At 36.3% G+C, this 72,089-nt stretch overlaps 1 protein-coding gene across 1 annotated transcript; it reads right to left on the bottom strand.

Annotated features, from left to right (window-relative positions):
- Positions 1 to 29,690: 29,690 nt before the first annotated feature.
- Positions 29,691 to 65,960, bottom strand: LOC124994025 (transmembrane protease serine 11G-like). Its single transcript, XM_047565654.1, is given in 11 exon segments — positions 29,691 to 29,852; positions 31,827 to 31,969; positions 35,607 to 35,640; positions 35,642 to 35,867; positions 36,871 to 37,042; positions 37,931 to 37,969; positions 46,675 to 46,835; positions 47,446 to 47,513; positions 50,711 to 50,829; positions 51,841 to 51,962; positions 65,938 to 65,960. Coding segments are annotated over 11 exon segments (1,254 nt in total). The 5' UTR covers positions 65,946 to 65,960.
- Positions 65,961 to 72,089: the final 6,129 nt, after the last annotated feature.

Here is a 72,089-nt window from a genome sequence, read left to right as displayed (position 1 = left end):
CTGAAGGTGTTTCTTGCCATGGTCCTTTACGTTTTACAGGGAGCCAGATGGCCACTGGCCTTTTGAGAATCATAACTGTTTTGTGCTCTGCCATATGGTTCGATTGATATAATGCTGTCAACATACGGTTTTCACACTTAACATAACATATATTTTGTGAGGCATTATATTGTATTTGAATGGGCCCAGATAATAAAACACAGGAATTTAATACTCAGACTGCGAGATAGCATTCTTTGTGAAGAAAAGAGTTAAGAAGGATAACAGTTTTGATTTCCTATACTGAGACTCACCATTCCAGACTTGAAAATGCTCCTGAGTTAAACCTATTTTCTATATGGAGTCCTGAATTGGCTCAAAATTCATTTTCAGGGTAGGAGGTGATAATTCCTCTTTGTACCAGCACTTGATGATGTTGGAACCTATGTTATTTCTATGAACATGAGTTAATCACCCCCATGAAAGAATACCTATTCTTTATCTCTAGATTGAATGTCCATCAGTCCCCCATGAGATCCCCAATCTATCACCTGTTTTCCTGCAACAGAAAGATTTTGTGGATAAGTTGTAACACATTCAGATCATCTTAACAATTTAAGTGGAGGGTCCCTGTGATTATGGTGAAAGCATAGGGGTCTGTTTAATGAATAATTAACAGTAACGTTCTGCCAGGCAGGAAAGCCTCCGCCTGTGAGAAAAGTAAGCCTGGCCTCTTGATCCTGTTCTTCAGAGATGTGATAAACCCAGGTTTGAGCTTGGAGTCATAACAATATGAGTTACTGAGAGAAACTCAAAGTAGAGGTTGGGAAGACAATCCTGAGTAATTAAACAGAAATCAAGTAGACCAAGTAGTCAAAGGACCAGGCAAATGTGGTGGAATTAAGATAGATTAAAGGGGGAATATCAAACCATGTTACTGGATGAGCAAGGGCAGGCTGTGCAATATGGGCCCAATAAATCTTTGTGTTATTAGTCTATGCTTGTAGTTGTGCATATTATGAGAATCAGCATGATAAACCTGTTAACAGGAAGAATAAATTGTTCCAGGTAGTCCTGGAGTCATTTAACCTTGTCTCTTACCACTCCCGTTTGGTTTACATAGAAATAGCATTCTTCCCCAACTGGTTTTGCAGGATGACAGGTGTCAGGGAGTCCAATTGATTATGTAGAGTCAGTATTAAATCAGTGATATGTTGGATATCTACAATAACCTGTGCTATTTTATAGTGAAAAGAGGTTCCTAATCCCACTGCTCCTGTGTTAATCCTGTGGATGGCTTAGCGTACAGAGGTCAGTTTAATTTTGGTAGGAAAGTATGCACCTCACAAAGGGAAAAAAAAAAAAAAACTCAGAAGTTAGGGGGCATCAGTGCTCTGGGACTGACACAAATGTAAATCTTGATTTCCATTTAAAAGAACTATTATCTTTCTTCTAAAAGACCTAGGTATGGCTGTATTTTGGTTATAACTGTTTTTGCTAGGTGTTCAAGACCAAGCTGGTAAATTGACCGTTTTTCTATCTGCTGAGTTCCCACAGGGGTTACTCTTGGAGAACTTGAGAGCAGCTTCTTAGGTCTCTTAGTGCCATGTGCTAGGTAGTGTCTCCCTGATGAAGTGGCTTCTCTTGAAAGCATCAGGGTTGTCTCCCTTCTCCAATGACCCTCCTTTTTGCAGCAAGGCAATGGGTCGACTTTCTGTTCTCCAGTGGTCTCATTAATCTCCCTGATTGGATGGTCATGTGGCTCAGAGTTGTAAAACTCCTTTGAGAAATATTCCTTTTCCCTGGGTTCATACTGACTTAGAGGAAAAGAGACAGATTTTGGTTTTCTTGGCTCTTTTGTTTTAGCCTTAATCTTTAAGCCTTGGTCTTAAACATCCTGCAAGCCAGGCTCACCAGTTTTAAAGTAAGAGTACTGGGTTTTAACTTCAGTGTAATTGGGGATTGTATTAGTACTAGAATTTAGCCTTATGTCCTATCTGTCCTGTAGGAAATGGCTTATTATCTCAAATTAACCAAGGTTGTGTGTTATAGAAGCTGTACCTCTGCAAAACATTAACAGACAACAATAAAGTTTACAAGAAAAATACAAAATGAAATTAACAAGAGTGAAAACATATTTAGTCTGTGTAATAGCTATCTTGAATTTTGACTGAGTTATACATTATACCCCTGCTTGAGATCACAAGTAACCTTTACAACAAACATCAAACTTCTGGACACAACTTTAAATGAACTGAAGTCTGGCCTATTTTGGAGCCATTATAAAATGTAGTAAGTTTGGGAAGCAGAGCCTTATCTCAGGTAAGGCAGGGCTCTTGGCAAATTTTATATAAAATATTCTAGTTCTGAAGCTGATTTTTACCTTTTTCTTAAATGTCATTTTACAAAGTTTGCATTTATTTTTCCTGAGTCTATATGAACATTAGTTAACACAATATAATATTATATTTAAAACATGAACCAAAGAAAGACTGAGACAGCTTTTCATTTTCCTTTTGTGTGGAAAAGAGGCAAAATGCTTTCATGTTTCACAATATTAACCTTTAGATTAGGCTCTCATTATCTTTTAGAAATACATTTACATTTTTACCCTAGTGTAAAAAATAGCATAAGATTAGGTTCAGTTATAGAACATTAAATGATATAAATAAATCCTCAATTAAATTTGCTGTTCTTATAAGTCTAAAATTACCATTACAGAAAACATCAGTTTGGAGAACTTCAGCTTGTTAAAAATATTCTTTTAAAAGTCCTGCTTTAAAGACTGGTATACTTGGAAAATGTGAACATAATTAGTAGCCTATACTGATATTTTTATATTAACCAAGTTTAGCATTTAAAGGAAAATTTAAATTTAGTAGTGAAGTGTAATAATTGACAATAACAGTTGCTGTGTAACCAGTGTTGTATCGATCTTAATTCCTTCAAGACTAGTAGTTTTAAAGAATAAAACTTAACAGACATAATGTTAAGAGTAAATTAATGTTTTATAAAATCCTTGTCAGGTTAACATATAGATTAAACCTTAGCTTTATGTCAGTACATTAGTATTTGACCTTAGGGGAAAACCTTAAAATAGTTTTAACTGATTGTTCCACATACATATATACAACTTAGTTACACAAAAATTTGTTGCAAATTGCCCTTTACTTACATTGGCCCTCATGTTGTTTATTCTATCTCACAGAGACTTTCTTACCCAAAAACATTTTTTCCCTTCTATTAAATATATTTTCATATGTACAACCTTCTAATTTCCCTTTCTTGTCTGTTGACCCTTCTTTTTGTTCACATTTTGAAACAACACTTATGAAATTTCTGAATTTAGTCAAATTATTCCATTTTAATAAGAAGTACTTTATGTTATTTACAGTACTCTAATTGAAAACACAGTTGAAACTTGTGGACCTTTCTACACAGAATCTTTGAAAACATAAACAATGTTCAAGTATATTATCCCACAGAATTCAAGAAGTTAAGAGTACTTGGTGTTATATTTAACAATCAGCATTTTAACTTGGCAAATTATTCAGATGTCTCTAACAAACACATTTGTGATCAATCCCATATACGTCAAGTATAATTTACTGATTTTTACTGTAAAAGCCAAGGTATCAGACAAATGTATTGAATAGTACTACCTTTCTCTCCCTTGTTGAAGAAAAGTCCTAAAAACAATGGATATTAGACATTTTATAATAAACATCTTATTAGTTTGATCACCTAGAAAAATTTGTGAGTTAGTAATTTTATTTTAAAGACAGCTTCATTTTCATTTGTTTACCCAGTTTAAATTGAACTTTTTAAATCATGTGAATTAAAGTATTTGTATCCATTTTTAAAATTTTAATTCATGAGCACTCATTTATATGCCAATTTTGATACTATGTACATGGTATATGGATGCACACATACAACACAATATACAAGTATGCATACATAGACAAAAGTAAAGGCCTTGTAGCTTTTAAAAACCTATTAGATTGATAGCTAACGTTTGTAAATTGACCTCTGAACAAAGCAGAGTGGATAAAATAGGTCTGATCGGAAATTTTAATTTAGTCATGCAGAATGAAAACATGAGCTCAATATATATACATATATATGTATATATATTTAAAAAACACAAAAGTCCTAGAAAAAGTGGTATGACTGTAAATCATTTCAGTAAAGCAGCATAAAAGAGCAAGAGAGAGAGAGAGAGAGAGAGAGAGAGAGAGAGAGAGAGAGAGAGGAGAGGAGGAGAGAGAAAGCCCTGAAAACATTTTCCTTTTGTTGCAGTAAGGGAGGAGTTAAAGGGACACTTTTTTTTTTTTTTCTTTTTTTCTTTCTTCAGTCTCAGGTCTCCTACTGAGTCTGCCTTTTGCATTTCAATGTAAGCTTCAGCTTGGCCTGGCGGGAAAATTGCTGCCTATGAATATTTAACCCTTTTCTCCACAAATGGTAATCAGGCCAGATTTGGATGTAGAAAATTATGGAACATCATCTCCCATTACTTTTGAGGAATAAGGCTGTTATGTCATGCTCCTTATTGAGGCATGTCACTGAATGTTGATCTGGTCAGGGTTAAGGGAGAACATTTACTAGCTAGTTGTGCCCTTAAAATCTCATCAGAAAGGGAATATTTGCCTGCTGCTCGGTCATTCACCATCCCTGTAACTTGGGGCTCCTCAAATGTATTAGGAATGTATTGGGAAGCTGGCTGCACCCCTCTAGGGTGAGAGGAGGAGCACCTCTCCAGATACCTAGTGCATCCTGGGGTGGAGGTTGAAAGACCTTCAGGAGCGTTGCCCATCAGGTGGTGGGCTTGTGGGGAGCTGAGGAAGGGCCCAGCAGATCTCAACTCCCCCAGAGTCTTCTCCTCACCACTTTGGGTTGCACACCGCATCTCACAGCTGCCAGACACCGGAGGGGTTTTATCCCTTGGAACAGTCCACCTTCTAGTGTTCCTGTTGCCCTTAGTTGGAATAGGGCTTGGTCAGGGGCCTTGGGTTATGACAAGCTTTTACCCAGTGCAATATCTAGAAATTGCTTCTGGGAAGTTTTGGTGCTCTTCTTTAACTGTTTAAGTTTTTTTTTTAATGGGTATCAGGTGCAAATCTGTTGATAAATTGGACAGGGAGAAAGAGAGTATCAACAGGAGTATGAAGTCTAGGGTGGTATATTTGGTAATTAAGTGAAGGAAAAAGAAAGCTTGGAGATAGGGAACCTCAGACAAACTTGTCATTCTGTAAGTTTTAGACAATTTTGTGAATCTGTAATAGGTAATTTTTAAATTTTGGACAATTTCATGATCAAAGATTTCTTACTTGGGCCATTGGTGCAGATTATCTAATTTGTATTATGGCCAAATTTGAATACCGAGCCTAATGAGGCATTTAATTTTGAGGAGAGTTTGGGAGTAAAGGGTCTTAAAATTGATAGAGACAGCCCAAGGAGGTATCTCTGGAAACTGACTGGGTAGTTTCCATATTTGGAGAGGCTCTACAGAGGCGACAGCTGAGGGCAAAGCGTTCTGTGTACCCTTATCCCAGCAGTGTGCCAGTTCTGGACTGGACTTTTCCCACTGGGGATTGGAGAAACAGCTTTACCTCATATCAGGGTGGGGTACCCCTGTGGTTCCCTTAGCCAAAAAGCAGGGATATCTAGCTGGTAGAGACTGGGCAACTGGGGTCTTACCTACCCAGAGAGATGAGGAGCCTGGTGGTTGATACAGAATAAAATGGCAAGGAGTCTCTGATCTGTGAGATTTGCTGTGTGTGTAAGGGAAGGGAAGACTGGGGAGTCAAGGGAGGGTGTGGGTAGGGGGTCAGAAAGAGGATGACATCAGCACCAAGAAAGGATTTGATACAAATCCTTGCTCCATCCATGTAGCATAGGCCTTGGAAAACCTAGCCCAGGGTAGTGCTGTCTTATGGGTCATGTACAGGCAGTCTTTCAGCCAAAGTGGACTCAGAGGAAGTAGCCTGGGGATTCAGTCATAGCTGCATGAGTGTGGCTGGGGACTCCCCCAACCTCAGAGATCCTTGGGGGTGCTGGATGTTCAATGGTCATTTCCTAGGTTCCATTGGTCATTTAGCTTAACTGCTGGGGAAGGGGAAGATTTTGGGGATAGGGGGAGGGGTCAATTATACCTATTCTTGTTCCCAGTCAGGGAACCTAATATTAGCACAAAAAGACTGGGCTGGATGCAAACTTCAATGATCGTATCAGCTTTTTATGTAACTGGATTATACCTCAAATGGACCCACTCTCCTGGTGGAAAATGAGCCACAGCCCAAAGGGGGAGTCTGTGCTTTTATAGTTTATACTGAAAGGTGACTTAATTAATGCCAGAATGTGTCACTGAGAGGTGACTTAATTAAGGTCAGAATATGTCACTCAGGAATTTGAGGTTTCATTTTTAGTGGGCAGTGGAGGGTCTGGGGTCAGCAGTCAGTATCTGGGATTTATTTTTACTAGGCAAGGTGGAAGGTCAGGGGTCTGTGGCCAGCATCTGGAAAGGATTTATTTTGGGAGATTTATTTTGCTTACATTTCTTCCCAGGGACTGTCATTCTCTGTTTGATGACCATCTTCTCCCCAGGGTTTGTTTTGTCACTGGGAAAGAATACATTGTGAAAAGATCAATGCTATCAATGTACGACTTTTTTTTCACTCCCTTTTTCCATGCCACACTATTTTGAGGTTTGTTGTTTTTCATATCCAACATGAAAAGCTTCTTTCAAGGCTACAGCTATCGCCAGACCTTATGAGTACGCAACTCTAATGTCTGTACAGTCTGTACAGAAGCGGATAAAATCTGACACCCTATCCTTTCTTTCTGTGAGGGCCTATGGCCTCCTGGGAAATCTTATTAGCATTTCCAAAAGCCAGGTGTTTAATTAATAGTTCCCCAACAGTAGCATCACCAATCATGTGATTTGTGATTCTATATAAATGAGCCACAAAATCAGAAAATAATTCATCCAGTCCTGGACAAACTTGAGAAATGACCAAAGTTCTTTCTCCCTTAGGTAACTCCATGCCCTTTTTACACACAATTAAAATTTAACTGTTGCCCCGGATCAGAAATTTGTCCAGTTCCAGTCAACTTCTCCACAGTGATATTAATCCTGTACACTCTGTTCCTTTCTGCCCTCTCAGAGAAAATGTCCATCCAATTAGATTTTCATAACAAATAGTCTCCACCTGAAAGGCAGTCTCTAGCTACTATTATCTAATTTTTAGGTAGTAAAACCTCATTAGTAAGAGTTTCTAACAAACTCTGATGGAAGCGGGGAGTTGGACCATGAAAGCATCAAGAAAACCACTCCTCCAGATGCGGGAACTTACACAAGAGATTTTTATTAAGCAGATGAGCAGAGTGTTTGTCCTCAGGGGTAATAGAGAGAGAGAGAGAGAGAGAGAGAGAGAGAGAGAGAGAGAGAGAGAATGGTGGAGGAGCTATTCTTAAGCAGTGGAAGTTCAAAGGTTAATAACGATTGAACCAATGACTTATGAGGAAGCTCATGGGCTAAAGATCTAGGTTGTAAAATGGTGTGGGGGGCATAATAATGGCAGAAGCAAAATGGAAGGGGAACAGTAAATGGCTGCAGTCTAGTTAACTCATTGTCCCTTTATTCCCCCTTTTTGTTTTTATAAGAAGATCATTTTGTGGCATATGGGTGAAGATCCATCTTCAGGAGCTGCTTCCAGCTGGGTGTGGACATAGAGCTGATTCAGGGGAGGGAGATGTCCTTGCAGTAGGTGGGGATTGGGGACTGGATAGTTCCCCTGGAGAGTGCACTTGTAGCCAGGTTCTGATTCTTCCTTTATGAGGTCCTGATAGTCCTGTAATACCAGCTGATTAATAGTCTGATTAGAAATTTTTTGAGTCTGGATTTTGTGCAAATCTCAACACTCAGGGGGCAAAGGCCAGTATGATGGCAATTATAAGGAGTGGGGACATAAATGGAAGAGTAAGTTACTATAATTGGCCCAAAATGGGCCACGAGGATCCTTGGATAAGTTCATTCCTTCTCCTCTCCAAGTTCACCTGCAGCTGTTTGATCTTGTCCTTAACAATACCTGATTGGTTGACATAGAAGCAGCACTCTTCCTGTAGGAAAAGACAGAGGTCCCCGCTTCTCCACCATTAGGAGCTCTAGCCCACAATGATCTTGAAGAACCATCACTGCTAGGGAGTGTAGCTGGTTTTGGAGGGTAAGAATAGATCCTGCAACTTTTGAATGTCCCCAATGAACTGATTGGAAAGCTTTTGCTAGTATGTTACAGATGTGGCTACTCCTGCTGTTCTAGTTGTTATGCCAGCAGTCACCCCAAGGGTAGGTTGCAAGGGTATGAATTGTATGGCTCTTAGGTCTAGGCCTTATGTTGACTGTGAGGGGTATAGAGACCTTCTCATCTCCAGAATCTATAGCAGGAAATAAGAGAACAAGAGCACAGATGCCCTGCCAACCTGGGGGAAGGCACCATAGGCAGTTGTCCCACAGAGGAGAGAGACTTTGGCTGATGGGGGGCAAAGAGCATTTGTAGAGGTTGCATGGTACTTACCTGTGAGCACTTCTCTTTTTCTAGCAAACCCACAGGGTGGCTTACATTGGAAGATATGGATCTGGAAGCAAATTGGAAGAGAGGTACTCCTGATAATTTTGGGGTAATATCTGCCTACCCTGAGTGGGTAGGCAGGTGCTATTGAATGTCAAAGAGCTATTAAAGTCTAGAGTACTAGCCAGGAGATGAGAGAACCCCACTCTCATGCACATCCAACATTCCTGTGCCATGACAGGGTTAGTTAAATTGAGTATGTGGTGTGTGGTGGTGACTATTTGTGTTAAGAGTGGATCCTCTGGAATTGGTTCCAGCAATCAGCAGGCAGGATGAAACAGGTCACGTAGGATCTGGGGTATTTCTGTGAACAATTTCTTATGGTGAGCTTTGTTCTGTAAGCCTCCCCCATCTGACATACCCCAGTGATTTAAATAGGACCAGCAATGGGTTCAGGGATTCCAGTTTTTGTCCCATGTTTGTTGTGAGTCCCAGAGACAGGTATAGCAAGCATTGGGGGGTTTGACTTTTCCCATCCAATATCTTTGGTTGCTGTCCTTGCAAAGGGAAGCTGACATGTAGCATTGACTGTGAGTATGTGTAAAATGGGTAAAACATTCCTGGGGACAGTAGGAGTCAGTCTTCCAGCAGTCCCATGGGCAACCAGGGAGGGAGGAAATGGCTGGCACCTGGACAGATCTATTGGGGGAAAACCCAGTAATTAGGAAAATGGCAGATAGGGTGAATGACAGGGGAGGCAAGAATGTAGCTGGCAGTCCAGTCCTCATGGCTGGGTGTGGTTGTCTGGTGCCTTGGTGTTCTGGTTCTTGGCCTCCAGAACAGGAAGAAGGGTGCAGGGCTTGACGGCCTTTGGCCTGAGGTGGAGAGGTTCCACCAGGTGGCTGAGTATTGGTTGAATGGAGCCTGAGAGTTAGAAGCTGGAGAGGAGTTTGTGGATTGAGAGTAGAGCTTAACCCAAGAAATGTGTAACTATCCCAGTAAACTTTGCACCTTGACAGCTGTTGGTATAGCAGGATCACTATATGGGGTCCCTGCCATTTGGGAGATACAGTGTCTGCAGCATCCTGAGGAGCAGAGATAAGAATTTGGTCTCCTATTTGAAGAAGTTGAGCCAGGGGGCCAGACAAGGGTCTAAACAGGGAGAAGTGAGCATAACCCCATAGGAATGCCCGGATGTGGTTTAGAAGAGGAATGAATATATGAGAAGGAAGAGAGGAAGGAAGGGGTATTATCCCAGGGGGAAGGATGCAATGACCATACATCAGCTCAAAAGGGGAGATATTGGCAGGTTTCTTTGGGAGAGAGCAAAGATGCAGAAGAGCAAGAGGCAGAAGTTTAATCCAGTCAAGGTGAAGTTGTAAGGAAAGTTTGGTTAAGATATTTTAAGGGTTCAGTTTGTTCGTTCTATTTTACCTGATGACTTTGGGTGAAAGGAAATGTGGAAATGCCAAGAAACTCCAAGAGCTTTGGCAAATTGTTGGGAAATTCAGGAGATGAATTCAGATCCATTATCTGACTAAAAGGAGGTAGGCTTTCCAAAGTGAGGAATGATTTCATGAAGAATGAAGGTAGATCCAGTTAGTGCCCTTTTCTTGGAGGTGTGGATGGATTCAACCCATCCCAAGAAGGTGTCTACCATGACCAAAAGTATTTATATTTTCTTACTGTGGGCATGTGAATGAAGTCAAGTTGCCAGTCTACCCTTGAAATGGTGCCACGTGCCTGGTGAGTAGGAAAAAATGGGGTGTCTGATGGCTATAGAATTGGTTTGTAGGCAAACTTCACATGTGGAGGAGAGTTCCTTCAGAAATTAGATGTCAGAGGAGGATAGTTGCAAATGAGTCTTAGTGAATTGTGAGAGTGAAGAAAGGTTGGGGACGGTGGAGGCAGGAAAGGATCTCCCTGTAGGGAGGTAGTGGAGGTAAGGAAGAGTCATAATGGGGGCTGGTGTGGATGATAAGGCTGCTCTTCTAGTCTTCTCATCTGCCTTGTTGTTGCCTTAAGAGATGAATGATTGGTCTGTCTGATGGGCTTGGCAATGTACAAGGCCTATGGTTGCTGAGAAGTGAAGAGCCTCAAGGAAGTTTAGGATGTAGCTAGAGTTGATAATGGAGTTCCATTTTGTGTTAAGAAGGTACCTCTCTTTCCAAATAATGGCATGGGAAATGATAATGTGAAAAGCGTATTTGGAGTCAGTATAGATTGTAAGGGATTCTCCCTTTTTGAGAGTGAATACATGGGTGAGGGAGATTAGTTCCATTTGTTGGTGGATGGTGTTGTTAGATAGTGGTCCTGACTCTACAACCTTTCTAGGGAAACAGTGGCATACCCAACCCATTGGATCCCTTCATGGAGAAAAGAGCTCCCATCAGTGAACCGTATGAAAGTAGGGTTGTGTAAGGCCTCCTCCTGAACATTGGAGGGGCAAGGGAGTAACTCTGTCAGAGTCTCAAGGCAGCTATGGGTTGCTGAAGCATGTAGGTTGAAAGGCAGGAGTAAGAGAGTGGCTAGATTTAAAAGGAGGGCATGTCTTAAAAGAAATAGAAGAGTCCTCAATAAGAGCGGTTTGCAAAGTTAACATCCGACAGGACAGTATAGTTTGAAGACCCTTATAAGTAAGAAGCTCAGACAAATGATGAGGTGAGAACAGTTCAGTGGGACCCACAAAAGAAAGATTTTTTTTTTTTTTGATTCCTGGGTTAAGACAAATACCGTGGCCAATACCCTAAGACATGATGCCCAGCCTCTTACAATGGGGTCTAGCCTTTTTGATAGGTGCGCCACTGAGCTGAAGGTGAGACCAAACATGTGTCCTAAGACCCCTGAAGTGAACTCACTTTTCTCAGAGACAAACAGAATGGTCCAGTGATGTCAGGGAGGTGTAGGGCTGGGGCTTGAAGACGGACTTTCCTTAGGGTCAGGAAAGGGGCTTCCACTGCGTTGAGGAGAGGTTCAGTGGGAGCACCCTTTGAAACCTCATACAAGGGGGCCACCAGGATGGAAAAATTTGGGATCCAGGATTGTAAATATTCTGCTAGCCCTAGAAAGGAAAGGACTTGTTCCTTGGTAGATGTAGTGGGCATGTCCTGCAACAATGCTTTTCTCTCTACAGTGATGACCTTAAATCCAGGTATGAGGCTGACTCCTAAGTAAACAACCTGAGGTTGGGAAAGCTGCACCTATGATGGATAGACCCTATACCCTCTGTCAGCCAGAAAATTTGGAAGCTTAATAGTGTCCCCTTGGGATTCCTCGAGAGAAGGACTACATAGAAGATCATCAACATACTGTAAGAGAGAGGAGAAGCAAAAGTAAGAGAGGCGAGATCATGAGACAGTGTTTGACGAAAGAGGTGAGGACTGTCCCAAAATCCCTGTGGGAGAACTGTCCAGGTCAGCTGAGAAGAAACTGGAGTAAGAGGGTCAGGCCATGTGAAAGCAAAGAGATCCTGCGAGTCAGGATGAAGAGTGACAGTGAAAAAACGCATCCTTCAGGTTTAGTGCACAAGAAAGAGAAAGCTTGAATGTAGGGAATCCCTTTCCATTTGCCAGCTCACTCACAGAAGTTGTATAAGTCCTGTACAACATTGGGATCAAGGGTGCCATTACATGGTCATTTGGGTTGATTATCTAAAGGATACTGTAATGATAATTGTATCATTACACAAGCGAATAAGTTTTGGTGGTTTTAGGTCATGAGTCAGGTAAAGGGGTCTAAGATTGTCTAGTAGACACCCCAGGGGTGAATCTGCTGGAATGGAGGACGCAGATCCCATGGTGGAGACTGATAAACAGCCGAGTCAGTGTCCAAGGCATCCTGAGGTCATAGTCTAGTTGGCTGGAGGCAAGGAGACAGCACAATGATGGGAGTTGTCACCCCCATCAGTGTGTGTCAGCTAAAAGCTGAGGGGGTTGAGGGCCTTGCGCCAGGAATTTTGAAAGGAAAACTGAAGAGGACTCTCAACCTAGGGAAGGAATCTCCACATCTCCACCTTACAGATTGGGGACACACCTGTCAGACAGGGTCAACTAAGGGGGCCAACTGTAACTGTAAAAATTGTGGCTGGGGGAACCCCCACTCCTCAACTGTCTTGATGGAGCTGGGTGATCAACAGTAGTGTCTCAGGTCTGCAGAGGACTGTTGATGTCAACCTAGGAGAAAACTCACCAATCTGAAGGCCAGTGGTAGATGTGGAACTGGGCATCCAGGCGAATGGAAGCCTGGACCAGCATCCAGGGGTCTGAGGTATCAGATGGGATTCCACTAACCTAAGTAGTGGTAGAAGAGCCCATCCAAGTCACAGCACCAATGAAAGCACCCAGAAAACCACTTCAGATGCAGGAACTCACACAAGAGATTCTATTAAGCAGACAACCAGAGTGTCTGCCCTCAAGAGTGAGAGAGAGAGAGACAATGGCAGGGGAGCTATTCTTAAGCAGTGGAAGTTCGAAGGCTAATAAAAATTGAACCAATGGCTGACAAGGAAGCTCACAGGCTAAAGATCTATGTTGTAAAATGGTGGGGGGACAGAATAATGGCAGAAGCAAAATGGAAGGGGAACAGTAAATGGCTGCAGCCTTGTTAACCCATTGTCCCTTCAGACCATAAACAGAGGAAGTCTTTTAGCTTCCCCTTTTAGCTCTTTTAAAATTTCAAAAGGAAGGTGGGGGGCATGGAATCTAATTTGCCACTCCGGATCATTTGAGTGAGGTTGTTCAAAGATCAGATACAACGGGAAGCTGGCAATATCTTCTCCTGTTACTTTTGCAGCCTGAAGGCCCTGCTGAAGTGGCCATATCTTTACAATATTGATCATGCTGAATTTTAATTTAACCAGAGTTGTGGGTCAGGTTACATGAGCAGAGACCTTCATATCTAAATTAGAAAAATCACGAATGAATTCTTTTTCTTCCTCAGGTTCCTCCTCAGAATCCTCCCTAAAATCCTGCCCAAAATCCCTTAGCCCTCCATCTCCATCTTGAATGCATCTGCATAAATCATTGATCTCTGGCCCCTCCCCTCCTCCTCTTCCCTCTCTCTGCAAGAGACTGTGGATGAGGGGTGGGCTGGCAAGTTGGACACCTTTTGAAAGCTGCTTATATCCTTTTACAGCACTTTTGAAAGTAGAAATCAAATCAGCGGCTGATCATTTCACACTGTCTCGAGATGGATTAAGACAATTTATATTAAAGACTACAAATTAAAAATTTTCACAGGCATCTCACCTGAGTCATCAGTCACATATCTGGTGTGAAACTCTTTTCCAGCCTCTCCTAACTATGCAAATTGACAGCTCCCTCTTGGAAACCATGGACAGGTTTGAGTAACTATTTCTAAAAATTGTTCCAATTGCACCACATCAAGTTCCCTCGTGATTTTAACATGGTTTTTAAGCACCTCGAGGAAAAGTTTCCTCTCTTTAGAATTAGAATGTTTTACACAGAGCTAAGAACTCACTCCCCTGCCCCCTTTCTTTAATTAATGTGAGTCCTTTTTTTGAGGAGTGTCCAGCTCACCTGGAAATTAAGAGTACCTATGATAGGGTCTCCGTTTGAGGTGTCACTTGCAGTCACGGATATTGAACAGTTCTCCAACACGTGAGCGATGAGAAAATTGAAAATATAATGAGAATAAAAAATAGAAAAAAAAAAAGAAAAAAGAAAGACAAAGACACAAAAAGAGGTGTAGCGGGGCCCAGTGGGTGAGCCACTCTTGATGGGATCTCGCTAAGCATCAAAGAGTGGAGCACCTCACCTTTATTACATATGTTTATACATCAAAAGGATTTATTGTGAGAAAGCTTCTTCAAGGTAAGTGAAAGTGAGCTTGAGCAGGAACAGGCTAATTGGTGCTTATCTACTGGCCTGATATCTTCTCTAGCTCTGGGCTGCTGGTGCCTCAAGGCTAGTGAGGGAGCTGATATTTCTCCAATCCCCCTGCCGCAGGCATTGGAATTCAAAGTTATGGAACCCATAAATTCCATGCTAGGCATAGGATCTACCCCATTAACAGCAGCCACCTGTGAATAGACATCTCTTTCATGCCCAGAAGCAGAGTCTGGCTGACTGTCCAGGGCTACAGGGTTCAAAGCAATGATGCATTTGCTGCTACTAACACTAATTGCTTGATGTATTATGCAATATATGCAAAATGTACCATACTATATCTCATAAAGATGTCCAAATCTTATGTTTCAATCCAAAAAATAAAATTAAGGAGGATCCAAGATGGCAGACTAGAGGGAGGCTTCGTTCCTGTTACTCTGTTGCTCCGGTTTCAAGCAGAGGATATCTGTTTCTTGGTGAGGCAGTTTTTGCTGCTTATGGATCACCTGCTGTTTACCTCATTTGTATACTGTGATCACCTGCAGTCTGCGAGCATATTGAAGCCTTTTTTTGAATGCAGATTGCTCATTTTCAGGCACCTATCATCTGCCATTTGCCTCCCTCTTGCCTGCCCATAGCCTGCCTTACACCTATCCATCACCCACTGCACGAGGTTCACCTCCTGATCGTCCATCAACAGCCAGCAAACTGATCGCTGACCGCCAGTGGAGCGACAGCTGCCTGCTGTTGCCTGGAAATTCACTGTGACAGTACCTGCAGGTTTGATTACACATGGCTGCCGTCATTTTGAGACAACAGCCAGGCCCTGTAGGACACCTGGCTGGACTGACTGAGTCCCGTCTCCAGGATCCCTCAACCGACCGATCACTCCCTGCCTCCAGGGCTCTCACATTGACTGACTGCTCCCTGCCACCAGGATCCCTAGACCAACTGACTGAGCCCTATCACCAGGACCCCAGGCCGATGGATTGCACCCCGCCTCCAGGATCCTGCAACCACACCAAACACACTGGACCTCCAGGACACCTGCCTGACCAACCACACCCCACCTCTGGGACCTCCACCCGACCACATCCACGCCCTGAGCAGTAGCTCCCCATTTGTCAACACATATGGAAGCCAGAGCAGCCATCTTAGATAATCCTGGAAGCCATAGCTCTGATCTTTAGGTGGGGCAAATCCCATCCTGAGATGCCTGCTGGAGACTTGAAGCTCATTGTCAGGTATCTCTCATGCATCAGACTACTGAAGACTAGGAGGTTTGAATACTATATGACTGTGATAGTGTAGATTTTTCTTTTTTCTCCTTATTGAACAATTTAAAGTTTTTATTTCTTTACTTTTCTTGCTCTCTTTTCCTTTTGTTTACCTGTTTCCTCAGAGTCTTTCTCCATTTTTGCATGCTAACATCCAATTTCTTTTGATTACACTCTCACCCTTTCTATTATATAGAACTTATGTATATTCTTTTCTTATCTCATTAACAGCTACAACCTACATCCCTCTGCATCCTCTTTGTCCTCCATTAGAAACTGCAGACCTTATTGCAAATCTGTTTGTTATACTGAAGATAATATTTGAACTCATTCTGTTTATTATGATAATATTGTTAATGTCCACATAGGGCTATTTGGCCTAGGATTGCATAGTGTCTGAATTGGGCACTGCTAATATTGATCTCCCCTTAAAGAAAAGGTTTTAGAAACCTATAGGGCCACTATAAGCCTATAGGGTGGATTCTGCAGTATCACAGATCTGCACTGCTAGAGGGGAAGATACATGAACAACATGAAAAAACAAGGGAAGAAAATGATCCAAACAAATCTAGATTCTATATTAATAGAATCCAATGACAGTATATTAGAAGAAATGTCAGAAAAGGACTTCAGATTATACAAGATTAAGATGATTCACGAAGCAAAGGATGAGATAAGAGAGCAAATGCAGGCAATGAATGATCATACCAAAAAGCAATTGAAAGAGCAACCACAGGAAGCAAAGATCATTTCAACAAAGAGATAGAGAATCTCAAAAATACCAAATGGAAATCCTTGAAATGAAGGAAACAATCAACCAAATAAAAATCTCAATGGAAAGCATCATCCAAAGACTAGACCACTTGGAAGACAGAACCTCAGACAATGAAGACAAAATATTTCATCTTGAAAACAAGTTGCCCAAACAGAGAAGATGGTAAGAAATCATGAACAGAATCTCCAAGAATTATGGGACATCATGAAAAGACCAAATTTAAGAATTATTGGAATTGAGGAAGGCACAGAGATACAAACCAAAGGAATGAACAACATATTCAATGAAATAATATCAGAAAATTTCTCAAACCTGAAGAATGAAATGGGAAATCAAATACAAGAGGCTTACAAAACACCAAATGCACAGAATCACAACAGATCCACACCAAGGTGCATTATAATGAAAATGCCTAACATTCAAAATAAAGATAGAATTTTGAAGGCCGCGAGAGAAAAGCATCAGATTACATATAGGGGGAGACCAATACGGATAGCAACCGACTTCTCAACCCAAACTCTAAAAGCTAGAAGGGCCTGGAACAACATATTTCAAGCCCTGAAAGAATATGCTTGCCAACCAAGAATCCTATACCCAGCAAAACTAACCTTCAGATTTGAAGATGAAATAAAATCCTTCCATGATAAACAAAAGCTAAAAGAATTTACAAATAGAAAGCCTGCACAACAGAATGTTCTCAACAAAATATTCCATGAGGAGGAAATGAAAAACAACAATGTAGGTCAGCAAAGGGAGGAACTACCTTAGAGAAAAACCACTCAAAGGAGAAACCAAGCCAACTTAAAAACCAAACATAAGCCCAAATGACTGGGAATACGAATCATATCTCAATAATAACCCTGAACGTTAATGGCCTAAACTCATCAATCAAAAGACATAGACTGGCAGAATGGATGAAAAAGAAAGACCCAACAATATGCTGCCTGCAAGAGACTCATCTCATAGAAAAAGACATCCACAGACTAAAGGTGAAAGGATGGGAAAAAAACCTACCACACACATGGACTCAGTAAAAAAGCGGGGATTTCCATCCTCATATCAGATAAAGTGGACTTCAAGCCAAAGTTAGTCAGAAGGGATAAAGAAGGACATTTCATACTGCTTAAGGGAACCATAAATCAGGAAGACATAATGATCATAAATATTTATGCCCCAAACAATGGTGCATCCCTGTACATCAAACAAATTTTCTCAATTTCAGGAATCAAATAGACCACAACACAATAATTCTGGGTGACTTTAACACACTGCTGTCACCACTGAATAAATCTTCCAAACAAAAACCAAACAAAGAAACCATAGAACTCAATAACACAATCAATAACCTAGAATTAATAGACATATAGAGAATATTCCATCCATCAAGGAGCGAATTCACTTTCTTCTCAGCAGCACATGGAACCATCTAAAAAATAGACCAAAGCAGCCCTTATGAAATGCAAAAAAATAGAGATACTGCCTTGTGTTCTATCAGATCATAATGGACTGAGAGTAGAAATCAATGACAAAATAAAAAACAGAAATTACTCCAACACCTGGAGACTTAATAATATGCTATTGAATGAAACATGGATAACAGAAAACATCAGGGAGGAGATAAAAAACTTCTTAGAGGTCAATGAGAATGACGATACAACATATCAAAATTTCTGGGACACTATGAAAGCAGTACTAAGAGGAAAATTCATTGCATGGAGCACTTTCCAGAAAGAATGAAAAGTCAACTACTAAGTGACCTAACATTACAGCTCAAAGCCCTAGAAAAAGAAGAACAGAATAACAGCAAAAGTAGTCGAAGACAGGAAATAATTAAAATCAGAGCTGAAATCAATGAAATCGAAACAAAAGAAACAATTCAAAATTGAAAAAAAAAAGTTGGTTCTTTGAGAAAGTAAACAAATAGACAAACCCTTAGCCCACTAACAAAGAGAAGAAGAAAGAAAACTCAAATTACTAAAATTCGTGATGAAAAAGGAAGTATCACGACAGACACCACTGAGATACATAACATAATGAGAAGCTACTTTGAAAATCTGTATTCCAACAAAATAGAAACTACCGAAGACATTGACAAATTTCTAGAGATGTATGCTCCTCCTAAACTGAACCAGGAGGACATACGCAATTTAAACAGATCAATATCAAGCAATGAAATAGAAGAAACCATTAAAAGCCTACCATCCAAGAAAAGCCCAGGACCAGACAGATTCTCAGCCAAGTTCTACAAGACCTTCAAAGAAGAACGCATTCCAATACTTCACAAAGTATTCCAGGAAATAGAAAGGGAGGGTACCTTACCAAACTCAATCTGAGAAGCTAATATCACCCTCATACCCAAACCAGGAAAAGACACATCAAAGAAAGAAAATTTTAGACCAATATCCTTGATGAATATAGATGCAAAGATCCTTAACAAAATACTGGAAAACCGTATCCAAAAATATATTAAGAATATTGTGCACCATGATTAAGTGGGATTCATCCCTGGAATGCAAGGATGGTTTAACATCTGTAAATCAATAAACATAATTCATCATGTCAATAGACTTAAGGATAAGAATCATATGATTTTTTCAATTAACGCAGAAAAAGCGTTCAACAAAATACAACACCTCTTCATGCTGAAAACACTAGAAAAAATAGGGATAGTAGGAACATACCTGAATATTGTAAAGGTTATTTATGGTAAGCCCATGGCCAATATCATTCTTAATGGAGAAAAACTGAAAGCATTCCCTTTAAAAACGGGAACAATCCAGGGATGTCCTCTTTCACCACTTGTATTCAACATCGTTCTCGAAACTCTAGCCTGAGCAATTAGACAGACTAAAGAAATTAAAGGGATATGAATAGGAAAAAGAGGAACTTAAGCTGTCACTATTTGCTGATGACATGATTCTATATTTAGAGGATCCAAAAAACTCCTCCAGAAAACTTCTAGACCTCATCAATGAATTCAGCAAAATAGCAGGCTATAAAATCAACATGCATAAATTTAAAGCATTTTTATACACAAGTGAGAAAACATCTGAAAAGGAAATGAGGAAAACAACTCCATTTGCAATAGCCTCAAGAAAAATAAAATACTTGAGAATCAATCTAACCAAAGAGGTAAAAGATTTCTACAATGAAAACTACAAAACATTGAAGAAAGAAATTGAGGAAGACCTTAGAAGATGGAAAGATCTCCCATGTTCTTGGATAGGCAGAATTAATATTGTCAAAATGGCCATACTACCAAAAGTGCTATACGGATTCAATGCAATTCCAATTGAAATCCCAATGACGTACCTTACAGAAATAGAGCAAGCAGTCATGAAATTCATCTGGAAGAGTAAGAAACCCAGAATAGCTAAAGCAATCCTTAACAGAAAGAGTGAAGCAGGGTATATAGCAATACCAGACCTTCAACTCTACTACAAAGCAATAGTAACAAAAAACAGTATGGTATTGGCACCAAAATAGACAGGTAGATCAATGGTACGGAATAGAGGACACGGACACAAACCCAAATAAATACAATTTTCTCCTACTAGACAAAGGGTCCAAAAATATGTAATGGAGAAAAGATAGCCTCTTCAACAAATGGTGCTGGGAAAACTGGAAATCCATATGCAACAGAATAACACTAAACCCTTATCTCTCACCCTGCACAAAAATCAACTCAAAATGGGTCAAGGACCTTGAAGTCAGACCAGTGACCCTACATCTTATAGAAGAAAAAGTAGGTTCAAATCTTCAACTTGTTGGCTTAGGATCAGACTTCCTTAACAGGACTCCCATAGCACAAGAAATAAAAGCAAGAGTCAATAACTGGGATAGATTCAAACTAAATAGCTTTCTCTCAGCAAAGGAAACTATCAGTAATGTGAAGAGAGAGCCCACAGAGTGGGAGAATATCTTTGCCACTCATACTTCAGATAGAGCACTAATCTCCAGAGTATATAAAGAACTGAAAAAACTCTACACCAAGAATACAAATAATCAATCAACAAATGGGCTAAGGAAATGAACAGGCACTTCACAGAAGATCTACAAGCAATCAACCGATATAAGAAAAAATGTTCAACATCTCTAGTAATAAGAGAAATGCAAATCAAAACTACCCTAAGATTCCATCTCACCTCAATTAAAATGGCGATTATCAAGAACACAAGCAACAATAGGTGTTGGCGAGTATGTGGGGAAAAAGGTACACTCATACATTGCTGGTGGGGTTGCAAATTAGTGAAGCCACTCTGGAAAGCAGTGTGGAGATTCCTCAGAAAACTTGTAATGGAACCATCATTTGACCCAGCTATCCCACTCCTCGTCCTATACCCTAAGGACTTAAAATCAGCATACTACAGAGATACAGCCACATCCATGTTCATAGCTGCTCAATTCACAATATCCAGATTGTGGAACCAACCTAGATGTCCTTCAATTGATGAATGGATAAAGAAACTGTGGTGTATATATATACAACGGAATATTAGTCAGTCATAAAGAATAATAAAGTCACGGCATTTGCAGGCAAATGGATGAAATTGGAGAATATCATGCTAAGCAAGATAAGCCAATCTCAGAAAACCAAATGACGAATGATCTCGCTGATAAGCGGATGATGACACATAATGGGAGGTGGGAGGGGAGCAAGAATGGAGGAAATAGGGACTGTATAGAGGGAAAAGAGGGGTGAGAGGAGTGGGGGGAAGGAAAAAATAACAGACTGAATCAAACACCATTACCCTATGTAAATGTATGATTATACAAATGGTATGCCTCTACTTCACGTACAGAGAAACAAGATGTATCCCATTTGTGTACAACAAAAATAAATTTAAAAAAAAAATAAAATTAATTAAAAGAGAAGTAAATTGAGGGCCATTAACAGTTACATGTTAAGTCTGACAACTAGTCACAGAAAAGTCTTATCTCCTGCATAGGAAGCATAGACATAGCTAAGCAGTATGGGAGTGCTAATAGATTTTCAGGGTTTGAATGCTTAGTCAAAGCAGATCTGCTATGATTAGGTCAGGACTTGTTGGCAACGTTAGAACTTGAAACCTAAGATGGGACTACTGGATAATGACCTTGAGAATGTTAGTTCTTCGAACTCTCTGAACGCTCAGAGTTTATGGATGTCATCCCCCTTCTCCTTAGAAGAGCAGCTTTTCTCATATGCTGCAAGATTCTGTGAAACACTTTCCCTTTCAAGGTGACAGTTGTTTCAAGTTCTACACACACATCCTTAACTGAAAAATGGGCTGATGTTTCAGGTACCAATGTTCTTAGACTCATAAAGGAGGAAAGAGATAAAATAATGAAGGAATTGTAAGAATTAATGAGTATGTACTGGCAGAGGGGTACTCTTGATCCTGATATCAATCAAGTAGAAGTACATCCAGACAAAAACAATATAAAGCTCCCAGAGAGAAAAATTGGATCACCAAAAAAGGGCAGACAGAATAAGCAAGAATTCACAAACTTTGGAGCATTGTCTCAAGATATGAAATGTAACACTCTAGCAGAGAAATAAAAAATTAGGCAAATTTGTTGCTAGGGTGGTTCTTGGCAGCCTGGAAGAAGCAATAACCAAAGCAAAAATGAAGTCAAAATGTCCCATTTGCCTTAGAGGAGAGCAGAGAAAGAAATGAAGAGGTGGAGGAAAGTGGGAATATTGAATGGATATATTATCTTGAGGCCTGACAGGGGCTATGTTTCATTAAAAAGTTCAGAGCTCATATCTCATACCAAAGCCACTAGAAATGAGTTGGTGAGAGGGGTTCAAGAATAACTAAGAAATTCACTGCAGGTGAAGACTGTCCATAAAAGAAACAGCTACAGAACTAGGATCATCCATAGGAATGGTGGAAACTTGAAATAGAGAATAAATTGCATGTACCACACAACTGTTAAGGACAGGAGCTCACATTAACTTTAACATGTGCCAAGATCAGAGGGATAGCTAAGGGATCCTGACCCACAAGATATTATAGACATAGTTCAAACAGCATGGTGTCTTTAGGAGAAAATAAACAGGTGACAAACAAGAGTGCAGATTAGCATATACAATCAAAAAGTTAAAGAAAAAAAAAAGACATAAATGGAACAACAGAAGGTTCTAGATGGTCACTTTATTAGAAAGTTGTGATCCTTGCTCAGTTCTGACTGGAGGCTATTTTCAGATCAAGCGCATATTGAATGAAGAGGTGGCTAGTCCCTTATAAGGAAAGACCTTGTCATACCAAAGGAACCTATGGTAATTTCCTTACTGGGTGACTGTACGAAAGACAAAGAGAATAACCAGATATTTCCAAGACTATTAGAAATGGGACTGAGTTGACACTGATACTATAGACACAAAGCAGAGATTTATGGGGATTTATGAGTCCTGGAAATGAGATTCTAGGTTCACAGTTTATTTAAATACTTTAAGACTATGACTCCATTGCCATCTTATTTACAGTGCTGCTGGTGAGCAGCTGGTCTTGTTCATTTTTTTGGTGATCCATTTTTTCTCTCTGTTAGCTTATAATGTTTTTATCTGAATATTTAAAAACCTATGTAATGTATCTAGGTATAGGGTTTTTTTTTTATCTTTTATTTTTACAGATTGTCTTTTGATCCATTGTACACAAATGGGGTACATCTTTTCGTTTCCATGGTTATGCATGATGTAGATTTATACCATTCATGTAATCATACATGTACTTATCTATCTCACTTGGAACTCTTTAAACCTTTTTAATAATATAAAATTTATCAGTTTTTTAAATTATGAAAATATTATCTTTTATTATTTTTCCAAATTTTTCCTCATCTCTTTAAAATTTTTTTTCTCTTTGAGATTCTTATTGTTGGCATTTATAATTCTGTTGTCCAATCTCTAAAATTTTTAAAACTTATTTTTATCCTTCTGCTTTTCTAGGAAATTTCCTCAATTTGAATTTCTGACTCATTAATTTATTTTTCAGTTGTAATCATCCTACTATTGATCTTGTCAGCTATATTTTTTATTTCTATTCTTAAATTGTTCAAACCTGATATTCCCATTTGGTTCTCCTTTTGTACATTCTTATTATTCCTTCAGTTGATCAATATAAGCAATGACAAATAGTTATTATCTTTCCTTACCTCTTTAAGCATTGATATTATGTTTATTTTACATTTTTGTTCTATTTTAATGCTTCTGCTCCAGAGGTTATGTATTGTCTTGTACATTGGCTATTTCTTGAGCAAGTTGTACTATTTGGACTCTACTTATTTTGGAATATGATTTCATGTTCCCCAGAGGAATTAGTTGCTGTATCTGGTGGCAAAAATTGCAGAACAGTCAAAGGCTAGGGCTTTACCTGCATTGGTCAATGTGAGTTTTAAGGAACAAGTTGGGAATGAACTTCAGGATATAGAGCCCTACAGGTCACAATAACTATTGTTGTTGATTCCCGTTTACTGACCCTCCAACAGTCAACTCTCCTAAGGGGAACTGCACTTCATAGAGTGAAGCAGCACTAGAATAAAGCAGTTTCCCTTGATTTTAATGTACAAGCCCTGGAGATCTGGAGGGGCAGGAAAAGAAGTGGAATATCTGAAAGCAATCGATTATTGCTACATTTTCCAGTAACTTCTCTTCTCTGCTGACTTTTCACCTGATACTTGGAAAATTGGTGGTCTGGATCGCTGAGACTAGTTTGTGATAAAAACAAAACAACAACAACAACAACAACAACAACAAAAATCCCCAAAAAACCTAAAAAGCTTTGCTCTTAACTCATTCTACTCTTGATTTCAGTCACCTTCCCTCCCTACCCACTCCAATTCAGGATCATCTCTTTCCCAGTCCTGGCCTGGAATCCATGTTTATTTCATTTTCCCCCCTATAGTTTATCTGATTTGGAGGAGGGAGCAAATATTCTGTTCCAGGCCACCATTTTGGTAGAAATAAAAGCCTAAAAGCCCCCTCTTTCTCTCCCTGCCTGTCTCCCTCCCTCTCTGTCTCTGTCTCTGTCTCTCTCCCTCTCTCTCTCTCACACACACGCACACACACACCCCTATGTGCATTTATAAAATTATCTCTTTTTTGAAGCAAAAAAGTCCTTTATAAGTGAATAGATATATCTGCTTATCTTCATAACATAATAGGACAATGTAAAAGGATATGCAAAACTTTGTATTTCAGTTTGCTTGGGAAAATATTGGTGAAAGAGTGCAGATTTTTCTTTTTACCACTACCCTGTGTTGGGAAAGAGCTCATATAACTTCATACCTTGAAATGAAATTACAATAAACTGCATTTTGAAAATAATTTGGACCAGAAGATGGCAGCATACTAACATATTTGGTCTAAGTGTTTTTACTATCTATCCTTCCTGCACACTAGTGTGCATCTTGGTGACCTGCTATTTACCCATTTTCTGCATTTAGCTATAATAGAATGACATTTACAGATTGTATGATCCAATTCCTCTTTGCATTGTCGACTTACTTAAAGTGTCATGAGCTGTTTCTAATCTGCATGACTAAGTCACCTTATGTTCTTCCAGTGGTTGTTATTCTTTTTTTTTGACGGCCACTAATAAATATTCCTGGGTTCTACAAAATACTCTGTTAATTTTTTTTTAGAAAAAAATACAAGCTCTTTTTTTTTTTTTTTTTTTTTTTTTTTAATCAATTAGAGATACTCTGGAATCTTTTTCTAAGGCAGGTTGAAAAACCAGTTTCTGATCACTTCAACCTCACCTGTGGCTCCTGGCAGACCTTCTGTATGTAGCTCACACTGTCCTTTTTTTACTAGTTGACAGGGTCATTAGAGGAAGGAAAGTTAAAAAAAATGGCCATGCCATGTGTGGTTAATTTCATTCTCCATAAGTCTCCGTTGTTAAAAAACACTTTTGCCTCTTTATGTGGTTTTGAGAGTTTGGGACTTGGTTTATATACAATTGTGTATTCAACATCTGAAGTACTCAGCACCTAACACAGAGAAATTACAGAAGTGTTTGTTAGATACTTGGCTAAGTGATTACGTAAGTGGTTGCATAGAATGCTCTAGGTCAGTGAGGTCCAGTGGAATTTTCTGTGATGATGGAAATATTGTATAGCCACTAGTCACATGTGGCTATTTTGTGGTTGGAATGCCATTAATATGACTGAAGAAATGAAATTTTAATTTATTTAATTTTAATAAATTTAAATCTAAATAGTTTCATCTGGTTAATGGCTACCATATTGGAGACTACAGTTTTTGGTGTTCAATGTTGCTGTGCAATTTTCGGTTCTCCATTCTGCATATGTTAGTGGATGATGGGTTTAGCCAATCTGCGTCAGTTGAATTCACAAACCTCTTGAAGTGGTATGTATTTATACATTCTGAAGATCATATATAGATATACTTGATGCAGGATTTAGGCATTTGACAAATAAACCATATATATATGTATGTATATATATGTATATATATTTCATACATATTTCTTAATAGTTCAGGCTTCAGTCTTTCTTCTTCAACTTCTGCAACCAGGTTCAGTTTCCAAATGATCTTAATTTGTTTGGAATTATATGGATATGAGTGTGGTCATAATAGGTTTTATTTTAGCATTTTTAATGCATCAGCATTCTAAAAATGAAGTAAATAAAATTATTTTCAAATGCATGTAGGAAATTGTGAGTGCATTATTTTATTCCATTGAATAGAATGTTCATTCCTTTGGTTTGTGTCTCTGTGCCTTCCTTAATCCTGATAATTCTTAAATTTGGTCTTTTCATGATGTACCATAGTTCTTGGAGGTTCTGCTCATGATTTCTTACCATCTTCTGTTTGGGCAACTTTATTTTCAAGATTAAATATTTTGTCTTCATTGTCTGAGCTTCTGTCTATCAAGTGGTCTAGTCTGTAGGTGATGCTTTCTGTTGAGTTTTTTAATTTGGTTTATTGTTTCCTTCATTTCAAGGATTTCCTTTTTTTTTTTTTTTTTTTGATAATCTCTATCTCTCTGTTGAAATGATCTTTTGCTTCCTGCAGTTGCTCTTTCAACTGCTTATTGGAGTGATAATTTATTGCCTGCATTTGCTCTTATCTCATCCTTTGCTTTACAAATCATTTTAATTATGTATAATCTAAAGTCCTTTTCTGACATTTCTTCTACCATGTTGTCACTAGATTCTATTAATATAGAATCTAGGTTTGTTTGGATCATTTTCTTCCCTTGTTTTTTCGTGTCTTTCACGTATCTTCCCCTCCAGCAGTGCAGATCTGGGGTATTACAGTTTCCCCCATAGGCTTACAGTGACCCTATAGGTTTCCAAAACCTTTTCTTTAAGGGGGAGATTAATATTAGCAGTGCCCAGTACAGACAATATGCAGCCCTAAACCAAATAGCCCCTATGAAGATGTTACAATATTGTCATAATAAACAGAATGAGTTCAATTATTTTCTACAGTATAACAAATAGATTCGCAATAAGGTCTGCAGTTTCTAATGGAGGAAAAAGAGGTTGGGGAGGGGTGTAGGATGTAGCTGTTAACGGGACAAGAAAGAGTATATAGAAGTTCTAGATTGTAGAAAGAGTGAAAGTGTAATCAAAAGAAGTTCGTAGTTAGCATGAGAAAAGGGAGAAAGAGACTCTGAGGAAACAGGTAAACAAAAGGAAAACAGAGTGAGAAAAGTAAAGAAATAAAAACTTAAAAATTTTCAAAAAAGAGGGAAAAAAAGAAAAACAAAACTACACTATAACAGTCATAAAGTATTCAAACCTCCCAGTCTTCAGCCTGATATATGAGAGGTACCTAACAATGAACTTCCAGTCTCCAAAAGGCTTCTCAGGATGAAATTTGCCCCACCTAAAGATGGGAGTTACCGCTTCCAGGATAATCCAAGATGGCTGCTCTGGCTTCCAAATGCGTTGGCAAATGGGGAGTTGCAGCTCGGTGTGGGGTGGTTGACTGGAGGTCCTGGAAGTAGGGTGTGGTTGATCTGGTTGAGGAATCCTGGAGGCAGGGCACAGTCAGTCAGTCTGGGGGTCCTGGAGGCAGGGAGTAGTCCATCAGACTGAGGAGTCCTGGAGATGGGGTTCAGTCAGTCGAGCCAGGGGTCCTACAGGTCCTCTCTGTTGTCTCAAAATGGTGGCAGCCACGTGTAACCAAACCTGCAGGTACTGTCACAGTGGACTTCCAGGCAACAGCAGGCAACTGGCAATCCACTGGCAGTCTGTGGTCAGTCTGCTGGCTTCTGGTGGATGATCCACAGGTGAACCTCGGGTGGTGGGTGATGGGTAGGTGAAAGGCAGGTGATGGGCAGGCAAGAGGCAGGCAAATGGCAGATGACAGGTGCTAGTCAGTGAGTAATCTGCACTCAAAAAGTAGTCCATAGGCTGGCAGACTGCAGGTGATCACAGTAGACAATGGGGTAAACAAAAGGGGATTGATAGGCAGCAAAAACTGCCTCACCAAGAAACAGATATCCTCTGCTTGAAACCTGAATTATCCAACGACAAGGAATGCAGCCTCCCTCTAGTCCACCATCTTGGATCTCGATGCATTATTTTAAATAGTGACTTTTTTTTCCTTATGACTATTGACCCATCATAAATGGTTCTTAACTGAAGGTGAGCTTGCTCCCCAGTGGAGTCACTTTTGGTCGTTACAACTTGGTGGGATACTACTGGCACATAGAGGTAAGGAATGTTGCTAAGCATCCTATAATACACATAACAATCTTTTCTCCCCTTCCGAATAAAGAATTATTTGTGACAAAATGTCAGTACCACAAAGGTTGAGAAACCTACATATATTACAGTGATGATTCAGAGAGAATGAGTTTGAATTTATTATCACAAATATACAAAATGTAATATTTCATGGGGTAAGAGAGACTCTTGAATTTTGTTTAATACTAGTCTATAGTCACATATAGTACTACAAAATATGCAATTAAATACATATGAAAATGATAATTTTATCATAAAATTAAGCTATTCCAAGGATGCTTTCTTATTATCTTAATATTTTCTATAAATACCATTCTTTAAAAAATGCCTGCCATTTTAAAACTAAATTTAAATATTGTACAATAAGGTCTTTACAAAAATTTTTACATCGAATTGTTTATGAGTATATAACTTTATTTGCTTTCCCATGCAAGTTATGAATATCTAAATTGTATTTACTTCCACAGGCTTATTAATTATCTGAAGCTGTTTAATAATAAAACCACTTAAATAAAATTAATAAGAGATATTGAATGCATGTTAAAAGTAAATTTACACAGGATTGGAACTTCTCTTCTTTTCAGAGATGGAGCTAAAAGTAGCTGCTTCTTATTAAATTCTTGACTCTTTACATTCTCAATGAAAAGGCCAAGAAACTTTGCCTTTAATTTCCGACTACAGGCATTTTTACACAGTTTAGAGAAGAATCCTATGAAAGTCAATATGTGAATATTCTCCAGCTGTCTGATCCAAGAATTTATTCATTACTTAAAAATATACCTCAGTGTATTCCAAAGAAATTAAAATTTGCACCATTGAATGAAAATATATGTATCAATTTATTTTTAAGTTTCAAAGAGAAATTAAATGCACATCTAAGGGCAAAACGGATAGTCTCACAACAGTGCCAACTCTTAAGTCCTAGTTTCAGGGCTAGTGGTTCCTCCCTCATTTGTGTCAACATTGACCAAAACTATCTTGATTTGCCTAGTCAGTGGACCAAGAGATTCTTTTTGAGGATTTTTTTGATGCAGAAGACAAAAACTTGGAGTCACCTGGGAAGGAAAGCATGCTCTGTCAGAAAAAAATGTAGAGAATGCCTAGTCAGTTGGTACTTATCTGGTTAAACTGCCAGATTACTCTAAAATGAATTGTGGGGAAAGATGAGCAATAGATAATCAGACACACTTGCAAGAATGGCAGATTTTTGTGATGCTATTCCAAGATGCTTTCTTATTATCTTAATATTTTCTATAAATACCATTCTTTAAAAATGCCTGCCATTTTAAAACTAAATTTAAATACTGTACAATAAGTACAGTATTTAAATAATAGTATCATCTGTACTCATGGTCAGCAAATCACTTCAGATGTCTTGAAAATCTACTTTCTTCATTTTAAAGGGGAAGGGCAACAGACCACACTTAATTGCATCTGGAACTTAATGATAATACAAAGGCAATACACACTGAACACATGTTGCTGGAGACCACATAATGACATTTACAGTTTGGTTATAGAGGTAGTTGTTGCATTAGATGTTGGTTTTAGATTTAATCCAGTCCCGATAATGAGTCACTCTAGTATAAAGTCCAGGCTTGTTTTCTTTTCCACAGCCTATACCCCAGCTTACTATTCCAATTAGATACCAGATGTTTCTCTCCTGTGCAATAACCAGAGGTCCTCCAGAATCACCCTGAAGAAGAAGAAAATATGGTCAATGTGATAAATGAAAGGGTGCAGAAATGAGAGTCAATTGGCATCTAAGTAAAATTAGTAATTTGAATTGAAATATGTGAAACTAATTTTATTTTACCTTCCATTAGTATTAATATGATAATTGAATTTATTTCTTATGTTCTGCTAATGCTTTCCACTGGAAAATTATGTGAAGAAGAATAAGGTTTTAGTTTTACCTTTGTAAATTTTTAGTTTCTCTCTGCCTAAACAGGGACCACAAAGTGAACTATCTAGACAGGCAATTCTTACATAAGCAATGACTTTAAGATTCAACTAACATGTCCCTTTCTCCATGACGACTTTCCAAACTCTGTTAGCTAGGAATAATCTCTTACTTGAATTAGAATCTCACTTTGTTCTATTCACACTAATTGATAGGTGTCTGAGATGTTGTATCAAATATGCACTGTTTATTACTGAAAGGATTTTGCTTGAAACTAAGGTGGAATCCTAGCCCTAATGAACAGTGTAAAGTATTTAAATCATGAGAACTTCTCTGTTATCTTTAACCCAAGGTTTAGACAAGGGATTTTAATTGTTTTTTTTTTTTTTTTTTTTTTTTTTCAGCAATGGACCAATTCATCCAAAACAAGTGTCATGTGAAAGTCTATTTTAAGTTTCTTAAGTAAGAGAAATGATCCTGTTTGAGCAGGCACAGGGTTCTAGAGTCTTATGTCTTTTGCCCCTTTCCCTTCTGTTTTTCTTTCCATTTTTCCTGGTCCCCTCCAGTGTTTGGTGCATACAATATGAAAATCCTGGCCTACCAAAAATAATCCTCGACTTGTAGTGCCCTCAGGCCCACTTTCTAATTCAGGTCCTCAATGTTTTATTGGACTAATAGTGAAAGGAAGCAAGGGAGAGTGAACCCATGAAAGAAAACATCTGTATGTACATATACATGTATATGTTTCTTCTCTAAGTCATACAATCTAGTTTTATTTTTGATCACCAAGTTGTTTCTCCTTCTTAGGAAGTGTAAGGATAACTTGCATTTCAGAATATTTAGGCAAATCCCAACATCTCCTCCTCTGGTTTAGTTATTTGTGTGCTAGATTGTAAATGCATTGTGATTCTTTTTAAATGTTTATGCTTCCTTCAACAACCGCCACAGTGCTCACAAGTCACAAAAATTTTTGAATCAATAAGCAAAAGAATGTTTATTACCCTCACATGACAAGACAAGTCAATGGCAGATCAATAGTGGTATCTTTGCATATAAAAAATGTGCATATGTATATATCAAATTCTCAAAGCAATGTTATTCTTCAAAGAGTCACTAAATTGTTGTATCCAGTTTCAAGTACTACAGGTAAAATCTTTATTATTTTAGTTATTTGGTTTTAGTACTTTAAATAACCAGACTTTGACGTTTTCCTTAAATTATACTTATCGCCTAAAATTAATGTTTTGTTGGGGAAAATGCTATTTATTTAATTAGTTTTTCGATATGATTGGTGAGATAGCACTTTAATAGGAATAAGTCTACATAAATATGTTAGTTTTTATTTGTTTCTAAATAGTGTAATTCTATCTGTATGTACACTACTTAAAGTCAAAGATTTAGGTATCAGTGAGGTAAACTTCATTGGCCATGGAGCTATTTGAAGATTCCATCTCACAGCAACTTGCAATTAGTAGTGATTAGATACCTAACCCTTGAACATGCATTGAAGCATTGAGTGCATGGCTTCCTAGCTTGGTTTCTATAATCTGTTTCCATTACTTTCTCTAATCAAAACTCTAATTTTTGTTCCATAAAGTATTAAATGAGGTGTATGTCTTATGGTTCTTCATCCCTTCTTTCTATGTAAGTTAATTTCATAGAATCTCCTCCATAAGTTAATTTCATAGAATCATGTGATGTGACATGTGGTTAGTAAGGTCATCCTTATTCAACAGAGTCATTTTTTGAATTTGAGACTATTCTTACCTCACAGGCATCTAGTTTTCCTGTTAAGAATCCAGCACATATCATTCCTGATGATACAGCACCACCATATACATTAACTTGATTACATACATCATTACTTATGATTTCTACTTGAACTTGCCTCAAAGTATTGGGAAAGGGACCTAATTGAGGAAAAAAAATAAAAAGTTGAAGAATCTTCACTTTGTTGTTATGATAGCTAATTATTGGGTCTTCCAAAGTACAGATCAGTGGTAAAGTACTAGTTCTGAATTTGTAAAATGCTGGGCTGCATGACAGTGCTCAGAATTGAGTTACATTTTGGGGATGCCTTCTACGTGTAGACTTCACATTCGGCACTTGTACTCCTACCGTATTAATTGATCCTTGCAGCAACCATAAAGATACATATGCATATTCACTTTTTCAGATAAGGACACTGAAGCTTACCTGGTAAGAAGTATTTCCACGATCATACAGCTAAGTGGGAGATGAAGTTAGATTTAAAAGCAGGGTATTCTTACCAGCTGAGAGAATCTGTGATGGTTTGTCATAACTACCTGAAAACCCACCTCATTGCTTTACAAGGGACACATATATTTATAGAATTGGGAATCTTTAAGGAAGAGCAGCATTATTGGGAACTGACTTCGGTTCTGATGGAATCTTGTTGTTTCATGAGAAAGACTATATTACTCTGAAAACAGCTTGACTTTGCTGTTCAGAACACCTACTAGAATAAGTGATCAATTCCAGGATAAGAAATAGATCATGTTTTATTCATTAGCTTCATATTTATTGATTCAAAATAATATTAAAAGTAGTTAGTTGAATATATATATATATTGTTTTAGCCTTTTTTTTTCTTATTTCCCCTTAATAGCTTCTATTTAAAAATTATATTAATAATTCACATAAAGATAGATCTCTGTAACAGATTTGAAGACAAAGGAGAAGATGAGGAATTCATTTGAGTAGTAATTTGAGAAATGAGTCAGGGCAATTCTGTGTTTAAGAATCCTGGTCTTAGAGTTGATAGATGTAAGTTTGAATACTTATTTGCACAATTTAAGAGCTATGTGCCCGTGGAAAAGTTACTTGTTTAATGTGAAAGTAAAATATAATAGGTAAAATCAGTTATGATGGTGACTCACCCCATGTGCAGTTCTCAATAAATGGAAACTATAAGAGTGAATTGAAGATATAGGATAATGCACATAAAATCCTCATGCTCTGAAAGCACTTCAGCGTTAATGATGGATAGTGAGAAAGTTAGAGCTCTTAGAAGAGCTGACCTAGATTTCTGGAGGTTTTATAAGAAACTTTTGAATACAGAAATTCAATTCTTTGTTTTGCAACTGGCAAATATGTGCTCCTAATAATGGCTGTCTTGCTGCAAAACTAAGTTCCACTTCTCTACAGTCTTTGAAGATTATCTGGAGTCTAGGGAAATTCTTTACCTCAGTCATTATCTTTAAGTATGGAAGGGTCTTTGAACATTTTCTCTTCTCTCCATCTCTGATTTTGCTTGAAATGCTCCTAGAGAGAGAATCTGATCACAAACTGCTCTTTGTACAGTTTTTTTTTTTTTAACATAGTCTGATCTATTTATTGTGTAAGTGCTTCAGCAATATTCAGTACTATGTTACTGTCTATAATGGCATTTAAAAATTTTTAGATATTCCCAGGTTTAGTCAGCTATATTCCAAATACTTGTAATTTCTTTATATCAATTTTTTGTTTAGCCAATTTGTCTAGGATGCTAGTTTTAAACTACAAATGCTTATGCCAACTTTAAAACTTTCAATTAAAAGTATAAGTCATTCTACATTATCAAGTATTCAAGGAAGAAACCTCTAGAGAATAGAAATTTTTAGTTTTTTAAACTATCTACTAAGAAGATTTCTAATCAGAAAGACTGAATAAGTTTTGGGAGGTGAGAGAAGAAATTCGGAGTAGTCCTTATCTCAGTTTCAAAATGTAGAAAGAAACTATAATCAAATATGTATATGAATGTAGTTAACCTTAGGCTGATGTCTTATGAATTCATAATGTTATATCTGAAAAATATGCAACCTGTTAGAATACATAGAGCTCTCTCAATGCACACTAACCTGCATACTACTGGACTTTGAAGAATTCATGATGAAATCCCAAATTACTCCCAAATTATAACTCTGTGTTGAGGAGTTATTTAGTTAGATAAAAAGGAAGTGTAACAGTACTATTCAAATGGTACATGTTTTCCATTTCTATTCTGACTGAAGTGGCTTTAAAACTCAAAGGGTTTATTTCCTCTTCCTTCTTGTCACCATTTCCTATAGAATAATATAAATGCCTCAGACATAAGGAAAGGAACAGGATATGGCAAAAGTGTATCAACCTGGATTCAAGGTCAGAATTATCAAGTGCAGGTTGCAAGGAGGCAGATTTCTATAAAACTCAATTGATAAAAATTGAGTAGATCAATGCTATGCTGTGAGTAGTACATAAATAAGATTTAAATTTATATTAATAGCCTAGAATAAGAATCAGTAATCTGAGGGAAGATTAAATCATATGTAAAAAGTCCAACTAAGAAACAGGAACTGAAGACTCATCAAGATCTAAAAGATTATTTTTGTAATTTATTATGTGTTATTATGTTATTATGTGTGTTACTATGTAAAACATAGTCTCATACTTTAATAATAAAGTAAAATTATAAAGTCTCAGACTCAAGAATAGCTGTATAGATAAATGAATCAGAAGGACCCCATTTAGTAGTCAGTGCTAGGTAAAGAATAACCATTCAAATTCCTTGCTTAAGGCTATTTCTGCTTAGTTGCATTATACTTAAGTTTATCATACCAGTGCTTGCAAACTGTGGACAGCAGTGACTGAGAATGGGTGTCTCTGATGATCTCATGGCTGTGGCATGCCCAGTGCCTGGGAATGTTTCTGTGTAAGGGCACAGGATGCTTAGCTGCCATGTCAATGCCCTGCATGAGGAGGCTCTGTGCAAGAGTCCTATCAGCTCTGACCTTGATCTCAGGCACACAGCTCCTGGGAAGGAAGGAACTCATGCTAGACAACCTCAATGTTTCACCAGCTCCCCTTCTGTTCCTGCCAGCTTTACAGTAACTTTAAACAATGGATTTTCTTGAGAGCTACACAAAGCTCCTTACATTGCACTTTGCAACTGTGGATTGCAACTGTGGAAAAACTGCATAGATGTCCTAGTTTTTGTAATTTTCCTGAATACAAAGAATAATGGTTACATGGTCTTTAATCCAATAACGAAACATATAAATAAAGATTGCTTGCATCACTCTTTAGATCTGCATCTCCATCAGACAGCAGAGCTCCATCTGATCCCAGCTTAATCTTCATGATCTGTATCTGTGAATCTTTATTTCCAATCCCCCCTTCACCCCTCGGGGAAACCTGAGAGTTTGGTTGCACTGGTCGTGGCAGCAACCATATACTTTATGAATCATGCAGCCATAGTAGAATCTCTACACATGGATGATGGCAAATAAAGAAAAAAGTCATGTGAAAAGATATGCATTGTTCATTTTGAAAAGACAAATCCAACATGTTTCCAAAATTGTGCATAAAAATGACAATAAATATAGGTACTGTGTTACTAATAGTAACAGCCAAAGTTTTTAAAATTCCACATATCTGTTTTCATTTGTTGTTTTTGCTGTATTTGACATGGGGTGTCTGGATATTTTTATTTTATGCTTTATTTCATATCTTCATGAAAAAGAAGCTAGGTATAGGTTTTTGCTTTGTTGTTTTTACTGAGATACTCACCATTTGCCTTTAATGCTCCCCATCCAGTGACAAAACACTTTACTCTTAGGCAAGACTTCAAAAGTAGCATTCGGAAGGCAGACTTTGTGCACGTCTTCAGAAAATAGGACTGGGGTGGAGAGCTTCACCACAGCGATGTCGTCATCATGCTTGTGGGCAGCATAGTTTTCGTGAACAATGATCGACTGCACCTGTCTTCTCATCAGTGGAGGACTCAGGGTTGTTCCAAAACTTGCCATCCATAGTTTGGGGTTTTTGTAACTGATCACAGATTAAAAGGAGCACAGTGTGTTCATTTCTGATCTAGTCTAGAGTTGCCAGGACTCTGGATGTCATGGGGCACTAGTGTGAGAAAAGGGCACATTTTTGAAGGTGATGGTTGACTGGAACATTCTCACCTTCTTATTTGCAACTTCTCCCCTAGAAAAGCTTTACTTTCAACTAGCTGATAATACAGTCCTCATTATATGGTAGTTTAAATTACTCTCTTTGAAGAGTTTGAGGGGAGTTTGTGTTTTTTTAGAGGAAAAACATATTTTGCCATTTTGATTATAAAATAATACTGATTAATTGAAGAAAATATAAATAAATACGAGACACATTGACCTACATATATTCACATAGACATGCACGTACACATGTATTCCTGCATAGCTATATAAATATATGTGGAGCTATGGAGAGAGGAAGGGGGAAAAAGAGACAGTCTGAGAAAGATTAAATGGAGATATATTTTATGTATTGTTTTCTTTTGCTCCTTTTTTTTTTTTTTTTTTTTTTAGCATTTTAACCAGAATATGTTCCCATTTATTTATGTGAGTTTCACTAGGGTTACTGTATGCTTTCATTATCTCCAAGGGTCCTATATGTTAAAGCTTCAAAAACCATACAGGGAATAAAAGTGCAGCACCAAAGATGTTCATATGGGTTAATCAGATATAAATACTATTAACAGAGTTTTTAAAAATCTACAGTATATCTCAAGAAAACTAGTGAAAGTTTTTAATTTTTGCCAGTGTTGGCTTGTTCCTTTAAAATTGAGATCACTAAATAATATATTTTTGGATGGAGGTGAAGATTGTCTCTAAATTTTCTAGTACTCCTTGGTAAATGCCACTTCTTCCCAAACCTGTGGACAATCGTGAGTGCCATTGGGAAGCTCAGGGTGTTCGTGAAGGAAATGAAAAGAAGATAGAATTTCCAGCTTTGAAGGTGAGAAAAAGAGCGGAATTTGATGATCCTGTGGTACAGACTGAGGACTTACGTGTCAAAACAGTGAGCAGCAGTCAGGAGCCACTCCTCACTGATCAGAGATGCTCCACAGAAATGAATCCCATCCACCTGAAGACTGGCTTGCCATGGCCAGTCAGCTTTATTTGCTACTTGGCCATCGGCAATTCTTTCCACGGGTGGGTACTCCTTCCCTAAACCACAACCTGTCAGAAGGGAAAGAGATGTCAAATTCCAGAGTTATAGACTTGTCTAGGTATGTTTGGTACATAAAGATGGAAACATTTTTGATATGACTTGCCTTGAAAAATTTCATTGACATCGACGTTGCACTTAAAAATGAACATTTACATTGAAAGTGTGATGTTCCTATTTTGAATAATTAATTACATTTTTCTTTTGTGTGTGTTGCGGGGGATTGAACCCAGGGCCTTGTGCATGCGAGGCAAGTACTCTACCAACTATATCCCCAGCCCAATTAATTACATTTTAATAATTATTTAATACCAGATTTTATGTTTTTAAAGCAATTTCCCTTAAATTTTTTTATATTTTTCTGGATCATGTACTTAATGTGCAATAATTTACCTCAGTGATATTGGACATTTTTTGGTGTTATTTATTTTGCAGAAAAACAATAATCATACTCTTGAAATACTTTGAAATACACTATTATAGCATAAATTTAAGCATCTTATATTAAAGTTAGTGGATATAATTTAACTCTAAGCACAACTTTCTACCTTAATAAATGAGTCAGATAAAAATAAATATGACAAGGCCCTGGGTTCAATCCCCAGCACCACAAAAAAAAAAAAAAAAAAAAAAAAAAAGAATAAATATGAAAAAATACAAGGAAATTGTTAAAGAAGTCATTAGTGAAACTTGCTTTGGAGAAGAGAAATATTGTCAAAGAACAATTTCCAACTATTAGTAGTAATTGTTTCCCTTGAGGATAATCAAATTACATATCAATTTGGAGAAAATATATACATTTGAGAAAATATATAGTAAACATGGAAATACAGAAAGGCTAAGAATGTTCTTCTTTATTCTTTGACTTATAAAAATTTCCATGATATTCTTGAACTTACAACTGTTCAGAATATGTTCTGCTTGTGCTTCATTCATTTCTGGAAAAAATAAAAACAAATTCATTGCTTGGTGATGGAACTGTTTTAATTTAAAATACTATGCATAATGACAAAGTTTTTGCTGATTGGGAAGAATTGTATTAGTCAGGAAATACTTAAAGTTAGTAGAATAAAAATCTACCCAAAGTAGTTACCTACATGTAGATTAAATTCTTCTGACACCTGTAAACTCTAGGAAAATCCTGACTCGTGACTATATAATCATGGGCATAGAGAAGGATATTGTTTTCCATGGAGGAGAACTCCATCAACTTAATTAATGCCATACCAATTTATAAAAACAGAAGTTAAACAAGGTCTAGGACCAGTGTCACATGCTTACTATTATATATCTGGAGACATTTCTTCAGGTCCTAATTTGCATGGTGGGGTTATAGTTAAGGTATTCAGGTCATCCTAGAAACCTGGTATCTAAGATTGGTCCAAAGAAGCTCCTGTGGAACCCAAATCCACCAGTATACTAATAAATCCTCAAAACATGGTACCTTGTTAGTCCTGTTGTTCATAAAGTAAAATAGAGAAAAAGTACAATCTGTTACTGTTCCCCAAGTTACTTTTATTGTTTCTTGTGCTGACCAGTATAATGAGAATCCAGACCCATACTACATTAAGATGAAAGCTGGCCTAGAGTTTTGGTAAGCCTGCAAATGAATGTCTTTAATATAGTCAGACTCCGAAGAGGAACACTGAGATCACCTGAAAGTACTACGCCTAGGAAGTCTGAGTAAATCTGGGAATTAGATTTTGCCAATAATAATAACAATCTCCTAATGGCCTCCCTAGCCTTTAGAATAAACCCAGACTTCCTTCCTAAACCTATGTTGCAAAGTCACCATTTATGTTCTTAATGTCATTCTGAACAGCTCTTGCTGTGAGCCATTACTCAGTGGCCACCTTGGTCTTTCTGTTTCTTGACTGAGTGGAGGTCGTTCGTACCTAAAGTCTTTGTTCAGGCTGGCCCCTTCATCAGGAATGCTTTTCCCTTGGTCTTTTTATGGTTGTCAGTCAAATCTCAGCTTAAAAATTCCCTCTTCAGAGAGACTTTCCATGACAACCAAATCTAACATAGCTTCCTATTTTCTGCTCTCTGCATGGGGTTTCAGAGTGTTTAATATTAGTCTGTTTATTCACTTACTTTTCAGGTTATTGTCTTTCTTACTGCAATTAGAATACTAGTGGTATGAGGACAGAGACTTCCATTCCTGACTCAAATAGACTTCCAATATACACTTTGTGAGTGAATAAATGAACAATAATAATAACTACTAATTTACTGAGTCCTATGCCCTGGAGGGGTGGGGTTAAGATTAGTTCATAAATAATTGTAATTTAACCCTAAACTCATCTCTGTGCATTCAGAAATTGTTGCTCAACTTCTATGACATGGCTACATCCCATATATGAACATTATGAAATAGATGTGCTCCTCTTTCAGAATGAAAAAGTTGAATGGTTCCAATTTTAGAAAAGATTGTGCAAACCAACTTTTCCCCAATTTTCTATAAATATAATTGCAGTTGACACCCTCTATTTGTGGGTTTCACATCTGTAAATTCGACCAACTTTGGATCAAAAATATTTGAAAAAAGTTTTATATGACAACATATACATTGTTTCCTGTCATCATTCCCTAAATAATATAGTATAACAAGTATTTGCATACATTTGCAGTATATTAGATATTATAAGTAATCTAAATATGAGTTAAAGTACATTGAGGATTGTGTATGTTATATGAAAATACTATGCCACTTTATGTAAGGAGCTTGCTACTGACAGACAACTGTATTCTGAAAATAATTTGTCAGATAGCCATAAAAGAAGCCTACAAGCTGGGGTTGGGGCTGTAGCTCAGTGCCAGACTGCTTACCTAGCATGTGTGAGGCACTGGGTTCAATCTTTAGCATGACATTAAAAATAAACAAATAAAGTAAAGGCATTCTGTCCATCTACAACTATGAAATTTTTTTTTTAAAAGAAGTCTATAAGCTAGAAAAAAGTATAGTCACAGTCTTCAAAATTTGAGGTAGAATTTTTTACTTTCCTTTTATCTCAAATATAGCCTGAACTGGGGACCAGAAAGGCCTACAATCTGTAATCATCAACAAGCATAGATAAAATATCCCAAGAAATGCTTGTTCTCTCTATCCAAAATAATGGGAAGAGGGAAGGACAATAGAGTCCTTACTTTACAACCTAAGCCTAGCAGTTCATTCTTCTAGAAACAATAGTGAAAACCTTGACTATCCCAATCCCCAGGTTAAAACCAAGTCACTGGCAGGCAGACTGAAGCACCCATAGAGACAGTATCAGCAGATGCCTGCATTCACCCACTGGCACAAGGAGACTCAGGCCCAGTACACTCTGCACAGAAGGAAGCCTGTCTATCCAAAGTAGCCCAGAAAAGCATATCTACTCTTATAGATCTCACTCGCAACAGTGATTGAGAGAAGCCCCCACCGACCACAGTATCCCTGCAAAGATCTGAAAACTGTCATTGAAGCAACAAAAGTAGGTAAGAATCCATACTCCCGACCTACATAGGTTGACTATCTGCTAAAATGGAAGAATTAAATAGGACCTAGGACCTATTAATAAATAGAACCTAACATAATAACTAAAATGTTCAGAATACAAAAAAAATTACTTTCCATACCCCCTAACAGAAGACTATAATTTGAATAAGACAACAATCAATGTTAATTTTGAGTTGGATAAGGTGTTAGAAGTATATGATATAGAATTTAAAGATCTGTCAAAAATTGATTCAGAAATCAAGTATAAATTACCTTAAAACAAGTGAAAATAGAAAATAACAAAGAACTAGAAGTAATAAATAATCATGGAAAACTATAGGACTGAGAAATATAATAACCATGATAATAATACTGATAATAACAGCAGTAACCAACCACTTTGGTAGATTATGCCAGCGATATAGAAGAAATGATGGAGAATAGAATCAGTGAAGCTGAAGTCAAGTCAGTAGAATTTACTTATTGTGAAGAGCAAAGCAAAAATAGAGTGAAATGAAAAAACTTCTGGGATATGTGGGACAATAATAATAGATGTAAGAGTTAGGTAGTCACATAAATAGAAAAAGAGGAGAAAGAATGTGGGACTTAGGGACCTTATTATACCCCAATTTCAACAATTAATGAAGTGCTACTCAGAAAATTGGCAAGGGTATAGAACTAATGACATTAGCAACCAATAATATCTAACTGAAATTTAAAAAAAACTACTTCACACAACAATAGCAAGAATATAAACACCCATTGGAATAGTCATCTAGTAGACATATCCTGAGTCATAGTCCTCAACATATTTAAAAGAACTGAACAGATCATCTATTCTGTTCAAAATGGAGTCAAACTGGGAATCAAAAACAGAAAAGTAATGTGAAAATCTCCAAATACTTGGAAACCAATGCACTACAAAATAGTTCATTGGTCTAAGAGGAAATTTCAAAGAAAATAAAAATTACAGAGAACAGAATGAATCTGAAAATAAAACATATCAATTATTCTGGGATGCAGATAAAACAGTTCAGAGAGAGAAATTTATAACACTGAATGTTTCATACATTAGAAATGAAAAGTGATATTAACATTCTAAATTCCTTCTTTAAAAAACTAGCAACATAAGAGAAGAATAGACCCTAAAATAAAGAGGAGAAAGGAAATAATAAAGATAAAAATCAATTCAGATAAAAATCTCAAAGAAACTGAAAACAAAAAAAAAGAGAGAAATATCATGACTCTCACCCAAAAAACTGGTTGCAAAAAATTCAGTAAAATCTACAAACTTCTGGGAAAAATAACAAAGAAGTAGAGAAGATCGAAATCACCAATGTCAAGAGTGAAGTGAGGGGATATCATAAAAGAGCTTAATGAGAGAATAATATTCATTATTAATTAAGAAGAATGGAGGAACTTTACATAGAGGGAAATGAGAGGTAGGAGAGAGGTCTGAAAAATGGTGGAATGAGACAGACATCATTACCCTATGTACATCTATGATTACACAAATGTACAAATCTACATTGTGAACAACCATAGAAAGGAAAAGATGTACCCCATTTGTGTACAATGAATCAGAGTGCATTGTGTAAAAATAAAGAAATAATTAAAAAAAGAAATACATAAGTAACTTCATAAGTTAGATAGCCAGAAGTCTAGATGAACAAATTGCTTCAAAATCACAAACTATCAAAACTTGCAAAGATGGTATAGATAAACTGAATAGTCCTACTAGTAAAGAAATTGAATTTGTAATAAAAAGAATCTTAAGGCCTAGATAGTTTCACTGGAGAATTTTGCAACAGTATTCAAAGAAGAACATTTTTTCTAGTTCATTTTGAGGAAGCCAGTATTAGTCTGGACTAAAACCAAACAGGAAAAAAAATTTATATGACTCCTGAATTTAGATACAAAAATTCTTACAAAAATTTAGGTGATTTTATGTAAATATATATATAAAATTCATATAAATATATTATATATAATATACAAATATATAATTTATATAAATATATTATATATAAATTTATATATTTATATTTATATATATATAAATAATTATATTAAAATTATATATTAATATATATAATATAATATAATATAATAAATTATATTAAAATAATATTAAAAATATATATATAATTATATAAATATATAAATTTTGGTGATATATATATATAAATCAGCTAAATTAAATTTAAAAATATATACATATATATATAAATGCAGTGTTACAAAGTCCTACAAGGGAAAGGGTGCAAGTGAATGAGTTTTTCCTGTAAATTTCTTTGTAAATTCCTGTGAATCTATAATTATTTCAAAATAAAATTTAAAAAATTAAAGCATGGTAGTAGAAAGTCTGAATTATTTTCCTACTCTTTTTATAAAAAATGTTACAAAAGCATTGTCATTTGAAGAGGAAATCCAAGCCCATACAGACAAAAAAAAAAGTAAGGAGAAAATGGTAAACTATTACTGAGGCATATATCTGAAAAGAGAAATTTTTTTCTTGATAGCACATAATTTAGAATAGTAGTCAGTTTTAATTTTTTTGATTTGTTAAGATTTCTTTCAGTTCTAACTAAATAGTCACTAAATATTCTAACTAAATATTTCCTCTACCTATCAAAATTTAGATGAATAGTGGATGAATTATCCAATCCAATTGAAGAAGATAGCACCGTTTTCTTGTTTGAAAACAAAACCACAAAATGAGACAAAAGAAATATTAAAATTAATGTTTTTAGTTAACCTGTTCTAATATTAAGCAAAGTTGCTATAAAATATGATAAATACTAAATTTAGAAGGTAAAAGTGCCAGTGACTGAAAACTACTGAGAGCAATATTATTGTAAAATGCTAAAAAACTACTTTTATTTTATGGTATATATATATTTTTTGTGGTGCTGGGGATTGAACCCAGGGCCTGTGCATCCTAGGCAAGCACTCTACCAACTGAGCTTTAGCCCCAGTCCAATTTATGATATTTGAATAAAAGTAATATCAAATACTTTTGATATTTAGATTATTCTATATTTGGATCTGAGATGATTCTGATAGAGTTAGAGGAAGAATTTAAACATTGCATGATATAGAACAAACATAATTGACCTAAAATAAATGTTTTTTGTGACTACCATCTCCATACAATCTTTCTTTCAATTGTGAACTAGAAACTGCTGCAAAAATAGTCATTTTTAAAGAAATTCCAAATTACCACTTCTTGCTTTTCCTAAAGTGACTTCTATTCATTTTTTCTAATATACTGTGTGTATTTGAATGATGAAGAGAAATGGACAGGTATTTTAGGATCAATAAAATAATTACCCAACAATTTCATGAAAGGTTGTAAAAAACAAAAGCAATAACTGAAAATACACATTTAAAAATAATTAACAATTTTGACTGATTTGCTCTTTTAACTAATTGTTTTCTTTTCTTTTCTTTTTTTTTTTTGTTTGTCTTCTTTTTAACTTAGTCACTTGGAACCATTGGGGTGAATTCTGATTTCTATAAAATGAAAAGAAATTGTCGCAATGATATAAATGTTAAAATAAAGTTCAATTAATTATACATGGACATGTTTAGTTCTGCAATGTTTCTTCAAAGATACAGATGACTCTTTCTGAAATTTACATTTTCTTACCTCTGAAAACTAAACGCAAAACTGACTCTCAAGCTTTATTGTAATCTTATAAAAATATTGTAAATGATTAGGCTTAATATATTTCTACATTGTTTCTACTGTGTTGGGCTTTGTATCCAGCTAACTCTTCCAATATCAGTGTTTGTGGGACCATGTGTGTGTTTTACATTTTTATTTGTTTTTCATAGATAAGTTAATAAGTTCTTCAACTTCCCAGAATCAAGATTGTTAAAAATAGATAGCTGAGAAAAATCTGTAAATAAATAATTTATTAAATCAGTTTATTTGTCCTTAGGACCTTTCTGAGTATTTTTTTCCTTCTTAAAGAATTAGTTCCATAATTATTATGATCTTCATTTTGTAGAACAAAAAACTGAGACATGAGGTTTCATCAACTTCTCCTAACTAACCTTCTATTGATTTACTATCTGGATACGGGTCTTCTAAGTCTGATCTAGGGTGCTTTCCTCCATCATTCAGTCTCTCCTACAGTTCATTTAATGCATTTGTTTCTGTATACTATATGCAGTAGGCCCTCCGCATCTAAAGGTTTCACATCTGCAGGTTTGACTCATGGAAAATCAAAACACTAAGAAAAAGAATTGTGTCTGTACTGAACATATACCGACTTTTTTCTTGTCATTATTCCCTAGACAATACAGAATGACAATTATTTGCATACCATTTACAGGGTATTAGGTATTATAAGAAACCTAGAGATAATTTAAAGTATAGGGAACAATATGCATAGGTTATATGCAAATATTACTGTATTTATTTAGAGGACTTTACAGATTTTGGTATCTGGGGTCTGTGGATGGTATTGGAACCAATCCCCCAAGGATACCAAGGAATGACATATATTTAAATTATATATCTTTACTTAATGAAACGCAACTCTGTTTTAAAAATTTTTTAATGGAGTGTTATAACTCTGTGGAAAGAGGAATGATTTCAGACTCCTCAGTGCTCTTTACATTACTAATTTTAAAGACTCCTTTTGTTTGCCCACTTTCAAAGGACTATGTTAATTTACAGAGTTAAAAATCAAACATTTTAAAAATACTGAGTTTGTACCCTAAGTCGAATGCTATTCTAATCTTGGGATGGGCTTGTGAATACAGAACCTACATTCAAGGAATTATAACCTTTTGCAGAGATGAAACAAAAACACAATTCAAATTGCCAAGCACAGAAGTATTAGGAAGAATTACCACCCTGAGGGTCTTGTAAATGGTATGGGATGTCTAACAATAACTTATTTAGACAGGCAACTGAGATCTGACGGTAAAGAGATCAACACATGCCTACATAGACCCGTGACTGACACTTAAACCCCCTAACCCTCATCCAGCAACAATGTGAAGGGCCTAGATCCCCCTAATGTCCTAGGGGTGGGGTGTAGATTCAGAAATGACTTAACAGCAACTTAAAAATCGAAATTAAATTTCTTAAAAATAAAGTTACTTTTCACACATACCTGCATCTCCTCAACAAAACCTTTCCTTGAGGAAGTCTTATCTTTGCTATCTACAGTTCAGTGCATAGACTCAGAGTCCACTCTGTTTTAGCTGCATGACTAACAGAACTAGATGTTAGGCATTATAGAGACCTCAAGTTCTTGTCTTCAAGGTATTTTTTTCTTCTTTCTGACTTCGGCCAAATCTGTAATATAATTTTCTCTTTATTAACATATTATAACTGATCTAACCCTCTAAAACAGTTTTGGGAAAAAGTACTGAGGGAAGATTTATTGGTAACTTGTAATATTCTATCAGACTTCTCATCTTGTTACATAACTTAAACAAGTTCTGCTAAAATATGATAACTTTGAAGATAATTCATAGGCTAGCATTGTCTGGGAATTATAATGAACTTTGTTTAGTCTCATAACTCAAACATCTATCAACCAGCTTTTAATGTCCATGTCTAAAGTGAGATAGTGTCTTTATGCCTGAGACAGGTCCTATCAGGGTCTGGCATCTCTTCTCCTGCCCACTCCATGTCTTGGGCTAATCCTATCCTGTGTGCTACAGGAAGGATATGATAGAGTAATCTAAAATGTCAGGGTTTTTTTTTTTTTTCCCCACTTAGGCCTATATCATGTTCATTTCCCATATATTATAGTTCATGTGTCTACACCACTCTCACATTCTGGATTCAGATTGGAGAAAGCATTGGAAAATAGCCCATCTTACAGATTACTGTATTCAAAGAAGAGTGTATGTTTATACCCCATGCATGCTTACTCCAAAGAATTCCACTAATATTATTTAAAAGGGAAGAAATACCATTATATTTGTCTCATCACACTATTTTTTTATATTTATTTCCATACTAGAAGAAGGAAGATAATCTTTGGTGTCATGTGGAAATTTGTTTATTATCAAGTCACTGAGATTCTTAAATGAAAGTGGTTTCATCTTATGGTGAAATAAAGATAATTTCTCTGTAAATGAGAAGGTTGTTAAAATCATTAACCATAATAAGAGAAGGAAAAAAGCAGTATTTCTTGCCTCTAAGATAAGGTAATGAAGGGTCTTTCTTCAAGAAGCTCTCATTTGATTTCAACTTCCTTTGTAAAATGTCATCAGCCTGCCTTTTTATAGTGTCTGCATTGTTAGAAGTAAACTGAAATTTAAGCAGTACATCTGCTTTCAAACCATCATTACTTGGCCTGAAAAACAAAGACACCAGAATGAGTGGGGTCCAAGCCATAGTAATCATGTTATACCTTCATACTTAAATATATTTAAAAAAGTACAACATAAATATTCTAGACATTTTATTGTCATGATTTTTTTCACTTTCCATATTAAACAGATGTTAATTCCTGTATGGTTCCCTGCTTATAAAACTTAATGACTTTGAGCGAGAGGAGACTATCTGAAAGTTCTAAATTTTTTTTCCTGGAAAAACACATCAAAAGTGTATGTTAAATCAACTAATTTTGTATGTATATCATATACGTGTGAATATATACTCATGTTTAAAAAATATGATAGTTGCTTACTGTAAAAAAATTTAGTAAAATTGAGAGTACTTAATGATTTTCAGAATCTTTAATTAAAATGCTAAAGTAATAGAATATATTTCACAATTACTCATGAAACACTCCCACTATAAATACTCTGTATAGGAGAAATAACAATTTAATAATGTTATGCTAGTTTTTCTTTTGGCGTAACTAAGATCTTTAGATCCTTCCCAAAAAGAAAACAATGAAAGAATAACTTGATAATTCAAAGTTTCCTTTTCCATTATACAAATTAATTAGTTGTGATTACCTAAAGTTGACAGCATGAGAATTGATGTAATGATGCTTTAAACTGGAAGTTTGAAATATCTTATCTATCTGAGGAAAGAAAAAAATCAGGATAGAATTTTGTTAAATATGAATTTCACACATTTCAAAATATCACAAAAATGCTTATTCAAAGCCTACTGTGATACAAATATTATTTACTTCAATATTGATATTATTCCCAAAAAGTTCATTTGTGCATAATCTTGTCATAAACTCGCCCTGTAATTGGATAATCATATTTGAACAACTTGCCATATGTTAAAAGATGATCAAAATGAAGAGTTGAATTAAGACAGGTATTTCAATAACCTATCTTAACATATACGAGGCTTTGGAGGTGCAGAGAATGAGTAACTTTGAAAGCTTGATATGTATGGACTCATTACCTGCTCATTAGTCAATATCATTCAATTATCAGTCTCTTGGATGTGACTGAAGGATCAGGTTTTAAGTTTTAGTGAAACAATTTAGGTTGAATTCGGATTCTGTGATAAATGATGGGAGGAGAACGTGTATGTATTGGACATTTCTCAAAAATCAATTATTTATCATGAGAAATGCAAAAAATGATTACATAGATAAGACTGTAAATGCCACTCTATGTTATTTTAGCTTTCCTCATGAGATAATTTCTCTGTGGTTCCTAGATTGAATTATGCCTTTATAAAATCGTAGCTTGGACTAGGACCTGTGGCTAACAAGCCTATGCATTACCATTGGCTCATTAAGCTGGCTTCTCAGGAAAACAACTGATCATATGCCAAACATTAAGTGAACCAAGGTCTGAATAGATAATTCCACAAATCAGAAAAGAACTGCCAAGTTGTGCAACAGGTTGTGTGTCAAACAAGTGCTTTCCTCTCATCTAATTTAATATATGTAATTTTCATAGAGAAGTGTTGTGTGATATCATACTGGACAGGTTGGTAAGAAGTTTATTAAGAAATCAATAGTTACTAAAAAATAAATGGCCATGTGTTTCCTTGTTGACCATGAAGGAAAATATTTTTTGGGTTGGGGAGCTGGTACCAGGAAATGAACTCAGGGGCACTCAACCACTGACCACATCCTCAGCCCTATTTTATATTTTATTTAGAAACAGGGTCTCACTGAGTTGCTTAGTGCCTCTCCATTGCTGAGGCTGGCTTTGAACCTGCGATCCTTCTGTCTCAGCTAGAAGGGAAACTTTTTTAGGGAAACAGTTTTATATATACATATGTAGTTTATATGACAAAACTAATACATGTGCATTGTAAAAATATGTATAAAGTAGTCAATATAGAAAACTATAATAAAAAGCATTAATACCACTTGTAAATCACAGTCTAGAGAACCAATTATTTATTTATATTTTTGGAATATGCACTTCCAGATTTAACATACATATGCATTGTTGTTATATGCTATTACATAGTATATTGTCTGTATTCTTGAATTTCAGAAGAAATCTGTAAATTTCAGTTTAGGTACTTGTTTTAATTATTTATTTTAGGGAAATACTTACTGTAGCTATAACATACTCTAAATCAGGGGTCACTAAACTGTAACTAAAGGTCAAATCTGGCCTGCCATTGCTCTGTATTGCCCATGATCTAAGAATGGTCTCCACACTTTTTTAATAGTTGAAAAAAATTCAGAAGAAGAGTAATACTTTCTGACATTTAACATTTTTCCAAAACTCAAATTTCAGTGTTCATAATAAAGTTTTAATGGAACATAGTCACACTCATTTGCTATGTATTTTCTGTGACTGCTTTCACAGTACAATGACAGCTGTAATTACACAAAGACTGTATGACTTGCAAAGCCAAAAATATTTAGTATCTTGCATTTTACAAAATAGTTTCCTGACTTGTGGTCTAAATTATTGCACTTCCTTTTCTATGTTGTCTCCACTTGCACTTTAGAGGGCAGGATCCATAATAATGAATGAGTCATTTACTTATTAATCATCCCCTTGATGAAATCCTACCATATGACAGGCTCTGAGAAGCACCAGGAATACTAGATAGAGCCAGCCCCAGCATGAATGAATTCACAAGTCCAGAGGGGGCTTAGACATACATAATAATAATGTTACTGTAAGGTGTTAAGGTCTAGAAAAAGGGCACTACATTTTTGTGAGAGCACTGGAAACAGATACTAATGTGAAATAAGACATTTCATGCTTTTTATTAAATGTGTCTATCTTTAGAAAACTCTGAGAGGTGGGTGACTTTATCTTCAGTTTATAGTCAAAACTTTGAGGAGTCAAGTTACTTTTTTAAAGTTGTTATGGTGACAGGATAAGATTGGAACATAAATCTAGATGTTTCCAACTCCATGGATTTGGGTTAAATACATAGTTCCATGTAGCAAAATATTCCAAATGCTGCCCTGCTTTTTTTTTTCCTTCTCTAATCAGAATTTCCTTAGGATTTGGTTTTGAAAAGACATTCCCATCCTACTCAGTTGCATTCTTCAACCCATTTCATCAGCTTCTTTTTCAGATTGTGAAATGACTGAAGAAATATTTTGAACTTGGCAGTAATGGTCTTCTATCTCTGATCAGTGCTGGGTACAGTAGAGCCTGTGGATATGGCTAAAATCTTCAGCAGAAGAGCTGTTCTGTGTGTTTCCACGGTATATTTTCAGAGTAGATGTTTGATGGAAGTTACCTAATGAAAGTGCATCAGGGTCATCTATAGAGGAGGTTCTTAATAAATGGTATGTGGTAATGTTGATTGTGCCTAAATGATGCAGCTATTTTTTAGATGACTCATATTTTGTTTTGTATTCTAGCTATTGGTTTTTCTGTTGGACTTATGTGTTTTAGTCTCTGGGTGCAATTATCTTTTGTTCGGTGTACTTTTTTCTAGACTTCCTGAAATAAAATTGGTTATAGTTGCTTGACTTAGGAAATAAAAATACAGTTAAATTTGAATTTCAGATAAATAATGAATGGTTTTTAAATTACAAATATGTTTCAAATACTACATGAAGATATTTTCAGGAGGACCTAAATTAAAATGTAACTGGGTATTGAATATTGTAATTTGCAACCTAGTTAAACACTCTGAATTTGCCTCTTGCTCTCATGAGATTGGTATATAAATCTAGATGTTACTGACTTAAAAGGTTGAGCTGACTCCAATTCAATATATTGCTTTCTGTAAAAAAATATCCCATACTCCTGTTCTCCATTCTACCACCACACCAGTCAAAATTTCCAGGGTAGCAATGATGACAGTAAAGCTCAGACTTACCTCATTATTGATTTTATTTTTCAGGTTAGTCCTAAGTTTTGAGTGTTCTACAGAAAAATCAGGATTATATTCAATATTGGTAATCCGGAAGGAGGCCTGGTAATACTGAGACTTCTGATCTGGAAGTAAAAACAGAAACAAATTATTTATGTCTAGTTTATTTGAAATGTATACACATAAGTAGAGGGGATGAAAACAAAAAAATCATTGTTATGGTTTGGATATAATTTATCCCCCAAAGGTTCATGTGTTGGAAATCTTATCCCCAATGTTGTTACTGAAGCATGGTAGAACCTCTAAGAGGTAGGACTTAGTGGGAGGCAATTGGCTCATGACTGCTCTTGTGACGAGTTTAATTCTGGTCTTGAAGAATGGGTTAGTTTTCAGAGGAGTGGATTAGTGAAAGTGGGTTGTTACAAAGAATCAAGACCGGTCCCTCCCTTGTCTCTTGCTTCCTCTCTTGTCACCTGATTTCTTCTGTAGGTACTACTCACCTCTTATATGTTCTCTTATGCTGATGCTGTTCACTATGTTGTGATGTAACCAAGGGTCCCTTGCCAGGTACAGTCACCCACTCTAGCCTCTAGAATTGTGAGCTAAAAAAGCCTCTTTTTAAAGTACCAGCTTCAGATATTTTGTTATAGCAACACTAAGCAGACTAAGACAGTCATGTAATTGATGAACGACTAAATATGAAGCATTCAATAGCTGTGGCAAATATCTTCCCCTTCCCCTTCTTTAAGATCACATGTTTTCATAGTCACCATGGTTTTAAATTGTATTCTGACACCTATTTGTGATCACTTTTAAGCTACTAATTAATGGTGGAATATCTCATAAATTGACCTCAAAGTTAAAATTTCTACTAAAACTGTTTTTGCTCTCATATTGAGTATTATTGTAATATAAAATAACATAGCATGTAAATATGTGCATTGTTTGAGAGATACTATTGTAGGAACCATACCAGATTTTAAGTGCTTGAAATAATTTTTATGCATTAAGCATTATTATTTCCCAAATGTATGTAAAATTACTCAAATTCAAATTTCATTCTTAAATATTAGAAAATATTAAAGTTTTGAAATAGAGTCTTCAAATTTCCAAAAAACAATGGGATAGATACTTACCATATGCCAAAAAATAAACAAGGAGACCAATAATCATTGCCAGAGCCAACACGACAATTGTGATAATAATGGCAATCGCCCATGGTTTCAATGAACTTCTTCTTCCACTCAGTATCCCTGGTCTTTTGAAAAAGAGATACATATTAAAAACAAATAGGACTTTATGACTATTCTTTTTGGCGTAGAATATTGTTTTCTGTAATTCTTGGTTCATATTATACTTGCTAACATTTGGATGTGTTATTTTATAGAATACTAGAAAAAATTCTATGAAAAGTTGAGTTGGCATTTAATTTTATATTTTGACATTAGAAAGTCAGCATTATTCTACAATGAACTGTTATTTCACATATTTTCTGTCCATAATACTATATGTTCTGAAATTTAGTATTTTTGTAAGCAAACTAATATCATGTATTTGGCCCATTTGCTTCAGATCACAATGAACTGCAGGAAGCATCTCAGTCACTCTTCTCATGCTAACACGAACAGATGGAAGTCCAGAGATGACTGAAACCTCCTAGTTAAATATTGACAAAGCCAGACATATTGGGCTGTTAGAGCTTTGTTTCATACCTTTATACTTAAACTCACAGCTCTCATTTTTAGGAGGTACAATCTGTGATGCATATGAAGAACATCTAAAATATAGAAGATTTAAGAAAATAAAATAGAAGAAAATTATGAAGAAAAAATAATTAGAAAAACCAAGAAAAAGTTATTGATATTATAAACAAACAAGTAAATGGTGATAACTTGAGACACTGGGCCCAGTACTCTGGTATGACATGATGATATTATCTATCACATAGGGTTACATTTCAAGTCTGTGATTTTTATAGATGATATTGCTTAGGATATGGTCACATCTATTTGAGTAAGCGTAAACTCAATTTAAAGAAAAATATTAAGACAATAATAGTATCAGTGACTACTATTTCATATATGGTAAAAACATGAAAGTGGTAAGCAAATTGATATTTTGGACAACCTTGTGGAAACAGGGTGCTGTGACAAAATTCTGTCCCATGCCACTGTCAGGGACCTCGGTCTAAAAAAAATTTTCTGAACAATATGGAGTTGAGGCAGGCTAGCTTAATGCCAATATGTGTTGTCCAGTGAAAAGGGAAAGTAGACAGGAATATGGTTCTGAGAATTCAAGGTGCTGGTTCTTGTTCTGTCAAAATTGTACATGAACAAGAAGAATTACTTTTCTGGGATTAATGCCTGGTAGTAGTAAAGAGGAAAGCCAGCCCCAGTAAATAACTGAAGAAATCAGTTTAGGGAATGATAATTTGGAAGGAGGGAAATGCTTTCAATGTCCTTGATTTTGGGCAAATGGGAATTCATAGGTAGTTTTCAATCCCAGAACCTTCAACTGGAGCTCTGCTAAGTATTCAGGTAGCACTAATTCTGAGTTCAGCTGGGTTTCTGAAAAGATCTAGAGTCACACTGGCCTATGACTTTTTGGTTGGCGGCAGGAGAAAAGCAATACAATCTGCAAACATCTAAAGTGTCTTAAGAAGAGTGGGAATGAAACTTGGCACAGGTAAGAGCTGATGAAAATACCCATCTACTTTATTAATAGAAGCCATGGCAATCATGAACACATTCAGTTGATCTTTAGTGAGTTCCTTCCGCATGCCAATTAATCATCTGCTACAGATTCAAAATGATAAAGATACATTCTCATATCTTCAAGGATGTATAATCTAGTCACATGAAATAACTACTATAATTAAAGTGCTACATGTCATTGTGGAATTATGCCCAAAATGCTATCAGAGATGAGTGGATGCAAATGGTTTTTGCCTAAAAGAAGTTGTCAGGTGAACTGGGCTTTGAAGGCTGATGAGGAGCAATTAATTGGCAAGGCTGACATGTACCTCAGGAAGAGGGAACAGCATAAACAAAGACAAAAACAGAGTATGCAGTTGAGATGGTAGGTAGGCCTACTTATTTATTAGCTAGCTCCAGAGGTATTGATTAAGAATTACTATGTACAAAACAGGGGAAGATGGAGAAGAATCTTTAGTAGCTCTTCTCTTAGAGGAATTTATAGTCTTATAAAGGAGGAGTACAGTGTACACCAACTGCTACCAGAATTGCAGAAAATTTCTAAGAGAATTCCAGAGAAGAACTAATACTTCTTTTTCTAGAGGATAAAAAGACTGTTATAGTTTCCATGTGAGGTGTCCCCCAAAAACTCATGTGACAGGCAACACAAGAAAGTCTAGAGGTGAAATGATGGATTGTGAGAGCCTTAACTAATCAGCACATTGATCCACTTAAATGGATTAACTGGGTGATCACTATAGGCAGATAGGGTGTGGCTGAAGGAGGTGGGTCCCTGGGGACATGCCTTTGGGGGTCTAGATTTTGTTTCTGGTGAGCTGAGCTGAGTCTCTCTCTGGTGGCCATGTCCTGAGCAGCTTAATGTTCTGTCTCACCTCAGGCCCAAAGGAATGGAGTGGGTTATCTATGGACCTGAGACCCCTGAAACCGTGACCTCCAAATAAACTTTTCCTTTTCTAAAATTATTCTTGTTAGGTCTTTTGGTCACAGAAGTAATAAGGCTGACTAAAACAATGACTAAAAAAATAATTTTTTTAAAGGTTATAAACGCTGGACCCACCCTCTTCATGTCTTTCTCTCTGAGTCAGATATAGAAAACAATTCATAAAGAGGAAGCTTATTTTGCAACAACATTTACATCTTCCAGAAGATGTGATTAGTCGTTGAATTATTATGCTTCTAACAGCAGAAACATCATTGTGACCAAATAATAGTCTTGGGTGTCACAAGTGAAAAATATTTCAGTTTATTTTCTTAATCATGCAGAGACACTCCAAAATATTTATTCCTAAATTTTTCAAACTAAAATTTTTCTCCCTATTTCTATTTACAATAACCTAAGTTTAACTTAAACAGTGACTAATTTCAATGACTATTCTAGACAGGTGGAAGCATGTGCCTCTTAGGTAAGTGGTAAATATTTGTCTATTAAATAAAAGAATGTACAGTAAAGTGGGAGACAGTCATAAGCTATTTGAAACACAAAATCAGAGAGTTTTATTGGAGATGAATTTTTTCATCCATGGCAGGAGGAAAAATGAAAGTAAGCATTTATCTGGAATCATATTACGATTACAAATTTTATTCTTAAAAAAATCATTAAAGAACATTTCCCTTTTCTTTCCTTCTTGGCTTTTGCCTTTCTCTAATCTTTCCATTAGCAAGCATTTAGCTTTGGTCAGACTATGCCAGTGAGAGGACTAAATGGGTTCATTGTATCCCAGGAAAATCCAGCCTCAGCATACTGTCTGATGTGAAAAAAAGGAAAAACTATAAGTGACCTCATCCTTACACAGGATTCATCCCACCATGACGGTGAGCATGACAAAAGCTATCCATTGTCAGAGTCAAAGCAGTTTCGAAAAGCATTCTCCTTTTATTCCCTTCCCTACCTTCATTTAAATTCCAAGTGGTTTCATTATCTATACTATCTCAGAGTCTGTGTTTGTAAAATCAAACTTCAGAAGAATAAAAATAACTCTCCTTGCTTTTTCAGTATGTCCTTTTCTTTCAATGTTACCATCTTTCACCAAGGTGCATCTTCAGGTTCTGTTCTCATAGATAAATCTAGCATCTATTCTCTCCTGGAGATTTTCAAATACTTTATTTAATCAAAATGCTGTCACCTAGTGATTTAGAGGTGAAGAATAAAAGAATACAATGAGACTTTCATAAAATTGGTGATGTGGGCACAAACAAAGTCGTGGAAAAAGTAAATGAGACATTTTCTTTTCATAAAATTATTACATTGAATATAATTTGTCTCAGCATTCCTATTTGAACTTGGTATCATATTGGATAAGCAATCAGAACATCTTTATTCTGACCATAAAAACCCATTTTAAACATGATACAGATTAACAAAAATAAAGGAATGCAAAAAGATATACCATGTAATAAAAATCAAAGAAAGGTAGAGTAACCATATTCGTGTCAAAACTGTTCAGAACAAGGAAAATTAATAGGGATAAATAGTAACATTATATAGTAATAAAGGGTAAATTCACTAAGAAAATATAATCCTAAACATGTACACAACTAACAACTGTACACCAAAAATATTTATGGCAAAACTATTAGAATTCAAAGAAGAATTAGACAATTCTTCCACAATTATACCAGGAGACATATATACTATGGACATGCTTTTGATATATATGTACATATATATCACTAATTAGTACAAGTACATAAAAATCAGCAAGAGTATAGAAAATGTGAACAAAATAATCCACTAATTTGATAAAATCGACACTTATTAAGATAATACATAATAGAGCAAGTAGAACAGAACATGTAAGTGGAATATTAGCCATTGATTGTCAGCAGCAAGGGTTCAAGGGCAGAGCAATAGAAGAGAAGGAGAAAATTTAAGGAGGCACTAAAATTTTACTACGAGAGAGACTTGTTTTTAAACAGAACTTGTGTTTTCTTTTACTTTTCATGTTCTAGCAAGCAGTATGCTTTGTTTTCATAGCCCCACATTATGCAAATAAGAAAGACATAATGTTTCATAACTGAAAAGTTGACTCATGTCATAATTAAAGTGTTATTAATATTATTATTAATACTGTTATTATTAATATTATTTAAATAACCAGTGTTTAGTAGATAAGAGTTCAAAAGGGAGTAATTAAGGTCAGAGAGTAGTGCTACCCGAATCCTCTGTTCATTAATGCAAATTTATTGGAATCATCTTAAGAAAATAGTCTAAGGAATTTCAGAGAATTGAGAGTTTTAAAACCCAATAAGGACCAAAAAGAATGTACAAACCATTGACAGAAACTATTGAAGACATCATGACTGTTCAGTTCCTCTCCAGCATTTCTGCCAATATTGCTTGTTTTTGTTTTGTTTTCTTTTGTTTTGCAAGGAGGTGGGGTTCCTGCTTTCCTATTAATGTTTTCTGTTAAGCTTCATTCATCCTTAGAAGCCTTTTTTCTTACTGCCATTATACAATAAATTTCAATCTCTACAAGAAAGCAGAGCTTGTTTTGAAAGTTGAAACAGTTGGGGAATAGTTTTTATTTAAAAAATAAAATTTGAAGCTTGAAAATAAAATCAACCAAGGTCTTCCTTGAGTGAGAAAGAACTTTTGAAATTTCTTCTGACTTGTTCTTATTATTTTTTCTACCTCGGTCTGTTCATTTCTTCTCAGATCACGTTTCTTATCCCCTTCCATTCTCCCTCTTACTTTTTAGTTACAGGTTTTAAAACAAAAATAGGCCTTAATAAAATTATTCACAAGTTCCCAGATTACCTGCTCTCTGAACCTTGAAATCATATGACATCTCCCTCTCCGGGTCTCCTTCACCCTTTCAGTCCACCTCTGACTTGTTTTTCCCTTGTGTCTTTGCATTTCCCTAACCCATCCTACCTCAAGCATTCAATATGTTTCCTTTGACAGTTATAGGAAGCACTAACTGGTCTCTATTTCCAGATAACCTCCCCTCCAATACATCCTACAATGTTGTTGCTACTCAAATTATCTTTCAGATACAAATCCCGATGATGTGATTTTTCTTATTCAAAAATTCTATATTCTCTTTATATAGGTTGTAAACTCTTTTACCTAAAAGTACAATAAATAATTATAGAGATCTGATTATATACTAAAAACTGGTATCACTGCCAGGAGAACTGTTGTGAAGAGCACAGACAAGATCCCTGCTGTCATGGAGCTCATGGTTACTAGAGGAGACCAAAATAAAAAAAATAAAGGTAATCAGTTTTGACATGTGAAAGTAAAATTCATTAATGCGTGACTGGAAACCAGAGGCTGGGGGCAGGGAGTATGGGGTGCTTGACTGGGTAGCAGGAGTCATTTGTGAAGAAATGTCATTGGAGCTGAGAGATGAATTGGAAAGAAACAGGCTTAAGAAAAGCTGAAGAAAGAGCAACCAGGTGGCAGCAAGTCCTGAGAGCTGGACAGGAGTGAGCTTGTTGAATTTCTGCAGGAAATGAAGCCAATGTGGCTGAACTGCAGTGAATTCCAGAAAGGGTGGAGAAGGTTGGCCACAAAGGATCAGATCACAGGGCCTATGGGAGGTAAAGGCAAGGTGATACTAATTCTAAGAAGGCCAGTGGTAGCTTTAAATGTGTGAGAGAGGTGGTATAATTTACATGTTTAAAAGAAAGTTCTTTCATTTGCTGAGTTCACCTGACTTTGGTGTTCTTAATGTACAGTGCTTCCCTTCATCTGTGCTATTCTGATCCTTACATTCACCCAACCTAGTGCTTTGCTCACAACACCTACTCCACCTAAAATACCTGCTTTCCTCTTTCCCCAGCTACCGGTGTTGGCATTTCTGGAAATCTTTCAGTGTGCTGCTCTAATGCCTTCTTTTTATCTTAGAAGCCCTTTTCGTTCATGGATCTGCACAGTTAACAATTCTCTTGAAGTTTCCTATGTTATTTTTGTTGCTCTTCATATTATCACATTGGTCATATTCTGTCTGCTGTCTCATATACTCGTGTCACTGAGCTTTCCTTTCTCTCTATTTTAAACTGTCCATTCCCAGAGTTATGCCATTACCAACGACTTCATTTTTTCCATAATATAAACTACCCAATTCCCATCTTTCCACCTTATTACGTTATTCCTTGTTTTCAGTCCTAGTGGGCCTTGAACTTACTGACCCTACCACCTGTGCCCTACCTCTCCTTACTCTCAAGTCAGCATCACTCTTCTTTCCTAGCATAAATCCCATGGGCTCTCATTATCTCATTATACTCACTCTCTGGCACACACCCTCAGACCCACAACTTTCTCTCATTTTGTCATAATCATCTAATAAAACCTAAGCACTGGTTAAAGAAAACTTCCTACCTATTTTGCCTTTGCACAAATGTGGTTGGGAAAGTATTCTGATAAGTCTTATTTTAAATTCAGGTCAACTAACCTCAAATTGTCCCTCAGTACTTCCTTGCCATCATACAAATTTAGTTTTTCTTCCTCCTAATTTAAGTAGTAGACAATAATTTTACACCTTTTCTTCTTAAATCTCCACTACCTCCTCCTTCATCCTCACCCCCAGCTGATGAACTTGATGAACTTGATTTCTTTGCACTGAGAAAATAGAAATAATCAGAGCAGAGCATGAACAACTCCACAAACACATCTACTTTTTGTGTACCTTATTTCTGTGCCTCTGTTCTCTATCTCTCTTATTACTACAGTAACGTTGAACACAGTTCTCGGTCCATGTGAACATAAACTCTGGTTAGTTCATTGAACTGACATTGCTGTTTTCTGCAGAGCTGATACAGTGTAAGTGAGGTGAATACGGGATAGGGAGTGGAAAGATTGGGTTCCAGTCTTATCCTCCTGCACTTGCTCTGAATCACTTTGGAAAGGGGAAGTCAAGAATTAATACAGTTATCTAGATAATTAAGATGAAAAGCTCTCACCTTTTGTTAATTGCCCAGATAGTTTTCTTGATATTCCACTGATTTGCATATTGTTGTCTGTCTGCAATCTATCTCATATTAGGAATGTTCTCTAGGCTGATGTTATCTTTGGAGCAAGAACAAGACTGAGAGTTGCCTATTTACGCCTTTGCATTTCCTCCTGAGCTTTATCAAGATATTGATGAAATGTGTATATATTTAAGGTGTATAATATGACATTTGGTATATGTATACATTGTGAAATTACTACCAAAACCAAGCTAATTAGCATGTCTTTTGCTCCACAGAGTTGCCATTTTTATGTGTGTATTGTGAGAATAATTAATGCCTACTCTCCAGAAACTTTCAATCCTATTATATGTGTAAGTTCCATATTGTATGTTAGATTTACTGAACATTGAGCACTCTCATGTCCCAGACATCTAAGAAAGATGTTTGAAGACAATGCGATAATACACAGTTCTTAATTGTCAATGGGTTCAGGGGGAAATAAGTAGTTTTTTTTAATATGATATTCAGCATCTTTCATCCAACTCAGCAATTCTCACATAATGTTGAAGAGAAAGCAGGCAAGATTTTTCCCATGTTACTTTTTTCTTTATAGTGGTTACATAATCCTTGCTAGCTCTTTAAGAAGTGTATGTGATAGGAAGAACCTGGGTTATTTTCAGACAGGATTTCTTGGTACTCACAAGTGATGTGAAGTAAACTCACTTATCAGTGCCTAAGGTTATTATTCTGTAAAAAAGGAGATGATTCCTACAAAGCTATTGTGAGAAAGAGGAGATGGAAAGTGTTCCCTCAATATTAGCAATTATCAGACTTAATTAAAGAAGTAGCTGTGACTGATTGACCCTGTGGAACAGAATTCCATGGTTTGAAAATGGAAATAGTTAATAACTGCTCTGATCAAGATGGTTTAGTCATATAAAAAATCTTTCTCATTTTGGAGTTTCCTGTCAACATTATAATCAAGGGATGTCTGTCTGGATAATTCTCTTATCCCCACTTTCCTGTTACTCATCCTTGCATTTTAGTGACAAGATACCAGCCAGAGGGTGACTGTTACCTCTGCTAAACATAAATGGCATTTGCATATATCTGATAAACTATCCTAATTATTGGGAACTCTTTCTGCCTGATACATCTGCATGGTGTAATAGAGCTTCATAAGAATGGTTTTAGAGTGTCTTAGGGCCCCAGAAAATGTAGGGAGTGGTCTTTTACTCAAGGTTGCCCCACCTTATTTCAAACAGGTTTGGGAGAACAAAAGGTGAAGCATAAAGGTGAAGCACAGGTTGTACTACTAATAATAACAATGATAATTAGTAGCTTTCATTTTTGAAGCACTTTACAGGTCATAAAGAACTTAACATGCTCCATAACTCTCAGTTTACCCAACAACTATGTGAAGTTTATATGGTAAATATTGCTATGCCCATTTTTCAATTCAGGTTACTGAAGCTAAAGAAATTTTCCCAAGAAAGTAAGAGCAATAACTAATCCATCCCACCTAAATTCCAAATCTTCTGTTTATTAACACTTTCCTTTGTACAGCCTAGATTTTAATGCAAAACTACCACTCCAAAGGGGCACATTAGAAAACAGAAGCCTGAGAACTGGGAATAAGTTTTGTTGAGCAGAATTATACTACGTCATAATTTTATTATTTTCTGTAGATTTGAAAGAAACCCAAACTCATAAAAATGACGCATGGTCAAAATTAAGAGCACTAGTATTGTGTGGGTTTGCCATGGCAACCGAGGAGAGAGAGACAGGCCTGGGTCTTTAGGTATATGCCTCAAGATAGTGAGGACACTGTCTGGGCAGTGACCCTCAGGTCACCCCCCAAAAAGGGAGAAGACCAGGAAATGATTACTCCTCTTGAAGAAGCTAAAACCTTTTAGGGAAGAGAATTAGTTCACTTATAAATGTAACACAAGAAGCTATTCTGTTGGGTCTGTTCTCAGAATTTTGAATAGGAATTCAAGTGGAAAAATTTTAGTAAAAATGTAGTCAGGAAAAAATTAAAAATGAGGAGCTGGAACAGTGGGTACCAATAACTTTTTAAACGAGTTTTACTGTGGATGGGAAGAGGGAGGCAAGTTATCTATGAATATGAAGTTAATAGATAAATTTATTTTCTTATGGATCAGAGAGTTTTAAATATACTTAAAATGCTAAAAACTAACCATCAGATATTCTGAAGTTGGGAGGGAGATTGAGTGCAGATCATTTTTAATGTTCATGAATTAAAGAGTACTAGTTTAGTTGATATGATAATTATCTTTTGTGTAGATTGAAAGTGGTCATATAGTCAGGTGCAGTGATGCATGCCTGTAATCCTGGCAGCTCGGGAGACTGAGGAAGGAGGATTTCAAGTTCAAAGTCAGAATCAGCAAAAAGCTAAGCAACTTAATGAGACCCTGTCTCTAAATAAAATACAAAATAGGGCTGGGGAAAGTGGCTCAGTTCTAGAATGCCCCTGAGTTCAATCCCTGCTACCAAAAAAAAAGGGGGGGGGGTCATAAATAAGCTGCGTATGGTGGCACATGCCTACAATCCCAGCAATTTGGGAGGCTGAGGCAGGAGCATTGCACATTCAATGCCAGCCTCGGCAACTTAGCAAGACCTTGTCTCAAAATAAAAAAAAATAAAAATTAAAAACATGGTGGGGATATATCTCGGTGGTTAAGTTGCCCCTTAGCTCAATCTCTGAGACCAAGAAAGAAAAAGTTGTCATATATTGACATTTTCGTCTGATTCAATCTAATAAATTGGGGAAACTTGTATGACTGTAGGGTCTTCTTGAGAATATGAGTAAAGATCTGAGCAGAAAGTTTTGTGTTTGATATGAGAAAGTTGAAGGCATTCTTATCTAATCAATCAACCACATTATCTCTCTGAAGTAGTAGAAGATGAGACAGCAGGTGATGAGAACTGGAAATTAGAGGAAGATGTAAAAGTTGGAATAATGAAAATGATGAAAAAAAATTGGCAAGAGAACTTCATGGAGTTCATGATAGCAATAAAGAATCTGTTTAATTGAGGACCCGAAGGATCACAAGAGAAACAAAGATGTGTGTGGGTATGTATACGAATGTGCGTGTGTGTGTGTATTGAGGGTGGCAACTGATACATATAATAAATTTTAAAATTAGAGGAATAAATGAGTTTAAAAAAAACTCTGGAGCATTAGCAGCAAGATTGTAAGAAGGAAGTTTGGAACAGTGATAGAAATCCAAAGTTATGATTCAGAGAGAATCATTTCCAGTCATGACAAATACAGGGTGGAGATATGAGAGCAGTACTTGAATAGAAGATTATACAGATGAGAACATCAAGGAAATAAATGACTAGGATGTTGTGTATCTACCACAAGGCACTGATGCGACCTAGGGCAAATGTAGGACTTGGGAGTGGAAAGGAGTTTGGGAAGGAAGTACAAAATCTTCAATAAATAGGGGGCATAACCATGGGGGCTATAAGGTTAACACTGAACAAGGACAGTACAATTATAGGAAACTCGAAGGACTGAGACAATTTTACAAGACCAAGGAGGGTAATGGTCTGAAATGACAAGGACAGCAAAGATTAAATCCTCAACCAAGAAGTTATCTTGGAGTATGGGAGAGTGAAAAACCCATATGTGAGAAGGCCACAAAGAATCATATCCTGAGGAAAGAACTCAGGGGATTTTAGGGAGTAGTCAATGAAACAAAGAAATTTAGCAGGTACTGTAGTTGGTTAATCATGGAATGGCATTTCAGGAATTGTGAAAGTGTTTATGCAGAAAAGAATTTATCTTACGGAAACAATTTTGACTGGGCAAAAATTATCCAGTGGTATGTTTATTACTAAGGATAATAATGGTGGTAATATATGAATAAGTGGAATATTGACTTCAATTTCTATTGAAAAAATTTTTAAAATGAAATACATTTAAATATTATCATGACACTTTCCTGTAAAAATACCTAATTTTATAAATTAACCCAGATATGTTTGTGTCTTATTTAAAAATATATATGATTAAAATGTGAATGTACATATATATGTGTATATACATGTATATATATGTGTGTGTATATATATATGTTCTGATAAAGTTATAATTGCATGTTTAAACTTGAAATTATGCTACTTTGTCTATATTAATTACTCTTGTTTGGTTTGGGGACATCTCATTTTTCATCTAGTACTACACTGACAATGATGAACTCCTAGCCCAAGGAACTGTCACAGAAGATAAAAGGAGATTCTCACTTAAATGGCAAATTTGGTCTCCAGATTTAAATTATTGTGGTCTACATTTACACCTTTTTCACTTGACAAAATCCTTTTATGGGGAAAATAAATTAAAATTCACTGTAGGGTGTTACTACCTGTATGAGATAAAGAGAAATGTAATTATTCCAAACTTCACTGTAGGAATGAAATCATCTGAAGAGTCTATATCACAGTTACTCATTTTTAGGAAAGCAAGTAAGAATTAAATGCTACAGATGTATTTATGCCTATTGACATCACTACAGAGTAGCTTTCTAGAAAATGAATAAAATATTTCTACAAAAAATGGAGTCTATAAAAATGGGGTAAAGTCTATTTGAGTGAAGGGGAGGAGACCCAAACAACTAGGAGATAAGTTGTTTGTTGGAAATTACTTACAAAAAAATTTGAAGAACAGTAAGTTAGTTCACTAAAATATATGTGCCAAACAATGTACTCAATACTGGTGCGTACAAGAAAAAAAAAGATAATATTTTCTTCACATAACTTTCATGTGACAAAAACTAATAAAGATCTATTTGTGTGTTCCAAATGGAGAAAACCCTCCAAAGCACTGATTATTTATGGGAAGAGGAGAAATGGCTTTTCAGCACCTCTGCCCATCCTCACTACATTCACCGCTCACTTTCCTCTGAACCACAAAACCGAGGAAAACAAAACCCAACACTGCACAAACATAGGATGTGGGCATACTAATTATATAACTAGAAAGTAAGACTGTGGGATTTTCAAGAATTTTGGTCCTGGGGAGGATAGTTTTGAAAATCTTGAAAACAGAAAACAGAAATATAAAAGCTTACATGATTCTGGGCCTATTAACCAGACACAGGTCTTCTGCTTTCCCAGAGGTTTATTTCATTCTATTTCCCCAGTTTTCTTCTTTTTATGTGACTGAAACTCATCTGTTTACCTTTCTAGTGGATTTATTTTGCCTTTAAGTAGTCATAATACAAAATTATATTTAGATAAGTCCTAATGGAAACATAATTTTAGCTGCATGCCCCTCATGCCAAGAACAGCTCCCAGCACATAAAAGTACTTGAATCAGAGCACAACCGTGAAAGAGAAAATAGATTAAATTGTTTTTATTGGTATCATATCATCCTTTTTCCCCATATGGATTAGAAATCCTTTTAAGTAAAAATAGGAAGATGTTTTGTCTTTTAACGGAATAAACTTTAATTTTGGTGGAAAGGTGAGCAGGTGGAAAGGGAACATTTTGTATTATCTATTTATTTTATTTTTTAAGTGGTGGATTATGATTAAACATAAAAGTAAGATTTATTGTGGTCTATTCATGCATACACATAAGACACTTTGGTCAAATTCAGAAAAGGGGAACACTTTAAATTATAGGGGAGAATAAAATTAACTATCAGGGGGATTGTGGTCTGAAAATTCACTTGTTTAATTGAATTTTATATACAAATATTCAGTTATTAATAATAAAGAAAAAAAGTACAACTCTGTTTATAAACTTTTAAAAAACACGTGAAATTCCCTCATTATCTTGAGTGAGTTGCACTAATTTATTTCATATTTATAGGTGAAGAACTAATGCTCAATGTCAAAAAATATAAAAAATGCATAATTGATTAGAAAGGAAAATGAGGGCTAAAATATGTTTAAGATTTAACTGTATTTTGTAAATTTAAAAATTATTAAATTACAAGAATCTTGGAATTATATTTGCTTCTCACTTTTTATATGCTTATATAAAATTATTCTTATATTATTTCTTAATTTAAAAATTTAAAGTAGCAAAACACATCTTTAAATTAAAATTTTTAATTTTTTGAGTTTCAGGTATATTCAATTATATTTATCAGTTTCAGAATGGGGCTAAATTCAATATTTCCTATACATGAAGATATTTCCTCTCTTTTTCATGTATCAATTTAATGTACAATTTAGGAAGATAGCATTACAGATTCTAAACTCGTGGGTGAGCTTGAGAAACACACCCTTCTTTGTGTCATTGCACTGCTATAAGCTTACAAATCCACCCCTGGCTCTGTTTTTCCTTTTTCTCTCTCTGTATCTCTCTCTGATTATCTCATTGTCACATTAAACTTTTCAATTAAAAATTCAACAGCGAATTAAATTTTAAACTGATCCATTATTACATTTTCCAAATCTTAAAGGTAAAAATCATTAGCATGGCTTCCTGATAGAGTATTATTACTATGTCATTTTCCCCAATAAAAGAAGAGCAAAAGTGATTAAAATAATCACAAAAGTGATCAAACTAATTCACAATTTGTATTAGCAACCACAAACACAAAGAAAAATCTTTTAAACATGAAATAAAATTAAACTTACTGATACATCACACACTGATGAGAATGTAAACTCCTCCACCTCTGTGCTGCTTTGTGATTTCTCGTCAAATGAGTAGTATCCAGTGTATTTTTTCATACTTGTAAGCTGACTGAAGTTAATACTTAAGGACTTAAAAAAAACTAGTTTTACAAGTTGGTAAGGGTAAATGTTAACCAATAGTACGGTTTGAGGTGAAGACTCACTTGGTAAATCTTTGTTACGGGAAGTTAAGAATTTCCTGGTTATGGCTAATTAAAATCAAGCGAGAAATAATTTCAAGTCTAAACCCTAAGCCACACCCGTTGATGCTTTGAGAAGTTTTGTATTTGCTTTTCAAGAGGTAGCACTCTTCCTTCTGAGTCAAGACAAGTCTGGTCTCTGGTCCATCCATCCGTTTCTACAGGAGGCAAGTTTGAAATAAAATCAGCTTTCCTGAGACTTTTAATGACCCTTAACTAATACAATGGCATAGTGCTCTTTATATCTGGCTCAGTAGTTCATTTGTCTATTCTAAAGGTGGATTCTTCTTAAGGTGGAAAAAGTAATACATATATTGAGCCAACTGTCATCTTAAAGATCTTCACCATCTAATCATCTCTTCTCTGTGTACTCAACTTTTCAGCCACATCATTGTCTACTTTCTTTGACTTAGCCGAGCCTTCTTGTCCAATTGAGTTTTTGTCCCACATGTGGAAAATGTCTTTTCTTTCTGTTACAGTTTGCAATTCAAAATCCACTTCACTGTTAATGTCAATTCATATATTTAATTAGGATCTGTCTGCACTGGTTCCATAGACTCTGAAAGTCTCTAAGTCAACTTCTCCAAAATGTTCTTTCCTCTTATATCCTTACCTATCACACAACCTGGACAATGCTTTACCCACACTTTTCCTTCAAGTAAGCTTCTAACTTTAGTTTTACTTATTTTAGAGTTTTTGAACCCACTTTTTCCATTAGTGAATGATTTGAGGATTAAAGTTGTGATGTGTTTCAATGAACTTACTAGTACCCCTGCAAATACTAAGGCATTCTAGCCTTATTGAGTCTTTTTGGTCATCATTCTGGCAGTTAATATTCCCAGTTATTTTTCTACTCCCTCTTTTTGAAAAAATGTTTTTGACAAAATCAGGGATGTGTCATAATTACAAATGTTAAATTAATATAGAGTTCAAACTGGCTAATTAATTTAAAATTCTACACTTTTATCAACTTTATAATCTTGTTTGATAATTTACCACAACCTAAGCTGTCTAAAAATTATTTATTTTTATTTTATAAGTCCAAGTAAGCTTAACTTTATTTTCTGCTTAGATTCTCAAAAGTTGAAAGCAAAGTACATACCTGACTGTGATGAAGAATCACTTCCAAACTCATTCAGCCAATGGCAGAATTCAGTTCCTTGTAGAAGGAGTAAGGGCCCTCTTTCCTTGCATACTATGAGTCAGGGTTGTTCTCAGTCGCTAGATGCTGCCAACATGCCTTAGCACATGGTCCCTTCATCTTCAAGGAAACAATAGTACATCTCCTCACACTTGGAATTTTTCTTTTCCGCTATTAGGATAAGTACATAATTCTAAATTACTTTATTTATAACACACTACATTAGATCCATTGGATAAAATCCTTTTTGATTAACTTAAAGTCAACCTATTATTAAGTGCTGTGATTTGAATATTTATGTCCTCAACCCTGCTACAAATTCATATGCTGAAAACTTGACCACTAAAGTGATTGTATTAGGAGGCAGACTTTGGGAGCTAATTAGATATGAAGGTGCTTAAAAGTTCTAACTGCTGCTTAGAAAAGCAACCACAAAGAACTGAAGAACTGCCTTATCTCTTCTACCATGCGAGAATGTGAGAAGATGCTTTGTCTATACAATGGATTGAATCTGTCAGTATTTTGACATCATGCTTCACAGACTCTTGACTGTGAGAAATAAATGTTTTCTTTTTATTATATTTTTGTTTTTGCAACTAGAACACAATTAAATAGTAACTTTAATCAAATTTATTAAATCCCTTTTGCTATGCAATGTAATATGATCATGGGTATATGTCTCATAGTCACGGTGGGATTTGTGTAGAAGATCTTGTAGGATTTTTCAGAATTCTAAAACCAAAACAAATGTTATTTTCTATGCTTTTATATGATCGCCCACCGCCCGTGGGGACAATCACAATGCGTACACTCTTCTTGATCACAGAAACCAAAAGGCTTTATTCCACAAGTCTCAGACTTATATTGAGAACATCAGCCTATCAGAGAGTAGACTACCAGGAAAGTCAGCCTATCAAGGAACAGTCTCCAGGCAGATACCAGGATTGCCTCATGTACAACAGCCAACCAGAGTTACTTCCTAAAACTTGTATATGAGTGCAGCTATGTCTGGCAAGCTGCCAGGCACCATCTTAGAGATCAGGTCACGGTGTGGCTCTGGGGCCCTCAGAGCCTGCCCCTGACATCTCCCCCTTATTCTTTAAATAAAGAAAAGATGACCTGGGACCATGCCTGTCTTAGGTTGTCCATGGCAAATTACATCCTTACCCGTCATTGGAATTCTGACCTCCAAACGTCAGAACCCTGTCTTAGGTTGGTATGCATTTCCACGGATCTTACCCATCTTTGACTACTGGTCCAGCATGCTTAGCCATACTTGGGGGGATGTGCCTGTCTCAATGGCTGTCAAAGTCTGTACTATAGCCCATTGATGACATCGGGCATCTTGGCGAGCTCTGATTTGGCTGCGTATAACATAAGCTATCCCTAAGCAGATAATGATCAGAACAGCTACTGTTCCAGCCCACTGTTTTGTCAATCCCAGAGCTTTAGATAACAAAGAGAACATCTCGGATACCGATGCAACTTGAACCCTGGTGGCATCGACTCTGAGTATTTCGGCTCGTAGCTGACTGGTTAAATTATCAAACGTAGATGACCAATTACCAGTAAGGTAGACAGAGAGATTTTTAGATAACATAACCACAGAGCTAAGGTTATTATAAGCAATAGGGGTGACACACACTGCTCTTAAAGGATAAACACATCCCAGTCCCAAAAGTTCTTGCAAGATATCCACTTGTTCTTGTAGTAAGTCCACTCTTTGATTTACAAGGAGTGTGCCTGCTGTTAGATGTTGGTTTAGGGTCTCTTTAGTCTGTAAGGCTGCAGCTGTATTTTCGGCCAAGTGATTGTTGTTGCTGTCTGTATGGTTGTGTCAATGCTGCTGCTCCGGTTGAAGCTGCCGCTGCAGAGACTGCTACCGTGGCGACCACGGCCGCTGTGATGCCAAAATCTCTCCTGTTTCTTGATAGTTACACTGGCAATTCTGCATCTGTAACAGAGACTGCGACTGGTAGGAAGGTAGGAACACACATTAAGACTGCCAGCGGGAACCTAGAAGCATTCCAACACTGAGAGAGATAGCATCCTAAGAGACTAAAAAGAGGTTGTGAGTTAGTTCAAGGGGGGCTATGAGCATCATGGTCATCAGGAGTATGTTGGTCTGAGTTACTTGTTGGTAGCGTTGGCACTGGTCGAGTTAGTTGCTCAGGAACCCAGATAGGTGATGTTTTATCCTGTGGAAACACACAAACCGAGCCGTGGCTCCAGTAAAGCACCGGGTCTGGGCCATTCCATTGTCCTGTAAGAACATCCTTCCATTTTACCGTCGCTCTATCATGTTGTTTATGATTGCCATGTCTCTCAGCGGCAGAGCGACCCTCATTATCCAAAGTTAAAAAATTCAAAATAAAGAGGCAAAGAGAAAGTTTATCTTTAGGGGACCTGAAGGTCTCCCCTATTCCCCCTTTTTGTTTATTTACAGACTTTCTTAGCACTTATTTAGACCTTCATGTATTTTATCACATAAGCACTTTCTTACCCAGAAACATTTTGTTTTTCACTAGATATATTTCCATATCTAGAACCTTTTATTTTTTTTTCCTATCTGTTGACCTCTTTGTTCACATTCTGAAACAACTCTTATGAAATTTCTGAATTTAGATAAATTACTCTATTTAACAAGATTAAATATTTTGTTATTTATAGTACTCTAATTGAAACACAGTTGAAACTTTTAGAACCCTTTGTGTATAGAATTGTACCTGTTAGGACATAACTCTTAGTAACCTTGTTTTTAGTTTAGTGATGACACAAAACAATTTTCTGTACAAACACATTTGAGTAATCCCATGCATGTCAATTCTAATTCACTTATTTTCTTAAAAAAAACCAAGATATTAGACAAGTGTCCTGAACAGTATTTGCCAGCTTTTTCTTGTTGGAGGAAAGTCCTAGAAAAATTGATGTTAGACATTTTATAAGCATCAACATTATATTAGTTTAACCACCTAGAGACTTGCAAGTTATTTTCAAGACATTTTACTTTTATTAATTTACCCAATTTGAACCTTTAAATCATGTGAATTAAAAGTATCTGGATCCATTTTTAAATTTTAATTTTAGGAGCGCTCAGTTTTGATACAGACAAAACATGACATCATTCAGCACGACATACACATAACACTAAATCAAAGGCCTTGAAACTTTATAGGTGAATCTCCATTGCAATGTAAGAGATGTTCAAAAACTCTAGTTGAGTTAAAAAAAAAAATAGAACTGATCAAAAAAGTCATGAGCTCAAAAAAAAAATGTAGAATTCAAAAAAACAAGAGTCCTGGAAAAATGATACGGCTGTTAATTATTTTAGTGAAGCACCATAAAATTTACTTTTGCTGGAGTTCAGGTAAGACTTTTTGCTCTTTTATTTTCTTTTTTTTTTTTTTTCCTTGGGTTTGAGACCAGTCTCCTACTGAGCCTTTAGGCTTTCTCTATTTACATTTCAATGTAAGCCTTGACTGAGATCTGGATCTGAAAGGGGATAAAATGTTCCAGCAGAAACTTGATGCCTAGGGCATTTTAATCCTTAATCCTGGTTAGTAATCAGTTCAGGTTTGGACGCAGAAAATTGTGAAACAATTATCTCCCAATATTTGTGGGGACTGGGGCTACTATATTATACTCCTTACTAGGACATGCCACTGATGGTTGGGCTGGTTCTAAGAGCTGAGAGCGCATGGTCACCATGTGTGGTGTGTGTTTGCCCCATTTTTTCTTTAGTAGATCCTGTAATAGCAAGATTTTTTGTTCTACATAGTAAATCCTCCTCTTCATCTGAACTATCCTCACACCCAGTTTCATTTTCCTTGTCTGTCTCTGATCTTATTGATGCCCTTTCTGATGCTTTAGACCTTTCCTCTTTTATTTCCTCCAAAACCTCTTCCCCTTGTTTTATGGCCTCTCTGCATTTGGTATTAGGAGTATCTAAACACCCTCTAACTAACATCCATATGGCCATGGTTCCCAGGGGTAATGGTTTTACTCTCTTTGTCGCTCTCAAATCCTCCCCTAGAAGCTCCCATTGAGGGATATTTAGTAATCCCTCGTCCAAGAACCATGGCGCAATATCTTCCACTGTGCGTAAAAAGTTTCGAGCTGTTTTAGTTTCAAGAGGAATTCCAATGGCCTGGAGCAAATCCTTTAAGGGACATTCCATGCGCATTCGTGACATTTCAGTGCCCATAGTTCTCTATTAAACTAACAGAATGCAAAGCACTTTAACTAGCAAAACAAAAGCAAAAGCACTTAACACTCAATCTCCGTCGCTTATCCCGCGAACTTTAACTCGTCGCTTATCCTGCGAACTTTAACCTGGCCAGACTGTACTTTACTTTCCCTGTATTTACCTGATCAGTTCCTTCTTTGTAACTCGAGTTCCCGGGTTTCGGCACCGCTTATGATCGCCCACCGCCTGCGGGGACAATCACAATGCGTACGCTCTTCTTGATCACAGGAACCAAAAGGCTTTATTCCACAAGTCTCAGACTTATATTGAGAACATCAGCCTATCAGAGAGTAGACTACCAGGAAAGTCAGCCTATCAAGGAACAGTCTCCAGGCAGATACCAGGATTGCCTCATGTACAACAGCCAGCCAAAGTTACTTCCTAAAACTTGTCTATGAGTGCAGCTAAGTCTGGCAAGCTGCCAGGCGCCATCTTAGAGATCAGGCCACAGTGCGGCTCTGGGGCCCTCCGAGCCCACCCCTGACACTTTTAACTATACATCTAATAATGCTAGCTAATTTTAGTG

The sequence above is a fragment of the Sciurus carolinensis genome, chromosome 10 (genome assembly GCF_902686445.1).
Source record: "Sciurus carolinensis chromosome 10, mSciCar1.2, whole genome shotgun sequence".
NCBI lineage: Eukaryota > Metazoa > Chordata > Mammalia > Rodentia > Sciuridae > Sciurus > Sciurus carolinensis.
Note: the sequence above shows the minus strand (reverse complement) of the source record. Positions and strands in the feature narration are given on the sequence as shown.